The sequence below is a fragment of the Hordeum vulgare genome, chromosome 2H, assembly GCF_904849725.1.
Source record: "Hordeum vulgare subsp. vulgare chromosome 2H, MorexV3_pseudomolecules_assembly, whole genome shotgun sequence".
Classification (NCBI taxonomy): domain Eukaryota; kingdom Viridiplantae; phylum Streptophyta; class Magnoliopsida; order Poales; family Poaceae; genus Hordeum; species Hordeum vulgare.
This window is the reverse complement of record NC_058519.1, coordinates 273,298,658-273,370,746: the sequence shown is the minus strand read 5'-3', so window position 1 is coordinate 273,370,746 and position 72,089 is coordinate 273,298,658.

The window sequence follows — 72,089 nt, the reverse complement described above, 5'->3', positions numbered from 1 at the left end:
CCTCACCACTTTCCCCTTGCGCGCCCAGTACCCTGCCCTCTGTCCCGAGCTCAGGCTCGAGCTCGCCCGATCCCGTCGCTCGTTGTCGCCGCCCTGCCTTGCCGTCGGGAAGCTCCAACCCCGTCGCCCTCGCCACCATCCTCCGACCCGTCGGCTCCACCGAGCCTCGCCAACCCAACCCCCCCCCCATCGCTGGTGATCTCCGGTCTGGCCTCTCTCCTCTCTCCCCCTGCTCTGTCCCTTGCAGCACCCGCTGGCCTGTTGTGAGTTTCCGCTCCCACTCCTGCTAGTGTTGTCCCTGCGCGTGGCCGTGCACCCCCCCTCGCCCTTGGAACTACGACTGCTACCCTTCTTCTGATCGACCATGCCCCGCTCTATCCACTGCCAGCAACCATGCCTCGGGCTGGCCCTAATCGCCGCTACCCCCAGCTTCTCCCGCGCTCACTTCGCTCAGCCACGCCGCCCCGTCGCATGCTCCATCTCGCTCACTCGCCTGCGCACCCCGTACCGGCCCCCGCTGCTCCCCACCGCGTACGCCACCTTTTTCTATTCCACCAGTGTCGCGCCTTCCCGAACTGCAGGTGCCCAAAGGGGGCAACGGGCGAAGCCCTGACACCCGGGCGCGCATGCCCGCATCCGCAACTCGCTAGCCCACGTGATGGTTGGGCCAGTGGCCACCGGGGACCACCTCTCATATAAAAGGAAATAAAAAATATACATAATGAAATTATTCAATGAATAAATTAATTAAACAAACTAAATCGACTTAATTAACCCGCCTAAATTAAATATTTAAACATATTAGTTAAGTTAAGAGAGAATGAAAAGGGGCCCCACCACGTGTTGACCAGTCAACTCGGTCCCCGTGGCCAAACACGAGGAAAACTTTCCCCGATGAATTCCTTCTCCATCTTTAACGTCTAGTACCATGTTAGGTCAACCCTCGCAGAGCATCTTAGCATGTCATGCATCCCAACAAATTTGCTTGCTATATATTTATTTTTTATTCCTGTCCCCTTCTCTCGTGTAGACCTCGAGACCGACGCCATTGCCACTTAGTACGATGGCCCCTTCTTCTCGACCGAGCTTCCACGCGAGTATTCTCCCCTTCGATCATTCCAATATGGCCTACTCTTTTCTATCTACTACTTGCATTAGAGTAGTGTAGCTGTTACTACTTATCGGTTTGATCCCATACTGCTGCATAGCCAATCCTTGCTACTATTATTGATACTCTTACCTGTTATCCTAAATGTCTGGTATAGGTTTGCTAGTATTCCATCAGTGGCCCTACATTCTTGTATGTTTGCTATGCTACACTATTGGGCCGTGATCACTTCAGGAGGTGATCACATGTATATTATATAGATACTATACATGATACAATGAGGTGACTAAAGTCATGTCGGCTCCTACAGTACCCGCGAGTGATTCACAGACAGGCGGCTGAAAGAACATTACCATGACGGCCCCCTGTGTGGATCTTTGTGGCAGAGCGACATGGCAGGTTGAGACCGCCTAGGAGAGAGGTGGGACTGGTCCCTCTTCGTTGTCCGTGGTTATTTCATAATAACATGCTTAACGAGTTTGGGTATTTGTTCTGAGTTGGTCGATCGACCTTTAGGGACTAACCTTCACGCGGGAACTGTTATGGGTAGTCGTTGTTGTTGTATCGGGACGAAGATCTTTGGACATTAGCATTGGAGCGGCATGCTCCCGAGTAGTCTGCGTAAGCACTTGCCTTGTAAAGGTGGTCGCAAGGACTGATCTCGGCTGCCCATGCAATGTGCAAGAGTGTAAAGGGCAATGGGGCCCAAGACCCCTGTGCACATAGGATTTAATGCTGCTAGCTGGCCTCTCTATTGAGTATTGGTGGGTCAACAACATGTTGATCTCCCGAGGTTGGTCATGACACAGGAAAGTGTGTCCGGCCAGAGGTTATCAAGCGTGTTGGAACATGTGGTGCACCCCTACAGGGATGATTTAACTATTCGAATAGTTGTGTCCACGGTAACAGGATGACTTGGAGTTGTAATCCAACATCTTACAACTAAAACCTCATACTTAACAAAATACACCCACATAAGTGGCAGATACAACTTGGATATCGCTCTCTCTCACAGAGAGGAGGAGAGTATCTCTGGGTTAGGATGATTGCTATACGCCGATACTTGTTACTTTTAAATCTAATCTCTTCTCATGCTGCAAGATGATGGATGTCACATGAGTAATCTTTGACATGACTAGCTTACCCCTTATATTGGATTCTACATTTTAGTGCACACATACTACCCCTTTCATTTGATACCAACGCATATGTAGTTTACACCTCATCTAAGTCTCATACTTTGGATGGGTACTCAGAACTCCTTTTGCTACCTTTTCCCCCTATGTTCTTCTACCTGATTACCGCGATCATATGGAGTATCTAGGAGCCAAATGCTACCGCCGACGACTCCTACCACCCGACAGAGCCTACTACTACATGGAGGCCGCTAACGACCAGGAGTACTTAGGAGGCATCCAGGCACGAGGCCTTGCCTTTTCGATCAATGTATCTTTGTGCTAGCCTTCTTAAGGAAAATCTTGTTTACTTAACATCTATACTCAGATAATGTTGCTTCCGCTGACTGATGTATTCAAGAGCTCGTGGCCTGGCTTGTAATATATATACCTTTATGTTTGAATTTCTGTCTAGAGTTGTGTTGTGATATTGATTAGTGAGTCCTTGAGCTTGATCATACACGTTTGTGTGTATGATTAGTGTACGATCAAATCGAGGGTGTCACGGCGCGCTCCCTACGGGCGACAGTCTCGTCCATGTTGATGCTAGTGTCGAGGTTGAAGGCACAGTGACAGCAAGTCCCCCTACCTAGCGCTCCAAATGTCAGAGTACCACATCTATACCCACGAACTTCTTGTGGAAGAAGGTTTGAACACTAGGGGGCTTGGCTTGCGACCTGCAACATGACGACAAACACAGAAAAATGGACAATGAGCACACTCCTCTTCACTTAAGACGACGGATACACATGAGCAACCCAGGTTCGGGCCGCCGAAGCGTAAAACCCTACTCCTGCTTGTTTGTTTCTTCCTTGGAAAGTGAGGCGCTTGAGCTATGGTACATGGAGGTTGGGGGAGAGAATGGGACGATTCCCCTATAAAGACGTCATCCTCAACACTTTTAGTGCCCTGGTCCTCCTTTCTCAACACATGAGCGAGAAAGGGTGGCCAAAATGTGACAATTCGAAGGGGGACAAGGTTCTAGTCCTATCCTAACTAAAGGTGTTCTTTGCATGGCAAAGTAGTCTTCCTGACACGGTAGTGGACTCGACGATGACCTACATCCTGCAGCGCCAATCTGTCCTAATCTTCTTCCACCAAAATGATAATCTTTTTCCACCTGCTTTGGGAGGAGTAGCTGGCGCTGCCTCCTAATCACCAACGGGGAAAACCTTTATATTTGTGCCCGCGAGGACGTTCTTTGACGTCTTCCTTCGAGCCGACGCATCACCCATGTAATGGGTGCGTAGCCCTGCGGTTGTCGTCATACACCAAGCTCCCGCGAGGCCGCCCCACGGGAGGCGCCTCATGAGATGCACTGGCGCTCAAAGGCCCCAGGGGTGCCTGATCCTACAGCGAGGGGGGCAAGTGATCCCCCCGACCCCGCGAGGCAATTTCCTCGAAGCTGTCGGGACGCGGTCTCCCCCTTGGACCGGCCGAAGTGTCGTCCCTACGCCAGCGTCAGATGCACCGTGGTACCCTGGGTACCACTAGGCCGACACTGGCGGCTTTCGAGCATGTGTAGCTTGTCAAAAGTTCTTGTCTTGAGACCCCGCAGCACATCAGCGTTTTCTAGCTCCACTAGGCCATTGCTTCTAGGATGGGAAACGTATGCAAGCAGATCTTGGCAACAATATCTTGGCAGTACTTCATGACAGTGTTGCTGGTGAACTACGTGCTGTTGTCGGTTATAATCTTGTTTGGAACACCAAATCGGCACACAATTCCTTTGAGAATTGATGCCTTCTTGTGCTCTAAACTTTCTCATTGGTTCCACCTTAGTGCACTTTGTAAACTTGTTGATTACAACAAACACGAATTTAAAGCCTCCGGTTGCGCGCGCAGGGAAAACGGCCCACGATGTCAAGCCCCTAGACTGAGAAAAGCCACGAGAGTGATATAATCTCAAGGGTTTGTGCTGGTTGATGTATTTGCTTGGCATGGAACGGACATGCTTCGCACGTGGTTACCACCGCCAAGCCATCTTGAAGGGTTGTTAGTTAGTTAAAACCTTGACGGAATGCCTTGCTAACAAGAGGATGGGACCCAATATGGGAACTGGATATCCCTTCATGTATATCTGCCAATAGTATTTGTCCATCTTCCTCGGAGATGCACTTCAATTTCACCCATTTATTTTTCTCTTGTACAGAGTGTTGTCCACAAATTGAAGTTCTCCTGCTTAAGGTACTAGACAATATGTTATGCCTATGCTGGAGGTTGGGGCTAGACAATATGGACTAAAGGCATTTATTCAACCGTGGGAGCGCTGGCTTCAACGGTAAGAATTTGAGGTCTTACCGGAGTTTACTGCTCACCGGCAAACAAAGTGTTTGTTCCTGCAACTTTCTTGCCAGCGGTTGGTAGCTCTGCCAGAAATTAGTCACTAGAACTGATCTTTTTTATTGGATTGCCAGACATATGGTGTCATGGATGGTTGAGTTAGTTGTGATACAAAAGTGCCTTGTTCCACAAGTAGCTTTTGAGCAGCTTATTTTGAAAAGACATCAACAATGTTGTTTTCACCACAAGGGATGTGCTCTATGTGTAGACCGTCGAACTGCTCCTCCAACTTCCTCACTTCATTGACATATGCTTCCATCACAGGTCTTTGATAATTCTTATTCACTTGAAGCACAACCAGGTGTGAATCTCCTTGAATTATAAATATTCTGATCCCAAGATCAACAGCGATCTACAAGCGAGCAAGATGTCCTTCATATTTGGAAGTGTTTTTTGTCGATACTTCCCAGGGACAATGCATCTAGATTACTGTGGGGGACCCCGACTTACGAGTCGAGATCGTCGAATGAACGTGCTCAGTGATCCCACAGATCAATGCTCACCGAACACACAGATACTGAATATTAAGAGTCTTACATCCAAATACCAAATTATTACATCACGTGATCGAATGGTCAAGATCACAAGGTATGGCCTATAAGGCCAAATCACATGGATACAACTAGTAACGGAAATCTTAGGGCTAAGCGGGTGCCCACACCATCAGCTTACATAACCAGGCATTCTGACTGGGATGCGTCCTAGTTCGCAGGGGCGTCTCCGAAGACATACTCATCTCCAAACTCTGGTCCTTCCATGTCTTCTAAATAATATAACAAGTGGCAAGCCAATGAGTACTTTTGAATGTACTCGCAAACAGCCCATGATATGAACAATGCAAGTGAAGGATAATAATAATATGCATCTTTGGTGGACAACAACTTGTTCTAATAAACATGATCATGAGTATGCAACATAAGCTAAATGTTGGTTTGAAGAACAGGTTACAGATATCAATGTATCTGTCGAAGGATTAACACTCCGGTTCATCCTATATGCGAAGTCACCAAACTTGGTCATATCAACTTTTTCACATTAACACAATTTACCACATACTCACACACACTTGGTTTATGCGAAAACCACTGGACGTAGTTTAAGCAGCACCACCCAACTATTCTTGACCGTGGACACAACTATTCGAATAGTTTTGCACTCTACAGAGGTACTACGCTGGACCCACGAGATCCAGGAAACTTTTGTCTCATCCACGACTCGTAGTATATAACATACCCCAGGTAAGTACCCGATCAATGCCTTTCCCCTGACGATACTAGCCAAAGAGGTCCACTCAATTGGTACCCAGCCAACATGTTGTACCTCTAACGAGCACCGACTCTGGACAGTACCAACCATGCAGGGACCAACGGTGTGCATGGAACACGTAAAAACGGCATAGTCGCCCTACCTGGCACGACTCCATCACAAGAGTGACCACATATCACTCCCGCCACTAGTAATGTGGCTCTTTGCTAGCACCGACCAGAGTAATCGACACAGCCCCGTCCCATAACGGGGTAACGTGGTCGTACATGTAAGGTTGGGACGGTTGACACATCATAAATCTAATCCCATTCCGAAACCATACTCACACAAATACCCGGTGCACCACTTCACCAAATTGGCCACCTAACTCATCATCACCCTCACGCATTAGTGGCACCCGACGGGGTTTTCATAAACCTCTGATTTATACCAACAACATGCTCATGCTACTGCTATTCTAGCTTTACTTCTCAACATGATATTAGTGTGATCCTCATAGGTGGTAGGATCAAGCTCAATGCATGTGCTCCGGAGGAGCCATCGGTAACATCACTTTACTGATTTACCGGTAATTATGATCATATGCAACGGGAATATTTGCTACACCAGCATGTAATATATCATGTGCTCAGTCATTGTCAAAGAGTTGCTTGCCTTGGTCAGCTAGGTATCTGGGGTCTTCGAGGTCTTCCGCTCCGACTACTTGGTCACACGGGTTTTCTATCGTCATATAAAGATAAAATAATAAGTAGCTCACTCCAAAACATATCACAAAGTCATTTTAAAAATGTTACTTATTTCTGATAAATCTAGGTTGTTATTTAAAAAATATTTGCTTCTCTTTTTAGTGAAGGAATATTTTTAAAATCAACTTAACAGAAGCAAAACTATTCCAAATTAATCCTTTTATTATTATAAAACAGAATAGTTCTGTTAAACACTACACATTTTTAGAAGAATAACGGTGGAAAAATAATATTTTTACACTAGTTAAATCTTTTTGACAAATCATTTAAACTCAGGTTTTAAAAATAACAGGAAAAAGGCTACAGCCCCTGGCCTGGCTTGGCCTAAGACTGGGCTGGCCCAAAGGCCAGCCAGCTAGCCTGCCCAGGCGCGCGCACCGTGAGGTTTGAACCTGATGCGCGGGCCCCTGTGGTCAGTGGCTGCGGGCAGCGAGGGAGAGAGAGATGGGCCACCAACAGGTGGGGCACACCTGTCGGGGTAGTCTCCTACCTCTGGCCAGAGAGGAGGGGGAGCACGTCGGCGTGGCTACCGACGTCCTCGGGCCCCGACGATGAGGGGAATGGGTTTGTCTCGTCGTCGCCTACCTGATGGTGGTCGAGACAACGGCGGAAAGGCTCAAGTTCACTAGCAACAAGGAAGTCGCGGCGGAGAGGTTTCGGGCGAAGGTGGAGGTGGTAGCTAGGGGCACGGATTTGCTCGGCAGAGAGGGGGGGAAAGATTCCTACTGTCACGCGGAGTGGTTTGGTGGGCAGAGAAACGCATGAGCCGACGTGCAGCCGGAGATCGACCGGAGCTCCGAGGCAGAGGGGCCTCGGTCGATCTTGAGCACCGGTGTTGTGTTGGCTTATTGGAGGTGGCTAGGGAGGTGCTAGAGCTTGCTGCGATGAGGTTTGAGGGGTGCTGGAGCGAGGGGGAGGCTATAAATAGGCCCGTGATCGTGAGCCGACTCGGGAGCGCTGGTGATTCACCGTGGCGCGCATGGGGGTGCAGAGAGGAGCTGGGGTCGAAACTACGGTCTCAGGACGTGGTTTTCGACTGCCAGGACTCACTTCGAGGAAGGGAGAGAGAGGAGAGACGAGCATCTGTGGCCGCGCATCTCTGGCCGGTTCTGGTGCGCGCGGGCACGCACCGCACCAGCTCTTAGCGCGGGAGAGGAGGGGCCCTGATGGTAGCCTGATGCAGAGGGGCGGACGGGGAGGAGGTTAGACACTTCGGGGGAGGCTAGAACTGGCCGAGAGCGTGGCCCCCACCTCGGTGGCTCCGTGCAACGCGCCCAGAGCGCAACTTTGGCATGCCATGGCATGCTGGCGCGCCTTGGGGTGCGTTGGACCTGTCTAGCATGTCCTGGGCACTGGCTGGGATATGGCTAGCCATTGAATACCCGTGGGAGCTTTGGCTGGTCAAAGGGGACAAGAAAAACAGGCGATGTCAGCCTTGAGCTGAAGCTTAGATTGGGGATTTTTTTCATTTCTACTTTGAACCAAAGAGGGGCCACTTGATTGGAGCTTGGCATTCATGTTGGCCACCTAATCTGAGAGTTTGGGAGAAAGGGTTGGGGTTTAGCTGATAGGAGGGTTTTACCCATCTGTCAGAAGGTGCTCGATAGTGGTTTGGGGTGGTTACACCCCACCGCTGGTTCTGCAACTTAAAAGGATTGGGTTTGGTGCCAAAAAAAGGGGGTTCACCAAGTTCGAGCTCCATTGGACAAGTTTAGCTTTGTAAACTTGAAAAGATCACCAAATGACCATATTTGCTCCTTCCAAAGAGCGTGTGGGCAAATTAAGTCCCCCGAATCCCATTTTTGGTATGGAACCCTCATTTGAGGTATTAGGAACTCCTACAAAGTTTCAACTCCATTGGTCAAACTTTGCTATGTAGGGTTGCTCCAACTTCAATTTGGACAAAAGGGGGTTTGCACTTATTTGGTGTCCTTAATCACCTTGGATCAAGGTGAAACTTTATATAGGCACCAAATTTATTGAGAATTTATATGGCTTAGGGATACCATTGGAATTTTCTAGGAACTTATTGAGAATATTTCCTTTGGAAATATTTCAAAAGGTCAAAACAGACAGAAATGGTTTTCAGGGTTTTACCCAAATAATAATAATATAAATAGGGGTTAAAAATCTTATGTATGGAAAATATATGTCCTTATGATCATCTCCAAATTTTATCAGATTTTTCTAAGGTAGAAAGGTATTTTTACATATAGGAATACCATTTATGTCCTAAAAATGGACATGCAATTAAATTAGAAAAATAGTTCATAAAATAATTATATTATGTTTTTGGTTCTGTAAAATGGTGCTAGAACCATATCACCAACTTTGGGTAAGAACACTCCTTGCCATCAAGGGCATGTAGTGCAACTCAAAGCAGGGTTTTGCTTTAAACAGAAATAAGAACAAGGCTTTTGAAAATAATTAAATCTTGAGAAATGTAGTTTTTATCATCACATGATCAAGCATACATGCATACGATGAGAATCATGGCACTCACATCATTGGTTTGAAAAAGTTTAATAAACTCAGATTTTTGAGTTACACAGAAACTGGTGGTAAAAAGAGGATATGACAGACCTATCCCCCTTACAAGAATCTCGTCCCCGAGATTCCTAAGCTAGGTAATAAAAAGGTACGGAAACTCAGATCGAAGATAGTCTTCACACTCCCATGTTGCTGCTGCTTCGGTGTGGTTGCCCCAATGAACCTTGAAATACTTGATGGTGCGGCTTGTGGTACAACGCTCTGCTTCATCCAGTATGCGGATTGGCTTCTCACGGTAAGTGAGGTCTCGCTGAAGGTCGATGCCCTGGTGGTCTATGTCCTTGTAAAGATCGGGACGGTTTGGCGCTTGAAGACAGTTCCGAAGTTGTGACACGTGGAAGACGTTGTGCACACCCGAAAGTTCTGGAGGTAGCTCCAACTGGTAAGCAACTTCTCCACGCCTTGTCGTGATCTTAAAAGGTCCAATTAACCTTGGAGCAAGTTTCTCTTTAACATGGAAACGCTTGGTTCCCTTAAGAGGTGTGACACGGAGGTACACCTGGTCTCCGGGAACGAACTCCACATCTCTGAGGTGAGAATCCGCATAGCTCTTTTGTCACGACTTGGCTGCTTTTAGGTTTTCTCGGACAAGTTGCACCTTCTCTTCTGCCTTGTGCAAAACCTCCAGCCCGAAAATCAAACCCTCACCGATTTCGGACCAATTGAGTGGGGTGCGGCACTTCCGTCCGTACAACACTTCAAATGGGGCCATCTGGAGACTGGACTGGTAGCTCTTGTTGTATGAGAACTCAGCAAACGGTAGACAGTCTTCCCATTTGGCACCATGTGCCAAGACACAAGCGCGGAGCATATCTTCGAGTATCTGGTTTACTCTCTCCGTTTGTCCGCCAGTTTGCGGGTGGAAAGCGGTGCTGAAAGAGAGTTTGGTTCCGAGGGCTTCTTGGAACTTCTTCCAGAATCTTGAGGTGAACTGCGTGCCTCGGTCAGATACAATCTCTTTGGGAACTCCGTGGAGACTCACTACACGATGGATGTACAGACTAGCCAATTGGCTACCATCATAAGTGGTGTTGACTGGAATCAAATGTGCCACCTTGGTCAGATGGTCGACAATGACCCAGATGGAGTTACGCCCCTTGCTTGACCTGGGCAATCTAGTGATGAAGTCCATGCCGACCTTGTCCCACTTCCATTCTGGCACTTGAAGTGGTTGTAGCAGTCCAGCAGGTCGTTGATGCTCAGCCTTGACTCATTGGCACATGTCGTACTTGGCAACATAAGACGCTATTTCCCTCTTCATGCCATGCCATCATAATTTTACTCGGAGATCTTGATACATCTTGGTACCACCGGGGTGAATAGAGTAGGGTGTATCATGTGCTTCCTGCAGGATCAAATCATTGAGTTCTGCCTTGTTGGGTACGCACAAACGTTTCCCAAACCACACTACTCCTTGTTCATCCACTGAGAGTTCTGGGGCCTTGCCTTCTTGGATCTTCTTCTTGATGCCTTCAATGCTCTTGTGCCCCTTCCGGGCTGCCTTGTTATTGTCAGCCAGCGTTGGTTTGACTTCGAGGTTAGCCAGGAATCCTGATTCCACTAGCTCCAACCCGAAGTTCTCCATTTCTTCATACAAGGCGAGTAGCCTTTACTTGATCGTGATGTTCAAGGTACTGGTCTTCCTGCTTAAGGCATCAGCCACTACATTGGCCTTACTGGGGTGATATTGAATGCTGAGGTCGTAGTCCTTGATTAACTCCAACCATCTTCGTTGCCTCATATTCAATTCCCTTTGAGTGAACATATACTTCAGACTTTTGTGGTCGGTGTATATTTCACATCGCTTCCCTAGAAGGTAGTGTCGCCATGTCTTTAGATCATGCACTACAGCTGCTAATTCGAGATCATGGGTGGCATAATTCTCCTCATCCAGACGCAATTGCCGTGACAGATACGCCACGACTCTACCGTCTTCCATTAGGACTCCACCGAGCCCAGTTCTGGAGGCATCACAATATATCTCAAATTCCTTGCTGATATCCGGAGTTGCCATTACCGGGGCGGTAGTTAGTCTCTTCTTCAACTCAGGGAAGCTTGCTTCACACTCCGGCATCCATTCAAACTTCTTGCCTTTCTTCAAGAGCTGAGTGATGGGTCGAGCAATGTGGGGGAATCCTTCTACGAACTTGCGATAGTATCCCGCGAGTCCGAGAAAGCTCCTGACTTCATTCACATCAATTGGTGACTCCCAGTTGGTTACCGTAGTAATCTTGGAGGGATAAACTGCCAATCCACTTGTTGTCATGGTATGACCCAAGAATCCAACTTCGTTCAAAAAGAATTGACATTTTCTGAATTTGGCATAAAGTAGGTGCTCTCGAAGCTTTTCCAATACTAACCTCAAGTGTTGCTCATGCTCTTCTTCGGACTTGGAAAAAATTAATATGTCATCAATAAATACGACGACAAACTTATCTAGGTATTCCATGAAGACCGTGTTCCTGAGGTACATGAAGTAAGCTGGGGCATTAGTCAACCCGAAATCCATGACAGTGCATTCGTATAGACCATAACGAGTCACGAACGCAGTCTTGGGTATGTCTTCAGGTCGGATCTTCAATTGGTAATATCCAGATTGAAGATCGATCTTGGAGAATAGCTTAGCTCCATTTAACTAGTCCAACAAGTCTTCGATCTTGGGGAGTGGATACTTGTTCTTGATTGTGACTTCATTGAGAGAACGGTAATCGACACAGAGTCTGATAGTACCATCCTTCTTAGACACGAACAGAACAGGTGATCCCCAAGGTGACGCACTCGAACGAATGAACCCTTTCCTAAGTTGCTCATCCAGCTGCTTCTTCAGCTCTGCTAGCTCTTCGGATCCCAACCTGTAAGGCTTCTTATAGATAGGCCTTGACCCAGGCATGAGCTCAATGATGAACTTGATGTCTCGGTCGGGAGACATCCATGGTAGCTCATCAGGAAAGATGTCCGGGTAGTCACAAACTATCGGCACTCGGTCCAGCTCTTCTCCTGACAGGCTGTTAACCTGCGGTACTCGACTGGTTACTCGCTCAGAGACATACTTGACTTCAACCCCTTGGTCGCTTGTCGTGGCAATAGACATGTTGGCACAGTCCAAGATGCTCTCGCGTATGGCCAACCAATCCATGCCGAGAATTACTTCTAGGCCTTGCGACTTAATGACAATGAGATCTGCTGAGAAGCTTATCCCATTGATAACAATCCCGACCTTCCTACACCCTAGGTTGGTCCTTCACACTGCTCCGGGGTTTGTATTGCCATTTTCCCATTAAGTAGAGTAGGCTTCAAACCACATTTTTTCGCAAATCTTTGTGTAACAAAAGAATGTGAAGCACCACAATCAAACAACATTGGTGCTGGGGTGGAGTTGAGGAGGAACGTACCGAGAATGCAGTGCGGGTCTTCCTGTGCCTCTTCAGCGGTCATATGATTAATCGCCCCCCTGCTGTGATACTGCTGGTTGCGGGGAGCTTGGTTCCTGCCTGGTGGTCCTTGGCCTTGGTTTGGCGCATTGGGGCGCGGTGCGTCGGTTTTCTTTTTGGGACACTGCCTGGAATAGTGGTATGTCTGTCCACATCCAAAACAGGTAACTTGTGCTGGAAGGTTGGTCTTGACTCCACTGTTGTTCGGTGTGTTCAATGTTGGCTTGGTGTTGACTTGATGTTGAGCCTGGTAATTCTGGCGAAATGTTGGAGACTTGTATTGCTGCTGTTGATAATTGGGTCTTGCTGGAGCTGACTGCCATGGGCGTGGCTTCGGATTACTAGGTCCTCCATTACCCATCAACTTGCGCTTACGGGTGTCGCCCATTGCATGATGCTTATTCTCCAACATAAGGGCGTTATTTACCAGATCGCTGAAGGTGAGGCATTCACAAACAAATAGTTGATACTGGAGTGACTGCTGCAGTCCTTCCATAAAGCGTTCCACTTTAGTGGCCTCAGTGTTGATATCCTCTGGTGCATATCTTGACAGGAGGTTGAATTTCTGCAAATACTCCTTGACAGATCCACTGCCTTGCCTTAAGGCTCAGAATTCACGCTTCTTAATGGTCATCATTCCGGGAGGAATGTGAGCAGCGCGGAATCCCTCTTTGAGCATAGCCCAAGTGATGACCTGCCCGGCTCGCATGATCTGGAATCCATCCCACCAAGCTCTGGTTGTGCCTCCGAGACATTGGGAAGCATAGATGACCTTCTCACGATCATTAGTGCATTTGACTAGCGCGAGGAGGTCTTCGATAGTACGGATTTAGTCATCGACATCCAATGGTTCAGTCTTCTCCGTGAATATGGGTGGCGTAGTCCGCATGAACTTAGAGAGAGTAGAGCGACCATTGCCATTCCCGTTCCATGGCGGGTTGTTCACCAAGACTTGAGCCAGCTGCTGAATAGCGGCATTATTGGCTTGACGTTCCTCGTGGAGAGATTGAAGGAACTAAGCCATAGTCAAGCTTTCACGAAGAGGCGGGTGGCGGCGGAACATCGTCTTGCTGCTGCTCGTGGTGATCTCCAGCTTGAGCATCCCCTTCGGTTCCCTGCTGCTGATCCGAAGAGGCAAAGCCGGGGTTGCCGAAGGTGCTAGTGCGAGTTGCAATCACCATCCTGTGAGGGGAGTAGACAGGTCAGTTTGCCAATCTAATCGGAATCATAAGGGATGATGCTCTAATAAGGGGGGTCTAGTGTTGTGCTAGTGAGATATTTTTAAGCCAAAGAGTTTTGTAAAAGACTAATGCATTAGATTAAAACAAGTGATGTAGCCGCTTATAAGCTGCCTAAGGCAGAATGCGACTTGCATCCAACATGCTCACAACACTCATGGTTCGCATGAACCGATACATAAACATACTATGCTCGCGAAATCCTCTAACTTCCTAAGTCTTAATCCTACGCGGCTGCCTGCTCGGTTTCGTAGGCGGGTTCTGCAGGGTCGTCGTCTTTGTCTTCGTCTTCATCGGTACTTCCCTCCTTTACAGGGGTGGGAGAAGGAAGCGGTTCATCACGACGTCTCTTGGTTTGTGAGGCAGCGAAGAGTTTAGTGTACTCTTCCTCGGTCAGGCGACTACTCTGAATAGGAGTGGCCTGCAGTAGTGGTACTCCTCCTCGAAAAGCAACGCCTCATCGTCCTTCAGGTGCTCCTTCCTTCTTCACCTTGTGGTTTTTCATCTTCTCCATGCGGAGCTGATCCTTGACTTGATGCAGTTCTTGGCGAATCTTTGTTGACTCCTTGATCAAAAGGTGCGCCAAAGTGTCGGAGGAGAGGTTAAAGTAGGTCTGGAACCTTAGTGGCGTCCCATCCTCTGAAGATAGGTTCAGTGTCCAACTCCCGTCTATCCCATCCTTAACAAAAGGTAGGTTATGAGTAGTTGGCTCATTAGCCATCTCCGGAAGGATATCGCGGAGACGCATGAGAGCCTCTTGTGCGGTTGTCTCCACTCCCAGCATCAGATCCTCCATTTGTGGTCCTTCAAAGAACTAGCTAGTCGGGGAGTCATTAGCCTTCACTATCACATCCATGTGATATTCCTTGGTGTCGGCGTTGACCCAGTGCTCATGGTAGAGGAAGATGGGCGTGCGGCGTACTTGGCACTTCTCGAGGCTATCACCCAAAAGTAGGGGAAAGCCCGTCTCCAGAAGCATCTCAGGTACGGCGGTCATCTATTAGATGTAGGGGAGAGGGTTAGAAAGTTTTTAGTGGGTGCAGAATCTCAGGTTAAGGTCTAGGTGCACTAATCATCTTGGCTATCGTCCATTCTACCTAAGGCTTCCTATAGTCAACTTGGCACTGATACTAGCTCTATGGGGACCCCGACTTACGAGTCGAGATCGCCGAATGAACGTGCTCAGTGATCCCAGAGATCAATGCTCACCGAACACACAGATACTGAATATTAAGAGTCTTACATCCAAATACCATATTATTACATCACGTGATCGAATGGTCAAGCTCACAAGGTAGGGCCTATAAGGCCAAATCACACGGATACAACTAGTAGCGGAAATCTTAGGGCTAAGCGGGTGCCCACGCCATCAGCCTACACCAACAGGCATTCTGACTGGGAAGCGTCCTAGTTCACAGGGGCGTCTCCGAAGACGTACTCATCTCCAAACTCCGGTCCTTGCATGTCTGGTCAATAATATAACCACTCGCAAGGCAATGAGTACTTTTGAATGTACTCGCAAACAGCCCATGATATGAACAATTCAAGGGAAGGATAACAATAATATGCATCTTTGGTGGACAACAACTTGTTGTAATAAACATGGTCATGAGTATGCAACATAAGCTAAATGTTGATTTGAAGAACAGGTTATGGATATCAATATATCTGTCGAGGGATGAACACTCCAGTTCACCCTAGATGCCAAGTCACCAAACTTGGTCATATCAACTTTTTCATATTAAAACAATTTACCACATACTCACAAACACTTGGTTTATGCGGAAATCACTAGACGTAGTTTAAGAAGCACCACCCAACTGTCCTTGACCGTCGCCATGGCTATTCGAATAGTTTTACACTCTACAGAGGTAGTATGCTGGACCCACGAGATCCAGGAAACTTCCGTGTCATTGAAGACTCGCGGTATATAACATACCCGAGGTAAGTACCCGATCAATGCCTTTCCCTTACGATACTAGCCAAAGAGGTCCACTCGTTTGGTACCCAGCCCACATGTTGTACGTCTTACGAGCACCGACTCTGGACAATACCTACCACGCGGGGACCAACGGTGTGCCTCGAACACGTAAAAACGACATAGTCGCCCTACCTGGCACGACCCCATCACGAGAGTGACCACATATCACCCTCGCCACTAGTAATGTGCCCCTTTGCTAGCACCGACCAGAGTAATCAACACAGCCCCGTCCATAAAGGGGTAACGGGGTCGTACATGTAACGTTGGGACGGTCGAGAAATCATAAATCTAATCCCATTTCTGAAACCATAGTCACACAAATACCCGGTGCACCACTTCACCAAAAGTGGCGACCTAACTCATCATCACCCTCGGGCATTAGTGGCACCCAACGGGTTTTTCATAAACCTTTTATTTGTACCAACAACATGCTCATGCTACTGCTAATCTAGCTTTACTTGTCAACATGATATCGGCGCGATCCTCATAGGTGGTAGGATCAAGCTCAATGCATGTGCTCCGGAGGAGCCATCGGTAACATCACTTCAACGATTTACTAGTACTTATGATCATATGCAACGGGAATATTTTCTCCACTAGCATGTAATATATCATGTGCTCAGTCATGGTCAAAGGGTTGCTTGCCTTGGTTAGCTAGGTATCCGGGGTCTTCGAGGTCTTCCTCTCTGACTCCTTCGTCACACGGGTTTTCTATCTTCATATAAAGATAAAATAATAAGTAGCTCACTCCAAAACAGATCACAAAGTCATTTTAAAAATGTTAGGTATTTCTGATAAATCCAGGTCGTTATTTTAAAAATATTTTCTTCTCCTTTTAGTGAAGGAATATTTTTAAAATCAACTTAACAGAAGCAAAACTATTCCACATTAATATTTTTTATTATTATAAAACAGAATAGTTAGTGCAAAAATTCAACCAATGGTTCTATTAAAAACTACACATTTTTAGAAGAATAGGAGTGGAAAAATTATATTTTTACACTAGTTCAATCTTTTTATACAAATCATTTAAACTCAGGTCTTAAAAATAACAGGAAAAAGGCTACAGCCCCTGCCCTGGCTTGGCCTGGGACGGGGCCAGCCCAAAGGCAGCCAGCTAGCCTGCCCAAGCGCGCGCGCAGTCAGGTTTGAACCTGACGCGCGGGCCCATGCTGTTAGTGGCTGCAGGCAGCGAGGCAGAGAGAGATGGGCCACCGACATGTGGGGCACACCTGTCGGTGTCATCTCCTACCTCTGGCCAGAGAGGAGGAGGAGCACGCCAGCATCGCTACCGACGTCTTCGGGCCCTGACGATGACGGAGATGGGTCTGGCTCGTCGTCACCTATCTCATGGTGGTCAATACAACGACGGAGAGGCTCAGGTTCATTGCCGACGAGGAAGCCGTGGCGGAGGGGTTTCAGGCGAAGGTGGAGGTGGTAGCTAGGGGCACGAATTTTCTCAGGAAAGAGGGGGGAAGATTCTTGGTGTCATGGGAGTGGTTTGGTGGGCAGAGGGACGCAGGAGCCGATGTGTAGCCGGAGATCGACCGGAGCTCCGAGGCGGAGGGGCCTCGGTCGATCTCGAGCACCGGGGTTGTGCTGGCTTATAGGGGTGTCTAGGGAGGTGCTAGAGGTTGTTGCGATGAGGTTTGAGGGGTGCTGGAGCGAGGGGGGAGCTATAAATAGGCCCGTGACGGTGAGCCGACTCGGGAGCGTCGGTGATTCACCGTGGCGCGCATGGGGCTGCAGAGAGGAGCTGGGGTCGAAACCACGGTCTCAGGACGTGGTTTTGGACTGCCAGGACTCACTTTGAGGAAGGGAGAGAGAGGAGAGGCAAGCATCAATGGTCACGCATCTCTGGCTGGTTCTGGTGCCCGCGGGCACGCGTCGCAGCAGCTCTTAGCGCGGGAGAGGAGGGGCCCTGATGGTCGCCTGATGCAAAGGGGCTGTCAAGGAGGAGGTTAGACACTTCGGGAGAGGCTAGAACTGGCCGAGAGCGTCGCCCCCACCTCGGTGGCTCCCAGTAGCGTGCCCAGAGCGCAGCTTTGGCATGCCACAGCTTGCTGGCACGCCCTGGGGTGCCTTGGACATGTCTAGCATGTCTTGGGCACTCGCGGGGATATGGCTAGCCGTTGAAGACCCGTGGGAGCTTCGGCTAGTCAAAGGGGACAAGAAAAACAGGTGTTGTAAGCCTTGAGCTGAAGCTTAGATTGGGGATTTAGTCATTTCTACTTTGAAACAGAGAGGGGCCAGTTGACTGGGTCTTGTCATTGATGTTGGCCACCTAATCTGATAGTTTGGGAGAAAGGGTTGGGGTTTAGCTGAGGTTAGGAGGGCTTTTACCCATCTATCAGAAGGTGCTCGACAGTGGTTTGGGGTGGTTGCACCCCACCGCTGGTTCTGCAACTTAACAGGATTGGGTTGGTACTAATATAAGGGGTTTCACCAAGTTTGAGCTCCATTGGACAAGTTTAGCTTTGTAAACTTGAAAACATCACCAAATGACCGGATATGTTCCTTTCAAAGAGAGTGTCTGAAATTAAGTCCCCCAAATCCCATTTTTCGTATGGAACCCTCATTTGAGGTATTAGGCACTCCTGCAGAGTTTCAACTCCATTGGTCAAACTTTGCTATGTAGAGTTTCTCTAACTTCAATCTGGACAGAAGGGGTTTTGCACTTACTTGGTGTCCTTAATCACCTTGGATCAAGGTAAACTTTATACAAACACCAAATATGGCTTAGGGATACCACTGGAATTTTCTAGGAATTTATTGAGAATATTGCCTTTGGAAATATGGTTTTCAGGGTTTTACTCAAATAATAATAATATAAATAGGGGTTAAAAATCTTATGTATGGAAAATATATGTCCTTATGATCATCTCCAAATTTTATCAGATTTTTCTAAGGCAGAAAGGTATTTTTCCATATAGGAATACCATTTGTGTCCTTACAAATGGACATGCAAAGAAATTAGAAAAATAATTCATAAAATAAGTATATTATGTTTTTGGTGCTCTAAAATGGTGCTAGAATGAGATCACCAACTTTGGGTAAGAACACTCCTTCCAATCAAGGGCATGTAGTGCAACTCAAAGCAGGGTTTTCCTTTAACCAGAAATAAGAAAAAGGCTTTAGAAAATAATTAAATCTTGAGAAATGTAGTTTTTATCATCACATGATCAAGCATACAAGCATACAATGACAATCATGGCACTCACATCATTGGTTTGAAAAAAGTTTTAATAAACTCAGATTTTTAAGTTACAGAGAAAGTGGTGGTAAAAACAGGGTGTGGCAATTACATACTTGAGGTGATCTTCATTGGGTAAAACAAGCAACACTCACACACTAGCGTCTGACACGGAAAAGCCCCATCAAAGTACATAATCCACTCTTATGGTGCTTCCTTGCCAAGGAGGGATGTTTCTACAATTTCCATGTCTTGCATTACTGCACATTTTGCAATGAACTCCGCCAAGGCTCTTCTCTAAAAGGTGTTGTGCTTGCGAAGCTCGGACCAAAGCTAGCCAGCTACAACGCCCACCCAACAAGCATGTAGGTTGCTTCTCGATTCCTCAGGATGCGCTGCAACAGAAAGCGAATGACGAATGTAGTATGGTGTGCTTGGAAGTAATGGTGAAACTTCCGGGTGGCCATGAGGAGGCCAACAAGCAGCTTCTGGACCCTAGAGTATCTTGATCCAGCCCCCTGTAGAAGAGAGCTACCAAAGTAAACTGGGCACTACATCATCTTCTTCATCTGCACAACTTGTTGTTCTGCTTCTTACGCTTCATTTGTGATGGGGGTTTCTTGGTTTGACGGAATCAAATCTGGCATGCCAGTTGCCGGCTTAGGGGTTGCCACATCCGCGTCCTCAGCTTCCCTCTCAGCCACTAGTGGAGCACTAACCACATGATTTGTTGCCGCCAAATATAACAGCAATTGTTCTTTTGGTTGAGGCGCGACAAGTGTTGGTGTTGGCGACATGTACTTTCTCAAATCTTGCACCGTCGCCTGTGCTTCCGGACTCCATTTCGTTGGACCTCCCTTTTCCAAAATCTTGAAAAATGATAGTGCGTGTTCTGGAGATTTAAAAATAAACCTGCTAAGGGTGACAATGCAACCCGCCAAGTGGCGCCATCCTTGACACGTTTTGGTGCCTCCAACTGCTCAATAGCTTCGATATGGCGGGGTTGCCTTCAATCCCACGTTGTCGAGGTAAGACAATCTACGGGATCGGAAATGCCCCTTTGCGGCTTGGCTACTGTGGGGATCTAAACCTTTTGCGGAAATGAAGAAGCTGAGGAGCACACCATATTTTCCTCCATAACCAAAAACATTGGGCAGCTGCAAGCACACTATGCCAACCGCTGGGAGAAGCTAGACTGTCAGGCCGAGGCTAGGTTCCGGGGACGCCTCGCCAAGACCAAATTTACTGACAGACACAAGGATCTCACCGAGCGGCAAGCCAATCTCACCAAGGACATAGCATAGTTCATCAATTAGAAGGCCGAGGCGAAGAAGATTTGGAGGGAAGCTAACAAGATCATTGCCGCCGTAGATATAGATATTGTCGCGCGCAAGGTTTAGTTGGACTACCATGAAGAGGAACTCGTCGCTCGGGAGAAGGTCGTTGCCATCAAGCTCTTGACTCAACTGGAGAAGCAGATCCAGGAGTTGGAATTAAAGCACAAAGATGTTCTCTAGAAGCAGGCGACAATGAGCGCCTCCGTGCTTCAAGAAGCCATTAGTGTTGCCGAGGCCGCCCAGTCTACCATGGGGAGCTTGAGAGAAAAGTGGAGCAACTGGAATTATACCTTGCCGCTTCCAGCAAGGAAACTTTTTTTAAATAATACATATTTTGATTAAATTTGAAAAATATTATGGAGGTTAGATAATTTTCAGAAATAATACACTGTCAACGTTGCCAAAGCCGACTAGCTCCAATCGGCTTTGTCGAAGCATATTAGCCCGTGTTGTCCTTGGCTAGGCCGATAGGCCACTCAGCTGCGCTCTCTTGTCTCCAATCGGTTTAAAAGTCACCAATTAGTACTAATCGGCTTAGCCGTGACGAATTAGTACTAATCGGCTTACTAGTGACCAATTAGTAATAATCGATGTTGGCAAAGCAGGTGCATGCATTCATATATTCCTACGTAACTAAGATTTTCTAATGACTAGAATGACAAAATAACACTCTAGGTTACTGTCTGGCAGATCCCGCTACTGGATCAAGCAGCAATAATTTTTCCCGACATAATTTACCGCTTCTCACTTCCCACCATAATTCCCTGCTTCTAACTTCCCGCCATAAGTTCTCGCTTCTAACTTCCCGCCATCATTTCCCCCTTCTTAGTATCTGCCAATGTCACACACATAGTTTCCCGCTTGTGAGTTCCTGTCTATTCTTCTCGTAGGAACCTATAGAAAACCCTCCAAACCTAGTGGGTAAGCGGTCGAGTGTAGTATCTGTAACAGCCCGAGACCGACGCTCCAAAAGATTCCCCTTTTATTCCGTTGTCGCCTTGTTAATTATTTGTTTGTCGCATTCATCATCACATCATTCGCATCATCCGCATTACATCGGCACTCCGGTGCCGTGAGTTTTCAAAACATGCATCCATTAGTAGTTGCCGATTATCTGTGTTTTCGTCGTTGACCGTTTCGAGAGCAACCACACACGCATGCGCCCCTCGCATTGATAAAAATATTTCTTTTAAAGGTGTTTATAAAAATTTCTTGGATTGGGTTGAACTTGGCGTGTGGTCATATCATAATGTAGGTAGGCTGCCTGCCAAATTTCGTCCCAATCGGAGACCGTTTGATTCCCGATAGGTCAACCATAGCGCCACAATCATCGGTTAATCGGCGGACGTTTTTTGTTGTTTCAAAACCTTGTGTCGGGCCGCATATCTCCCTCTCTTCTTAGCCCAACCTATTCTACATAGCCCCTAAGCCCACCTCGCCATTCCTGTGATTGGGGCCATCCGATCACGATCAGAGGGTCCGAGAATGGACTAATTCCGCTAACCCTAGCCACCATTACTATTTAAACACCCCTCTGTTCTAATTAGGGAAAACCTAGCCCTAGCCTACCCTAACCCCGCAGCACCGCCGCCCCTTTTGTTCCTCCTCGGGACCCGCCAAATCCCATCTTCCCAACCAGACACGCCACCCACAGCGGTCGTTGCTTCCTCATTTTAAACAACGATTGAATCCAGCCAATCCCCCCAGAACAACCGCAGCCAGCTGAAGCCAGCCACCCAAACCCATCCATCCACCCAAGGACCTCCTCGACCTTGACCTCGACCTCGCCTCAACCTCCAACCGCTTGTCACGAGCATTGCGGCGCATGGAGCCCGAGCTCCTGTGTCTGAAGCCTCCTCGTCCGAAGCTCCACGACGACAGGAGCTTCTCTCGTCCCTAACATCGTTCGTCGCTGCCTCCTCGTTCCCTCGTCCACCGGTGACCCCACCAGGGCCCTTATGAGCAGCTCGTGCCAGCACTCCGTCCAGGAGCTCCACGCGCCACCGTCGTCGCCATATCGCCACCTACCTTGACCCCAGTCGTTCATTCCGTTAACTCCTCTCTCTCTAACATTGCCCGCTCCCCCTTTCTTTTTTGTTTGTCAGGAACAACCATGGCTTCCAGGAACTCCATGTCTGCCCAAAGGGAGTTGGGCAGCCGTCGTCCTCGCCCAAAGCTCCACCTGACCTCGCCCCCGACAGGATCTGGACGCCTACGACCCATCCCCGCCATCTTCGCTAGTCGTGCCCTGCCGGACCTCCCTCGCATGGAGCCCCCATTGGCTGTGCATGCTTCCTGTGCAACAAGAAGGAACCGCTTGATCAACGAGCATCTCGCTAGACCTCTCGTGCATGTGGGCCTCGCCCTACTCCTGAACCAGCTTGGCTTCCCGGCCCAGCAGCGCCCCAGCCGAAGCGGCCTAGCTCCAGCCGGTCGCAGCCTCGCAAGCCCCACCGAGCCGGCCCATGGCCACTTCGGTGAGCTCTAGCCCCAGCTCTGTTATATTGTGCCCGAGGCACAGTATAGCTAAATTGCGCCACTATTTTCGGCACATGTTAGTTTTTTTCGAGTTCGGCGATTTTACCTATTACCATGGATTTTAGAAAATTGCATTATTTTAAAACGTTTGTATATTTTCAACCATGCATCGGATCGAAATAAGTTAGAAATGTAAAATGTGTTTAATTTGATGTAGATTAATATTTTCCAACTCTCGTGCATATTTAAAACAGTTAAACTTGTTGTTTCCTTAGTTTTGCATGATGTGATGCAAAAACGGTTTAATTCATAACTAGTTAACCATAGCTCCATTTTAGCTGAGCTATATATGTAATTCGACATGAATGACGTGTAGTTTCACGTGCTCCACTTTATTTTGTCGCTTAACAAACATAAAATATGTTTAGGACACATCTAGACAGATATCGAAGTTAACGTGTGGGGTCGTTCCAGATATGCTATATGTCGTTTCCGGCCTCATTTAAAATGCCTCGATAGGTAGTTTATTTGTCCTTCCCCTCTTGCCATGTTTAAACAACATTTAATATTGTCGTGTACGAAAACGGGAGTGAACTAAATAATTCGTATGTGGAGTTTCATCAATATGCAACTCGTTGCATATTGAGCTTCACTTAATGTGTAGTGTTTGATTGTTGTGAATTTCCATGCCATGTCTTTCATAATTGAAATGGACATGCATCATAATAGGTTGTGCAACATACCGTGCCTATGTCGTGGTGAATATCATTTGTTGATTCTTGTTTCCGGTTTGCTTCTTCTCGATAGAGTTCTGATCCGCTTCGGGGTGTGAGGATCTGTTCGACTATGTTGGTTCGCCTGCTTCATGGATTCAATCTTCTTCCAAGCGGGATCTCAGGCAAGATGACCATTTCCCTAGATACCTTTACTATCATTGCCATGCTAGTTGTTTCATTTCTATCGCTATGTCTCGCTGCCTACCACCTGTTAAATATCAGCCTCTCAACATTTCCAGGAAAACCTCTGACCTTTCCACCACCAAGCAAACCACTCTTTGGATGTGTTACTGCTAGCTTAATCATTTGGATAGCGTTACTAGTTGCAGTTGGAGTTGCTTCCATGTGAAACATGGGTTCCTTGTTATTTCACCTTATGATTGCTATTTAATTTAGTGCACCTATATACTTGGTAAAAGGTGGAAGGCTCGGCCCTCTAGCCTGGTGTTTTGTTCCATCTTTGCCATCTTAGTTTCGGCTACCGGTGTTATGTTCCTAAATGAGTGTTCCTAACTTGATTGGGGTTGTTATGGGGACCCCCTTGACTTTTGTTTTGGAATAGAACTCGTCTAGCAAGGCCCAACATTGGTACTATATTTGCCCAACAAAATAATACTAATAATTAATTGCCACAGAGGGAGTTAGCACTACCCAAGGAGTAATTCAACATAAGACAGGGGTGCCAATGCTGCTGGTGTTGGTCCAAACTTGAGCCGTTTGTGGGGACATCCCGGGACAAGTCGGGAGATTTCTATCAGGCCATCATACGTTGTGCTTAACCGTCGTGTCCTCAGAACGAGATACGCTGCTCCTATCGGGATCGTTGACACGCCGGGCGGCCTTGCTGGACTAGTTTTACCTTTCTCGAGCGTCATGTGTGACGGATTTCGAGGATACTTTGGGCTATCTTGAGGTTGAGGTTTTCCAATAGGAACCCGAGGAGATCACGGGTTTTCCCTGATTGAGGTTGTTCCGTCGCAGCGTATGGTAGTTTGTGATGGACTAGTTGGAACACCCCTGGAGGGTTAAATCTTTTAGAAAGTCGTGTCCACGGTTATGTGGCAACGTGGAAACTTTGTTTAACATCCAGTTCTAGAAGACTTGAAGTAAACTTAATAAAAAACTTGCCAACTGTGTGCGTAACCGTGACTATCTCTTCTCGTGAGTTTTGTATCCGAAAGAGGACACGGTGGGGTTATGTCAGACGTAAGTAGGTATTCATGATCATTCATTTGATCATCAGTAGTTCACGTCCGCTATGCGTTGATCATCCCCCTCTTTTATTCTTGTACTCGTAAGTTAGCCACCCCAAATAAATGTTTAGTTGCTTGTTGTAGCCTCACCACTTAAACATACCTCACACATTAAGCTTTGCTAGTCTTGATACCTTTGGAAATGAGATTGTTGAGTCCATGTGGCTCATAGATTACTAAAACAACAGTTGTAGGTACAGGTAAAGCAATACTTTGACGTGAACGCGATGATTGTTACATTTGCAATTTTTTCTTCTTCTTCTTCATTGATCTAGGATGGGTTCCACGCCGGCAGCCTGTGATAGCAAGGATGGACGTTGTTCTTTTATGTTTGTTTTCGTCCGTAGTTGGACCATGTGCTTCTTCATGATGATTGTGTCTAGTTGTATTGATGTGAACTGGATGTAGCTTGTGGCGAGTGTAAGACAATTCCATATACTCATCACTTCAGTACATATACTTGTAACGATATCCATTCTTGCGAAACAACGAGATGCTCCTTGGGCGTTAAAAGTTGGTATCACAGCAGTATCGACCTAGGAGCCCCCTTAATTAATCGAACATGGCCGACTTGAGTCTAGTGAAAAAACTACTTTGAGTCTAGTTATATATCGGAGAGTAGGATTCTTTTTACTCCTCTTCTATGTTCTGGTGAGGAATATTTACATAATAATTTTAATTCTACTCCTCTTCTCACATAAAAAAATTTAGGATCATGCAGATATTTTCGGAATCTATATGATGTCGATGTGATAGAGTTCTGTCTTGGTGCCTCCTGTTTCACTTGATTTCTTCCGGGGAGTTGAGCTCCACGGGATTCTTGAGCACATCTTTATCATTCAGATTTCTTAGTATCTTAGTACGAAGGATGTTCGTAATTTCTTTAGTACTAGTAGTGGCAAGAGGAGTCCGGCATCCCCAGTATTGGTGGATAGAGTTTGCATGTACTGCCATACTTAGTATCATTGTGTTTTCGAGGGTGTGAGATAGATGACTTTCCGATATCTCTGGTTATGTGTTGACGGATTGATGACGAGTTGACGGATATACTTCTCGCCCCTCGTTGGTTCCCCAAGTGGAAGGTGGGGATGTAGTCAGCCGCAGATTTCCCATACACAAAGACTGTAAGGTTTATCGAACCAGGAGGACTCCTAGGCTCAACAAGTAGGTGTCTTCCACCCTGGCGCTAGCAGAAGATGTGGACCTGCACATACAACAAATAATTTTGCTCCCAATGAGTACAGATAGGTTGTCAATATCTCCGGCCTTGTAGTTTGCAAAGGATCAAAACACAAGCGGGAAAGTAATAATGATTGCAAAGGAAAAGTAAATGAAAGTGGTAAATGATGGAGGTGTAAACAATGATGGTGATATGGACCGGGGTCACATGATTATCACTAGTGATTTCTCTCTCCCAAAAGACGATAAACAACTATGCTTGGGTAAGCAAATCACAGTTGGGCAAATGAAAAAATTATGATTGCACCGCAATGCTAATTATGCTACTTGATAGTTAGAGGTTCAATAGTAATGGGCAGTACGCCAAGACAAGTAGACCGTTTATTCATCAGCATCTACTTACTAATCATCCAACTTGAGAATATCTATCCAGAACATCTCTCCGGTATTAAGTAGCGAGCCCCACCCAAAGTGTAAACTCAAAGCACCGGACAACTGCATTAACGAACTATGCGTAAGGTAAACAATCCATGCAACCATGGTCACAAGCACCGTTGTTTTCTCCACGGTGGCAACAAGCACATCCCCTAGTCTCATGTTTTTGTCACTTAAGCTAGACATCGAGGGGCATGAACCCACAATCATGCATAACGCTCCCTCTTGGAGTTACAATCTACTACTCGGCCAAAGCAATAAATAGCAACGGAGAACATGCATGAATCACTAAGGAACATTATATAAAAGTATAAGATTTATATAACTCATAACAATCTGAACATAATATCATAATCCATCAGATCCCAAAAAACCGAGCATAGCAATAGCAGGAGAATTACATTGATGCCTTGATCATGTAGGGCAACTCACAAGAACTAACCATTGAAGCACAAGATTGGAGAGAATACATCACATAGCTACTGGTCATGGACTCATGGTCCAAGGAGGACTACTCACGACACGTCCGAGAAGCGTGCATGGCGGTGGAGAAGCTCCCGAAGGTCAATCCTCCCTCCGACAGGGTGCCGGGAAGAGGTCTCCTGACGCTCCCGATCTCGGAAGCGCTGCGGCAGCGAAACAATGGAGAAATTCGCGATTCGAGAAAGTGTGTAAGGGTTTCCTCTCGGGACTCTAAATATAGGCCAAAGGAGTGCACCGGAGGAGGTGGGACCCGCCCAGGCGGCCTCCTGGCGCGGCCTAGGGCCTGGCCGTGCCAGCAGGTCTCCTCGGAGGCCCCTGGCCCATCTTTCGTGATCCGGAAGCTTATGTTTTGCTGATTTTTTATATATTTTTCTGGAATTTTTCAGGTTTCAGAAAATTGGGTAAAAGCCTGTGCAAAATAGACATCAGAAGACAGAAACTAGCACTGGGTGCACCGAGTTAGTAGGTTGGTCCAAATATGTGTAAAATGATATAAAAGTGTAGCAAAACATATAAAAATGTCACCCAAAAGATCATGCAACAAGCAGAAATTATAGATACGTTTGGGATGTATCAACATCCCCAAGCTTAATTTATTCTCGTCCTCGAGTAGATAAATGATAACACAATAATTTTTGTGGTGACATGCTAACACACATATAAGAACTTCAAAGTACAGAAAGTGAGATATGCAATTCAAGTCAAGACAATAACAAGCAAGAGTCTATATCTAGTACTGAGTTTAGCATAGTAAGAACATAAAGGTGCAAGAGTTGTCGCTGGCCGTGACTCGAATGTCTCCAAATGGTGTTTGCATGCAAGAAGTGGGAGATGGGTTGAGATCATAAAATATTTTTTAATTGAGAACTCAATCTACTAAACCTCGCACTTAGTCTCTTTCGGAATCTTATTTTGACTCATCCCCATTCCACTAGTCAGGCACAAGTCAAAACTATCATCTCCCTTTCTACTTTGAGCACACATGCAATGGATGAGTGCAAGCAAGATATGTTGGCACTTAGGATGGCAAATAGAATAATGATGGGGAAGGAAGACAAAAAGGTGTGAAAGCCTCACATCAATAAGGATAACCATAGGCGAGAGAAAGCGAAATGATAGATATGATGTGAGGAGTAGGGATTGCCATGTAACGGATGCACATATGAGCTAAGCTAAGCTCTCCAATGGAACTAGTGGGGGTGCATCCAACTTGTTTGCTCATGAATACCTCGAGCTCATTTGAGGAGGCTCATCATTGGAATATGCAAACCAAGTTCTATAGTGTAAGGGTCCCCACATAGTTATGCGTGAATCATAATCTCTATGTAGTACCAATATAGCAATGAAGTATGAGTGTGGATCTTTCAAAAGGAATAGTAGTGTTGCCCCCCTTCTCCCTTTTTATTTCTTTTTATTTATTTTATTTCTTTTTCTCTTTTTTTGTGGCCTCTTTGGCTCTTTCTTTTTATGTCTCATTTGTCCTCTGTAGGATCTTTTGTTTTGTCCACTTTGGGATCTTTCATCACTTAAGGGAAACACTCTATGTTTTACATGAATAAAAAGAAAAGTCATCACACTTTAAAAGAAGTACTCAACATAAAGACAAGTGAAAACTATCCTGATGTATGCAAATGTATTCCTCTGCCAGTGTAGCAGGATATGCAATGATACTAGCGCGTCATGTAGTAATAATTTGGGCAAGGCCCAACTACCATGCGGATCCTCGATCAAGCAAAAGCATGTATGGCATGAAGATCAAGTCATGAGATGGTGGATGTTGCATGGAAATGTATCTCGGAAAGGCTATGGAAATGCCTTAATAGGTAGGTATGGTGGCTGTTTTGAGGAAAGATATAATGAGGCTTATGTATGACAGAGCATATCATGTCATGGGTTTGGATGCACCGGTGGAGTTTGCACCAACTCTCAATGTGAGAAAGGGCAATGCACGGTACCGAAGAGGCTAGCAAAATATGGATGGTGGAAGTGCCAACAATCAAATATCACATTAGTCCGAAGAACTCATACACTTATTATCAGTAACTCTCTATCTAGTTTGGTAATTCACAAAGAGACAAGTACCCCGAGGAGGAGTGTTTGGGGGTTTGGTTATCCTTGCGCATCCTCGACTCATGGTAATGTGAGGGTACTCTATATATTCCAACCCATCCAGAGGTTAGCGATCAATTTAGTAGCTAGAGTTCTCAACTAATTTTTAGTTTTTGAAAAGCACAAGGATTTCCCAAAATACGACACCTATCACTAATAGTCTCAAGCTCTTGGCACCAATAGTTCAAACATTACTCAAATCCATACCTCAAAACTATTGCAAGTTACTACTATACTTAAATAGCAACCTCCATTACCTACCCATGCAAGACACACAACTTAGTGCAACGAGCCAACTCTCTAAACAAGATAAGCATGATAACTCAAGAGAGTTCTAGAAGCAACCTAAATAATAGCTCTTAAAAGATAAGTATGAAAACTAATAGCTAAGCATGACAGTAGCTACGAAAAGATGAAGAACACACAAAAAGGATAAGCATGAAAACCTATGTTGTGTTCTAGAGTGGAATGGAGCGTGTGTGTCTCCCAAACAAGGTAGGCTAGGTTCCAACTTGTTATGAACAGCAAGAAAAACTAAAAAAAACTAAAAAGTAAAGAGCGAGACGCTCCAAGCATAGCACATATCATATGAAGTGATAAAAATATAGCATGGAGATGGCCGAACGGATGATTGTTGATAGAGAAGGGGATGCACGAGGGCATCCCCAAGCTTAGACGCTTGAGTCTCCTTTGAATATTTCTTGGGGTGCATGGGGTCATCCCCAAGATTGAGCTCTTGACACTCCTATATCTTTTTCATCATCTCCCATCGCATACTTGAAAACTCCCTTCATACGAAACTCATCATAAGCTGATTAGAGTGGTTCGTTCCCTTGATAAAATAATTCATTACCTGCTGGAAAAAAATATTTTCATGAAAATCTACTGCTTCTTATGAATTCCAAAAGATTTTTGTAAATAAAAAGTAAGCTTAGGATTTGCCAAACAATGGAAACACAAAAATTGGCAGAATCTGTGAAAAACACAACAACAAGTAGTAAATGATTTATTCGGGGCACTTCTGCCATTCAAATCAAAAAACTCAGAACATATGCCAGAAAGGCAATTATATAGAGCATGCTATCAAAACAATTAATATCAAAAAGATGTTTTGGTGATTTTTGGCGAATCGTTATGTTAAGCAGACATAATCTGTTTCTCGACAGCATGTCACAACTTTTGAACTTTCTTGCAATGAGAGGCTATAACATGGCACAAAGCTCAAAAATAAAGATACAAAGATGTTGCTACTGTAGTAACAAGCATGAAGACCACTAAAACAGAAAGTAAAAAAACAAATTGGTTGCCTCCAAACAAGCGCTTTCTTTTATGCCTTTGAGTTAGGCATAATGCAAGAAGATCAAGTGTTATCAACTCCAAAAGAATAACTTGCCCGAGTAACGGACTCATAAGATAACTTAATCTTCTTTCGAGGGAAGTGTCTCATTCCCTTTTAAGAGGAAATTGGAATTTAATAATTCCCTCTTTCATGTCAGTGATAGCACCAACGGTGCGGAGAAAAGGATGTCCCAAAATAATTGGACATGAAGGATTACATTCAATGTCCATAATAAGAAAATCAACGGGCACATAATTATCATTGATAATAATAAGAACATCATCAATTCTCCCTAAAGTTTTCTTTATGGAAGAATCAACAAGACGAACAGCAAAAGAACATGGATCATAAGGTCTCCAATCAAGCATATCATACATTCTTTTGGGCATAACGGAAGCACTAGCTCCAGCATCACACAAAGGAAAGCAAGAGATATTATTCAATTTTATTTTGACCATAGGATCCCAGCCATCTTCTAGTTTCCTAGGAATAGAAGTCTCTAGCTTGATATTCTCCTCCTTAGCTTTTATAAGAGCATTGGTAATATGCTCGGTGAAGGCAATATTAAGCGCACTAGTGTGGGGGTCTTTAGCCATTCTTTGAAAAAGGTGATAACTTCGGAGAGACTACAATTGTCAAAAGCAAGGTTACTACCATTGATTAAAGTGGTAGTGATGTCATATAAGCTCATTCTTTTGGTATTCTCTAAATTCAAAGGACCTTCTTGTCCTATAGTTGAGGTATTAGCATAACCATTAGTAGGTCCATTGGGACTAGGAGTGCGATGGGTGCTAAAAGTTTTGAGATCCTCAACAACTTGTATAGTAGCAATGGTAGTGTGTGTAGGAAGGCTCTTAATTCTCTCTTCCTCTTCCTTTTCTCTAGCCCATCTATCTTTAAGTTTGGCTAGCATTCTTATGTTCTCATTAACTTGGACTTGGATAGCATTCATGGGTGTGGTGTTCCTTTCCTCAAGTGAGGAAGTTCTAATTTTAAAAATCTCTACATCATGAGCTATGTTGTCCACCTTCAAAGAGAGACTATCTAATTTTTCGAGTTTATCTTCTACACTCTTGTTGAAGGCTTTTTGAGAAGTGATAAAATCCTTAAGCATGCTCTCTAATTCAGAAGTGGAGCTTTTGGTGCTAGGATAATTGATATTGTTCCCATAGTTGTTGGATGGGAATTGTCTAGGGTTGGTACCAAAATTACTCCTATAAGCATTGTTATTGAAGTTGTTCCTAGAAATAAAATTAAAATCCACTTGCTCTCTTTCTTGAGCAACCAAACAATTTAGAGGAACATCATGAGGATCAATAGGAGCTTGCTTAGTAAGTAGAGTCATAATCATGTCAACCTTATCATTAAGGGAGGAGATCTCCTCAACAGAGTATACCTTCCTACATGTTGGAGCTCTCTCGGTGTGCCATTGAGAATAATTTGTCATCATCTCATCCAATAGCTTTGTGGCAGCACCAACTGTAGTTGACATAAAGGTTCCTCCTGCGGCCGAGTCTAGCAGATTCCGCGAGGCAAAGTTCAATCCTACATGGAAAGTTTAGATAACCATCCAAGTAGTCAAACCATGTGTGGGGAAATTCTTTACAAGAGATTTCATACGTTCCCAAGCTTGAGCAACATGTTCATTATCCAGTTGCCTAAAATTCATAATGTTACTCCTCAACTGGATAATCTTAGCAGGCGGGTAATAGTTCCCAGTAAAAGCATCTTTGCACTTATCCCAAGAATCTATGCTAGTCCTAGGCAAAGATTAAAGCCACACTCAAGAAGAAAGGAAAAAAGCTTAAGTTTAACAATATCACCATCTACTTCTTTATAATTTTGCATATCACAGAGCTCAACAAAATTGTTCAAGTGCAAAGCAGCATCATCTCCAGCACCAGAGAATTGATATTTTATACCTAGGTTCAGTAAAGAAGGTTTAATCTCATAGGACGTGGCTCCGGTGGCAGGAGCAGCAATAGGAGTGCAGATAAAATCATTGTTGTTGTGACTAGTGAAGTCACATAACTTTGTGTTTTTAGTGGAACCCATAGCAGCAGCAACAAGCAAGAACAAATCAGCTTAATTTTTTGTGGTTTTTGGTATAAGGCTCTAAAGCAAAAACTAAAAAGAAAACTAACAAGACTAAAAAGGAAAGATAAAAGATAGCGTGCAACTCCCCTATCTTGAAGACTGGAGTCCCCGACAACGGCACCAGAAATTTGCTTGATGACGAGTTGATGGATATACTTCTCGCCCCACGTTGCTTACCCCAAGTGGAAGGTGGAGATGTAGTCAGCAGCAGATTTCCCTTACACGGAGATTGTAAGGTTTATCGAACCAGGAGGACTCCTAGGATCAACAAGTAGGTGTCTTCCACCCTGCCGCTAGCAGAAGACGTGGACCTGCACACACAACAAATAACTTTGCTCCCAATGAGTACAGAGAAGTTGTCAATATCTCCGGCCTTGTAGTTTGCAAACGATCAAAACACAAGCGGGAAAGTAATAGTGATTGCAATGGAAAAGTAAATGAAAGCAGTAAATGATGGAGGTGTAAACAATGAAGGTGATATGTACTGGAGTCACATGATGTTCACTAGTGATGTCTCTCTCCCAAAAGACGATAAACAACTATGCTTGGGTAAAAAATCACAGTTGGGCAATTGACAGAATTATGATCGCACCGCATGCTAATTATGCTACTTGATAGTTAGAGGTTCAATAGTAATGGGTAGTATGCCAAGACAAGTAGACCATTTATTCATCAGCATCTACTTACTAATCATCCACCTTGAGATATCTATCCAGAACATCTCTCCGGTATTAAGTTACGAGCCCCACCCAAAGTGTAAACTCAAAGCAATGAACAACTTCATTAACGAACTATGCGTAAGGTAAACAATTCTTGCAACCGAGGTCACAAGCACCGTTGTTTTCTCCCAGGTGGCAACAAGCACATCCCCTAGTCTGATGTTTTTGTCACTCAAGCTAGACATCGAGGGGCATGAACCCACAATCATGCATAACGCTCCCTCTTGGAGTTATAATCTACTACTTGGACAAAGCAATAAATAGCAACACAGAACATGCATGAATCACTAAGGAACATAATATAAAAGGATAATCAAATATATACCTCATAAAAATCTGAACATAATCTCATAATCCATTGGATCCCAACAAACTGAGCATAGCAATAGCAAGAGAATTAAATACTCATGTAGGGCGGCTCACAAGGACTAACCAATTAAGCACAAGATTGGAGAGAAGACATCACATAGATACTGGTCATGGACTCATGGTCCAAGGAGGACTACTCACGACACGTCCGGGAAGCGTCCATGGTGGTAAAGAAGCTCCCAGAGGTCAATCCTCCCTCCAGCAGGGTGTCGGGAAGAAGTCTCCTAACGCTCCCAATTTTGGAAGCTCTACGGCGGCGGAACGATGAAGAAATTCACGATTCCAGGAAGTCTGTAAGGGTTTCCTCTGGGGACTCTAAATAGAGGAGAAAGTTGGGCATCGGAGGAGGTGAGACCCACCCAAGCGGCCTCCTGGCGCGGCCTAGGGCCTCGACGCGCCAGCAGGTCGCCTGGGAGGCCCCTGGCCCCCCTGTGGCCCATCTTCGGTGACCCAGAAGCTTCTGTTTTCGCTGATTTTTATATATTTTTTCTGGAATTTTTCGGGCTTCGGAAAATTGGGTAAAAGCCCCTCCAAAATAGACATTGGCAAACAAAAACTGGCACTGGGTGCACTAAGTTAGTAGGTGTCCTCGATGCTAGGTCGACACCTATGGGGATCAATGTGATAACCTTGTGATCGTAGGGCGGGGAAAGACAACTTAAAGATCAGATCTAACGATCAACACCCGGCAAGCCTTTTTACCCAGGTTCGGGCGGCTTACGCGTAAAACCCTACGTCGTGCTGGTCTGATCATAGTAAGCGTTTTTGTTCTTCGTTACAGTGATGATAACCGTCTTCTTGGCCAATCTCCAAAGAGTCTAACCCCTTGTGAATGAGCTAAGGGCCTCCATTTATAGGCAAAGGGGTCACCTACAGTGCTCGGTGGTAGGTTCACGAGAAGGTACAGTGAACCTGGAGCGGTGCTTATCTATCTACGGCTGTCAGGTGCATTAAATGCACGTCTTGTCCTTGTCAGCAAAGTGCTGGTGAAGACATGTGTCCAGGTGTTTCGACACCTGGACGCCACGCTGGCACATGCGGAACACGTTGGAACTTGGGGGAGGCGGCACTGTGGCAGGGCGGTCACCCTCCAGTGCCTAGTCTCATCATCCCGGCAAGTGTGCTTGCCGGGGCCTTGGGTCTTCGTCCAGGCAAGGAAGCTTGCCGGGGGCTTCAGTTGTCTTCCCGGCGAGGGAGGCTCGCCGAGGTCTTGTGCTCGGTTAGTTCATCACGTCCATTAAACAGGCATGGCCTTGGGTATCTTCCTTGCAAGGTAGGCTTGTCGGGGTGTTGGTAATCTTGGAGGTGCATCTTGTCTGGATCCCGCCACACCTTGTCGTCAGGGGGCTCTTTGCGCCCGTGCACAAGTCTGGGGCAGTAGGGACCCCAGTCTTTAGTGCACCGACAGGAGCCCCCGGCCTGGGCCACACACGTGTGCGAAGAGTTGTTGGGCCAGGCCCAAAGAGGTGCACGGGTCTTCGCAGCTGGATCTGCTAGCGGTTGCGTTTCCCCACGCCGCGCATCGGATGCGCTTAGGGGGAGGTCGTGCACGTATGGCCTCTCCGCCTCGTGAAACGCCTCTTCCACGCGCGTGGCATGCACAGTTATGGATGGACAGGTGGCAAGCGTGGCCTTGAAAGGTGCAGTAGTGGCTGGGCCCGCGTGTCATGGTTTTGTCACGGCAGATGTCCTCGTGAAAGGACTTAGTGTTGGAGCCATCGCACCTTGGTGGCGACTCAAAGGGGTTATGTGGGAGCGAGACAGAGATTTACCCAGGTTCGGCCCCTCGTGAGGAGGTAAAGGCCTACGTCCTGTTTGGTGTTTGTATTGATGGTGTCTCGATTACAAGGGGGCGTAACTCGCCTGACCTAGCACTCGATGATTTCTAACCTGCCCTCTCCTTCCCTGGGACTCGCCTTTATATACAGGTCGAGCCCTTAGGGTTTACAAGAGTCCTTTCCTTTACATAAATCGTGATTCTTCCTATCTCTAAGTCGCCATCTTTCCAATACTTGGAGATCTTCCCAACAATGGACTTCTCCCAAAGGTCTTGAACCGCCATCCGACTCCCGGCCTCGCTGGGCCAAGGCCGGAACCACTTGGAGATGAGTCGCCAACTTGGGTGACCCGACCCAACTAGGGCGGGTTACCCAACTGATAATATCCCCCACGTTAGGCCCCACATTGACTCTTTTTATGCACCATGCACTTAAACCGCCATCTATTGCAGAAAAACTCAAGTCGCCGAACCACTTCTTGTTGGCGCCTTCTTATCCCTTTAATCTCGGAAGAGATGATGACGTAATCTCCAACGGATCCTTCGGTATCGATATCCCGAAAATTTTGGGCGCCATCATGGCGAATCTTTATCCTTGTTGGCAGTTCCCGCTCGTGGCACCTCGATCCCAACAGCTGACCTGATAAATAGGCGGGAGGAGGGGACAGGGCACATTTCCACCTACCCATCTTGTCGCCCCCTTCTTCCTCGCCATCGCATCGAGAACTTCATCGCCACCTGAGAGCTTCGTCGCCGTCTGAGAGCTTCGTCGCCACCCGAGAGCTTCGTCGCCGCCCGAGAGCTTCGTCGCTGCCCGAAAGCTTCGTCGCCGCCCGAAAGCTTCGTCGCTGTCCGAGATCTTCGTCGCCGTCCGCCGCACCCGACGCACTCCATCGTCCGCTGAACGCGCGATGCTCGCCACGGATCTTTCCTTGGTCGCCACCAGCCGCCATTACCAGGTCAGCCTCCCGCCATTAGAGGCAGATCTTAGCTTCTCGAGGCTCATGTCCGCCATTTCTTTAGAACACCTCGAACGGCTCCGTAATCACCGATTAGTTTGTGATGACGACAGTGAACACAGCAGCATTTTCCATGCCCTTAGTTGCCTAGCCTTGGTTGGAAGACCTAGAAAGGGTTTCACCAAATCAACTGTATTGTTTTCACCCTAACCATAGGCTGTTTTATCCAGACTTTTCGCATTCATTTTTGCATGTTCTGCAGATCCATATATTACTGCCTTTCGTGTGAAACCTGTTTATAGATTCATAATTCTCCATTTTGGCGAACACTTCTGAAGCTTTGAACCATCTTTCTCTAAGTAGTAAGAAATTCATAAGTCGCCCTGGTATTCTGACCCGGCCCTTTATCGACGAGTCAATAAACTCCCTTTAGCAATCAGGCAAATTTGTTTGGCGAGTCAATGAATCTGTTTTGCCATTTAGTAAGCACTTGGCGAGTTAATTTACCCGTAATTTCTCCCTTTGTAGCATGGGTACCGTTTTCAAAAATGATTGGCTCCCGACCAAGGTTGATGAAACTCTTCTCAACAACTGTGTAAAAACGAGGAATCTGGACCCCCAAGAGGTTATCGGTTGGCGTTCCGGGTTAGGAGAGGAGATCCCCAACCCAAAGTAAGGGGAAATAGTTGTTTTTGTTGAGCACCTTGAACGGGGTTTTAAACCGCCCGGATCAAAATTCCTCAGAGATGCCATGACCTTCATGAATGTCCGTCTCCAAGACTTAGGGCCCAACTCGATAAGCAATTTATGTCAGTTCCAGGTGTTCTGTGAGGCCTACTTGCGGCTGGAACCTTCAGTTCCTTTGTTCTGGTATTTCTTCCATTTGAATCGCCAGACAGAATTTTCCAATGGCCCTAGCTTGGAGCTTGGAGGTGTCAATGTTCAACGTTGTAGGGATAGTTCATTCCCATCACTCACCATGCTAAGCCATCCCAAAGGCTGGGGCGAGTCTTGGTTTTATTGCCAGGAAACTTCTCCTGAGGGTGAGAACAAGCTTCTTGGCTATAGGGAGGAGCGTCTTCCAACAAATTTCAAGCTCCCAGACAAGCTCATCGAAGAAGAGAAGACAGATTTTATCCCAGTACTGTCCGAGTTAAGATCTCTGACAAACAACGGCCATACTGGGGTTGACTTAATCCGCTGCTGGGTCGAATGGTGTATCCTCCCCTTAAGTCGCCAGGATGGATTAACGTGTGATTTTGACAGCACCCTGGATCATCCCCAGTGCTACTTCCACACAGCACTGACAGAAAACGATATCGTAACCATCATCAAGAAATTGACCGGCGAACCCTTGGCCAAGTGCGGCCAAATAGGTCTTAAGCCGTTCTCCAAGATCAACCCGACACCAAACGTAAATAACTTAACCCGACTTTACCTTACTCCTTCCGTCTTACTTGAGCTATGACTTCTTATAATAAAAAATGCCATTTCAGAAAGGTGACAAATTCTGGTCCAGGAGGCCAAAAAAGATGGCCTTGAAACAAGCCAAGCCGCCTCCAAAGAAGAAGTCCAAGGGCAAGGGCAAGGCCGCCGTCACTGAGCCATCTGACGCCAACGAATCCCAAGTCGGCAACGTACTTTCAGAGGTAAAGATCCATCTTCTTTAACTCGCCATTCATTGTTTATAGTTTTGTGTTTACGCCTCTGTATCTCTTGTGTAGAGCGAGGACAATGAAAGCCAGGAAGACTCCGTAGAGGTAATTTATGTTTCCTCTAACTCATCTTCTCCTCCACCTAAGCCGGCCAGGCGAATTTGTGGGAAAGTTCCCTTCTCTCACCCAAATGCTTGTTTGGATCCAAATTTCCTTTTGAAGAAAGCGCAACATGCTTCCAATCGGAAAACTCGGAGTCATTCTGGAGACTTGGTGTCCGGGTTACCAACAAAAACCAAGAAAAGGCAAAATGAGGTATCTTTTAATAACACCTCTTTTCATTTCCTTTTGGATCATGTTTATAACTCGCTCACATCTTGAGGTGTTATTTTTGCAGAGTTCTCCTCCTTCATCAGGTCACTCAGTGATGTCAGCACTTCCGCCGATGATCCGCGTCCCAGGGTAAGTCCATTATAACACTTACCTTGTTCTGGTGATGGTAATGTCTGTTTCTTTAAACGCACCCCCTTTTTCTTTTAGGGCACAGGCGAAGAAAAGGAAAACTGGCGGGTCAACTCCCATTACAGCTTCGGAGCCTATTGAAAAATCAGCGCCAATCCAGGATAACCCGGCCAAAGATAAACCTGAAGATCAAGTGGATCTCCCAAGCTCGCCCAAGGAAACCATGGAAACGCCTAATCCGCCAAGTCCATTGAAAATAGCATAAGATTCAGACGTTGTGGTTATCACTGGCACTCGCTTTTCTAAGCCGGCCTCAGCAGTTTTGTCGAAGCATGTATCATCATCAGCTCAACCTTCTATTGAGTATGAACTTTCCAAGGCTAAGCTCTCCCAGTATGAAAATCTTGAATTCAGAGAACTTTGCTCGGGCTTTGCAAGTCGCCTGGAGGCGAGTTATGATATGGAGAAAAGTCTGCTTCTTATGCTAAAGAACAAACATGAGGTACGTCTTATTGCATACTGTATTATCCTTATTAACCCCCAAGGGCCGGGTCATCTGTAAAAAGATGAGCCGGGTCTTGATAGTAAAATGAATCGGTCGACCTGTAACCCCCAGGGCCGAGTCATCTGTAAAAAGATGAGCCGGGTCTTGATAATGGAAGAAAACTTTCAAACTGTAACCCCCAAGGGCCGGGTCATGTGTAAAAAGATGAGCCGGGTCTTGATAATTGAAGAAAACTTTCGACCTGTAACCCCCAAGGGCCGGGTCAACTGTAAAAAGATGAGCCAGATCTTGATACTGTATAATTTTGTCTAAAAAATTATACATTAGCCCCCAAGTGTCAGGATGTTGCTTGCAATAATTCTGAGACTTGCCCCTTGACATTATATTTCGACAGGAATCACTTACCCAAGCTGAATCAGCATTTGGCGATTTAAAGAAAAATTTAACCGATCAGCAGGATGCCCGGCAAAATCAGAAGAGAAGTGTCAACTAATCTTATCTGGGATGGAGAAGCTAAAAGCCGACTTAAAAAAGGCTCAAGCTGATCAAGATGCCCTCGTAAAGCGAGTAGAAAAAGCTAAAGCTAAGTTGGATACTGTGCAACAAGAGCTGGCCGGCCTAAAGCGACATATCTCCAACATGGCACAAGCTGTCTTTGGTAAAAAACCAAACCCTGACCTTGCACTTTGTAAATAAATAACTTTGTATGTAGAAATTGTTGACCATCATTACTCCTTATGCAGGTCCGAGAGCCACCAATCTTCAGAACGATTGTGTCCTAATGCTGAAGGCGATTTACACGTTAACAGAGCAGTTGTATACCGGAAGTGTGCTGATCGTGAAAGCAGTGATGGGTGCCAAGGAACCCATAACATCAATAAAGAAGATGCTTGGCTGATTATCTACTCTTCCTCCTCAAATTGGTGAGCTAACTCGGTCAGCTGTCCGAAAAGGGGCACTGACTACGCTGAGTCGATGTGTGGCATATGCTCCAGAATTAAACCCTGAAGAAGTAGCGGCAGGCTTTCCCCAGCTCAAGGATGACGGGTCAGAATTTTCTGAAGAGGATTACCAGCGTGTTGTCAAAGAATCCCGTTTGGTGGCGACTCAGCTTGCAGCAAGCTTGGATTTATCAAAAATTCAAGCCGCCTATGACAACAAGAATAAGAAAGTTAACCCGCCAACCTTTGTGACAACCAGCTTAACTCCGCGTCGATCCAAGAATCCTTTTGACTTGGAGGTGGATCTCTCATCAGTGTTGGACGATGAAGATGAGTTCGCCGCTATATCCAAGTGTAACTGGGTACTGGGCGACTTGCAAATTGAAGTCGGCCAGAGCTCGCAGCAGGCTGACCCGAGGACATCAGTAGAATAATCCTTCATGGATTTGGCCATAAGAGACATGTAATAAGTCCTTTATAGAGATCAACTCCGTTTCTGTGATGTCTTAAAAACCCTTATGTCGTCCTTAAGGCGCCTTAGAATGCTTGACCCACCCTCAAGGCGTTTTTATGATGCTTGACTCGTCGTGGCTATAATGATTTTGATCATCAACCTGTTAGGCTTAAAAACATATATCAAATCATCTCAGTGAGTAATGGATGATAATAAACAATAACCGACCCAAGATATTTAAGGCAAGTCAGAAAAAGTCTGAAAAACCTCGTGGAAGTGCCAGGAAGGTAAAGAATAACAATTTCATCGACTCATCAGGTCGCGACAGGATAGGACGAGTTATATAAACTCAAGTGCTACCCGAGGGAGACTTTTGTATAAAAAGCTCAAGTATTTAAACCGGCTGATCAGTCATGAGTCAAGCTTCAGTGAAGCGGGTTCAGTGAACCAATGGTTTCTCTATTTGCAATGTGGGGCGCTAGCCGGTACCAGACATGTTTTAACCAAGGCGAGTTCAGGGTCCATAAAGCGGAGTAACTCGCCAAGAGTTCATGGGTCCATATGGCGATTCGGCCAACACACAGTCCAGTATAACCATTTGTAATGCGGTAATTTTTCGCAAGCCCAATGGGTAGTAAGGCTGATCTCAGTGAGAGGAAGCCCCCAAGTGACCTACGATTAAGGGAAAGACCGGTCATAGGATTGTAGAAGCGTATACGCTATTACCACAAAACGACTTGAGAACAAACTGCCCTCAAGTAAGCCGGCCTAATCCACAGAATCATATAAGGCGCCCATGTTTGAATCGCGCGCTTGTAGCGACTTCGGTCCTCTTTGGCTTATCGATACCCAGTTTTGTAATAAGCGCATCGTGGCGACTTAAGCTCTTTGGTATAGATAGCATCCATGCTTGGGCGACTTGTTGAAGAACAAAATAAAGATCCATACTTTCAAATAAGATGAAATAGTAGGAAAGCCCCCGAGCTTGGAGGCATCAATTTTATTGCTTCATAAGAAATGAAAAACTTACAAAAGGCAGAGCTAATAGCTCAAGTGTAATAAGGCCGCAAGTGGGCTATGTTCCAGGGGCGAGTTGACTCGGCCTCCGTGGTTGGCCGATCAGGCCGTAGATCCACCAGATAGTAGGACCCGTTGCGAAGGCTTTTGCTGACGACGAACGGTCCTTCCCATGGTGGTGATAACTTATGCATGCTAGTACGATCTTGTATCAATCGAAGCACTAAGTCGCCCTCCTGAAAGGTTTGGCTCTTGACCCGGCGGCTGTGATAACGCCGCAAGTCCTGCTGATAAATTGCCGATCGGGCGGCAGCCAAATCGCGTGCTTCCTACAAAGCGTCCAAAGAATCTTGACGCGCCAACTCGTTGTCCTGTTCCACATAAGCGGCAACTCTGGGCGAGTCATGCCTAATGTCAGTTGGAAGAACGGCTTCTGGTCCATATACCAGGAAAAGGGGAGTAAAACCCGTAGAACGGTTCGGGGTGATCCGGATGCTCCATAGTACTGAAGGCAATTCCTCAACCCAACACCCTGGGGTGAGTTCCAGGGGAATCATGAGTCCGGGCTTGATTCCTCGCAACACTTCCTGATTCACCCATTTGGCCTGCCTATTAGATTGCGGATGAGCTACTGCAGAAACATCAAGCCGGATGTGCTCACGATGGCAAAACTCCTGCATCGCCCCTTGTGACAGATTAGTGCCATTGTCAGTAATAATGTTGTGCGGATATCCGAACCGGAAGATCAATTTTTTCAAGAATTTGACTGTTGTCTCCGCATCGCAAGCTCCAATAGGTTCTGCTTCAACCCAGTTGGTGAATTTATCAACCGCCACCAGCAGATGAGTTTTTTTGTCGGACGACATCTTAAAGGGGCCAACCATGTCTAACCCCCAGACCACGAAAGGCCAAGTGATAGGTATCATCCTTAGTTCTTGAGCCGGCACATGGGCCTGTCGTCCATAACGCTGGCAACCGTCACATCGACAAACTATCTCCTCTGCATCTGCATTGCCATCAACCAGAAGAAACCATGACAGAACGCCTTTGAAACCAAGGAGCGTGACCCGGCGTGATGCCCACAATCTCCGGAATGAATGTCGTTTAAAATTACGCATCCTTCTTCAGAGGAAACGCATCGTTGGAATACCCCGGAGGTGCTCCGTTTATGTAATTCGCCGTTGATGATCACCATGGGTTTGCTTCGCCGAACGATTTGGCGAGCCAACACTTCATCCGAAGGTAACTCGCCTGATCACCGAGACCCGCCAGTTCGGGATCACCCGGACACTCAAGTTGCCCCAGCGCCTCTTGTTGGAAGCGGCAGACAAGTGGGGGTGCCATGCTTGGCCCCCGCCCTTCGCAATGAGAGAATGCCGAAGGATTTTAAAGGACCAAGAAAGGTGCCTAACTACACCCCGGACCTTGAGCCAGCGTCATCGGTCGAGAGTTACGAAATCGCCATGGACATGCTCGATGTAAGCGAAGCAGTCTGCGCCAGATACTTCACAATGATGCTCGAAGGGACGGCGCGTACTTGGTTAAAGAACTTGCCCCCCAACTCCGTCCAGACTTGGGCTGAATTGAAAGAGCGTTTCGTCAAAAACTTCTGGGGGACTTGCAAGCACCCGATGACAATAGTCGATTTACAGCACTGCGTCCAACGCCCGGATGAGTCTGCCCACCACTGGACGCGGCGGGTCGCGGAAATCATTCATTCATCGGATGGTATCACGGCGGCTCGGGTTGTGCTGATCCTGGAGCAGAACTGCCACTAGGAGCCCTTGGTGCAGAAGCTGGGACGACTCAAGCGAAAAGTCCAAGATATGGGGGAGTTAATGGACACCCTCACTAGGTACGCTGAGGCGGACGACACCAAAGATCCAGGAGAAGATGGTGGCAAAGCCAACTCGCCAAGGAAAGGTGAGTCAGCCAAAAATCATACCCGGTTCCAGGGACGTGCCCGCCATAATCATGGAGCGAACGGCAAAAGAAGGCAGCTGGAAGAGTCTTCGGACTTAGTCGCCAACACCAACGCCAACAACGGCAAACAGCGGCAGAAGAAGAATAGGGGTTACAGTGGCAAAAAGCCGCGCAATTATAATGAGTTACTCAAGGGCCCCTGCACGCACCACGCCACGGCAGACGGACCGGCGACTCATTCCTGGGAGGACTGTTACGTGATGCGGGAGTTTCGGGCGGAGGCGATCAAAAAAGGGAAAGGCGGCGACCCGGACCAACGGCAGGAACAGTTTGGTGCACCAAATCAGCGCCAGAACCCGTTCGGCGGCTTCCCCGAACCGGGGGCTCAGGGCGGCTCGTAGCCAAGTAGTGGCCCGTATCCGGTGCATAACCAACAGCGGTATAACCCGCCCGGAATTTTTCAACAACCACCCCCACAGGGGGCTCCGCAGGGGCACGATGACAATGGCGGTTTCCGCAACAATCCCAAGCAGTTAAGCAATGAGCAGTACCACGTTTTCAGCACTAATGCCTGCAGGCGTGATAAGAAGGTGAACCACCGAGCGTACAGTGTATCTGAGCCGGCACTCCCTAGGTATCTCCACTGGTCCGAGTAGATTATATCATGGAGTAGGGAGGATCATCCGCCAAGAGTCGACAATCCCGGCGACTTAGCGTTGGTCGTGGCTCCTCAAGTTGGAGGATATATCTTGTCAAAGGTACTGATGGATGGTGGTAGCAGCATCAACATATTATACTTCGACGCCTTTCGAAGGATGAACCTGTTGGAGAAAGATTTGTTGCCCTCAACCACGGTATTCCACGGGATTGTCCCAGGTAAATCGGCGTACCCCATAGGCCCAGTTAGGCTCACAGTTGCGTTTGGAGCAGCGTCTAACTACAGGAGTGAGTCGCTTATATTTGAGGTGGTCAAGTTAAAGAGCCCCTATGATGCGATGTTTGGGCGACCGGCTTACGCCCAGTTCATGGCTCGCCCCTGCTATGTTTACCTTAAACTCAAAATGCCCGGTCCTAAAGGACCCATCATGGTTGATGGTGATAGGAGGATCGAAGAGAGTGTGAAGAAGGGGATGCAGCTTATGCAGAAGTCGCGTGTGTTGCGGAAGAGCTTAAATATCACCAGGCCAATGTTGATCCGGATGACATGTCACCTTTAAAAAAGCCAACGACAGACGCTGAGCCGTCCCTCAAGTTCAAACCAACAAACGACACTAAGACAGTGGATTTCGTCCTTGGCGACTCAACCAAGCAGTTCACTATCGTGGCGGGTCTAGACCCCAAATAGGAAAGCACGCTCATCGAATTCATCCGTGAGAATCGGGACATCTTCGCATGGAAACCTTCTGACATGCCTGGTGTGCCGAGAGAATTCGAGCACCACCTTAACGTTGACCCAAACGCAAAACCGATTCAGCAATATCTTCGCAGGTTCAATGAGGAACGACGCAAGGCAATCGGGGAAGAAGTTGCCCGTCTCTTGGCCGCCGGATTCATCGTAGAGGTCTTCCACCCCAAATGGTTGGCTAACCCGGTCCTGGTGCTCAAGCAGAACGGTACCTTCCGCACGTGCATTGATTACACAGATCTTAACAGAGCTTGTCCAAAGGATCCTTTCACCCTTCCCCGTATCGATCAAATTATTGACTCGGTGGTGGGATGCGAGCGTTTGTGCTTCCTGGACGCTTATTCCGGGTATCACCAAATCAAGATGGTTGTGGAAGATCAGGAGAAAACAGCTTTTATAACCCCCTTCGGGGCTTTTTGCTATGTGTCCATGCCATTTGGACTCAAGAGTGCAGGGGCGACTTACCAGCGCTGCATCCAAAATTGCCTCCGTGGCCAAATCGGACGCAACGTCCATGCTTACGTTGACGACATTGTGGTTAAAACTCACAGGAAGGAAACACTACTGGGAGACCTAAGGGAAACTTTTGACAATCTGTGGGTATACCAGATGAAGCTTAATCCCACCAAGTGTGTCTTTGGCGTTCCTGCAGGAAAATTGTTAGGTTTCCTGGTATCTGAGCGCGGCATTGAAGCTAACCCGGACAAAATCGAGGCGGTTACTTCACTTGGGAAACCAGCGAATATCAATCATGTTCAACGAATGGCGGGTCGTATCGCGGCTTTAAGTCGCTTCATAAGCCGTCTGGGAGAAAAGGCTATTCCCCTTTATCAATTGCTTAAGAAATCTGACCATTTTGTTTGGACAGACGAAGCCAATGAAGCTTTCGAAGCCTTAAAGCAGCAGTTGGTCAACCCGCCGGTTTTGGCCACCCCGATTGAGAAAGAGCCTATGCTTCTGTATATTGCGGCAAACTCCAAAGCGGTGAGTGTGGCAGTGGTCGTCCAAACGAAGGAACAAGGGAAGGAATATCAAGTGCAACGCCCGGTATATTTCATTAGTGAGGTGCTAACTCTCTCCAAGCAGCGATACCCACACTGGCAGAAGTTAGTCTATGGGGTCTTTATGGCAAGCCGAAAGCTCAAACACTATTTCCAAGAGCATCCCATCATGGTGGTAAGCTCCGCTCCCCTCGGAGACATCATCCAGAACCGGGAAGTGACAGGGTGAATCGCCAAGTGGGCGGTCGAACTTGGGCCGCACCACGTGCGGTACACCCCCCGCACGGCTATCAAGTCTCAGGCCTTGGTTGATTTCGTCAACGATTGGACCGAGTTACAGATCCCGGAAGACAGGCCTGACCTTACATACTAGACTATTTATTTTGATGGGTCTAGACAGTTGGAAGGCTCGGGGGCTGGTGTGGTGCTGATATCGCCTCAAGGAGACAAATTTTGCTATGTCCTCCGACTCATGTTTCCATGTACCAACAACGCTGCGGAATACGAAGCTTTACTTCATGGCTTGCGACTTGTCAAGGAGATGAACCTTACGCGGGTCAGATGTTTTGGCGATTCTGATTTGGTGGCTCAGCAAGTTTCAGGTACTTAGGATTCTCGGGACCCCCTCATGGCGGCTTACAGGAGGGTTGTGTCTGATGTGGTGGGTCACTTCCATGGCTATCAGGTCGATCATATCGACCGGCGCCTTAACGAAGCAGCTGATGCCCTTTCACGTCTCGGTTCGCAGCGTAAGCTAGTTCCCCCCAATGTCTTTCTGGATACTTTGCATAATCCTTCCGTAAGGTTACCCTCGGAGGAGGAGTTGGCAATACCAGACCCTGAGTCTCAGTTCGTGGCGGCTCTCCATGTTACGCCGGATTGGGTTCTTCCATATCTGGCATATCTCACCCGAGGCGAGTTACCTTCGGATGAAGTGTTGGCTCGCCAAATCGTTCGGCGAAGCAAATCCATGGTGATCATCAATGGTGAATTATATAAACGGAGCACTTTCGGGGTATTCCAACGATGCATTTCCTCTGAAGAAGGATGCGTAATTTTAAACGACATTCATTCGGAGATTGTGGGCATCACGCCGGGTCATGCTCCTTGGTTTCAAAGGCGTTCCGTCATGGTTTCTTCTGGTTGACGGCCTATGTAGATGCAGAGGAGATAGTTCGTCGATGCATGCATTGGTGCACCAGGGAGAGGAGGGTGGTGGCTTCTGGAGTAAGGGAGGCTAGCCATAGCACCCCGGCCTATAAATTGGGAGGGTTTGCAAGGGGTCTTGCTCACCCAACTCCTCCTAGATCCACCAACTCAGCCTCGGTCCTTGGAATCTTCTTCTGTCTGCTGGTGGCACTTGCCCCTAACCATGGTTAAGGGACGGGGTCGGCTGCCATCGGTCGTGAGGGCGGCAAGGGGATCCCGTTCGGATCATGCCACAGCTTCTGGAGGTGCCGCGGCGGAAGACGGCCCAAACGCCTGTGGTGGAGGAAGGGCGAGGGGCCGAGGTCCCCGCGGAGGTCGAGGCCGGGGGAGGTGGAGCGCTACTTCAATGCCTCTGTCCTCCCCAGGGCTTTCTGCTGAGGTGGCCCACGTTGGAAGGAACCCGATGGAGTTCCTTGTCCATCTACAAGGACCCATCTGGTCCCGCCTCCGGCTCCCTGGTGTCTTCGGCGAGGCAATGCAAGGAGAGGGGGCCGACCCTGTGGCTCCGCATGCACGGATGTGGCAATGGTGTCGTGCCGGTGGCTGCAAAGCGCACTGGGCTTTGGACCCTGTTCCTCAGCCGCGGGTGGAAAAGCTTCGCCTGCGCCCACAGCTTCTGGGATAGGCATGTTCTTTGCTTCAACAAGGTGGCGGAGAACATGCTCTCCATCAAGCTATATGGGAGCCCGGGTGCGCGTCTCGGCTGTTGTGAAGAAAGATCGAGCGGGGCTGAAAGCCCTTCCTCACGTGGGAGTAGAGAGGAAGGGACGGATGATGACGACAACGGAAGCGGGTCAGGTCCCGTGCAGTCATCGTCTGCATGAGGGGGCCTGCCCTCGGGCTAACCGCCGGCCGTACCATCGCCGTTAGTCTGCCGCTCGCCCTTTACCACGCCGGATCGACCGGACCTGCCTCATCTTCCCGTTAGCGCCCGGACTTCTGCTCCTCCATCTCTTCGGGCTCCGTTCTCCTCTATGGAATGGTGGTCCTGGAGGAACTAGCCTGGATCGCGTGGAGGTCCGCTCCATGTCTTCCTGAACCCCGGCCCTGCAAGCATACTTCCTCGCCAAGGACAAAAGTTCTTGGTTAGAGTAGATCATATCATCCATGTGACATGATTGAGAATACCCCAAACAAATGAATGGCAAGACTGTTTTCCCATTTTGTCGATTACGTTCTTTGTATGATTCGCTTTTGCATAATCTGAGGGCTTGCCGGCGACTACCAACAAGGCTCCTTACCGCGTTCGGTGCAACCGTGGAAATCGCCAAGCGGAGCTTGAGACAAAATCGGGTGCTACGTAGCCGCTTGCTCTGTTGATGAGGTTCGCAACTGTTTGAAGGCGCTCTGTGGCCATTCAGGTCAATTGAACGAGTTCGAAACAAAGGCAAGGTGCACCGAACTTTGGGAATGTCCCAGTACGCGCAAATTCCACACACAAAGACTGGAAGCTTTCGAAGGGAAAAAGCAAAGGATCTATCTACTTCAGATCTGAATCTCAAACTTAAAAACTTATCTTCTCAAGCCGGGGTTGCATGGCGTTCGAGTGTTTCACCAGGGGGTCGGAGCCCTCGGCAAGAAGGAAATCACCGCTCCCGGTGGCTTTTTCCTCTAGCAAAGTCTTCTTGCCGACGGTCCTCGGTCGTCGTTTGGAGGAAAAGCCGACCGGGGTGTAACCCCTTCGCTTTTCTTTTGCTAGGTTGTGCTTCCGAAGCCCCCGAGCGCGTCTTTGGGCCACGATTTGACGCTCTCAGGGGCGCAACACTCGCACGGGAGCGCGCGCCGGGGCTTCGGGAACGTGTGGAACATCCTCAACGACTATGCATAGCTCCGCGAAGGTGCGTCCGCCGGAGTATGCGCCGGGGCCTTTGTGAAGCGCCCAGGCATGCCCTCGACAGCTGCGCGTTGGCCCCTGAGCGACGCATCGGCCTAGCGACGCTGCTCTTAGGGCCTCCGCCTCCCTGCCCCACGCGCCTGTGTAGCAACGCGCTCGCGCAGGCCTTGGGAAGCCGTAGCAGAACAGGGCGCCCGTCACGGTACCCCGTTTCCGGGGGAACGTGTCATAGCACCCAAATTTTGATGGAGCCAGTGCTGAGTTTGCTCCGATTCATGCGTCTGTCCCCCGCCCCCTACCTGGCGCGCCGAAGATGTCGGCGATGCTAGGTAGACACCTATGGGGATCAACGTGATACCCTTCTGATCATAGGGCGGGGAAAGACAACATCAAGAGCAAATCTAACGATCAACACCTGGCAAGCCTTTTTACACAGGTTCGGCCCGCTTAGGCATAAAACCCTACGTCATGCTCGTCTGATCGTATTAAGCGTTTTTGTTCTTCGTTACAGTGATGATAACCGTCTTCTTGGCCAATCTCCAAAGAGTCTAACCCCTTGTGAATGAGCTAAGGGCCTCCTTTTATAGGCAAAGGGGTCACCTACAGTGCTCGGTGGTAGGTTCAGGAGAAGTTACAGTGAACCCAGAGCGGTGCTTATCTATCTACCGCTGGCAGGTGCATTAAATGCACGTCTTGTCCTTGTCAGCAAAGTGATTGTGAAGACATGTGTCCAGGTGTTGGAACGCGCTGGAACATGTGGGCGGCGGCACTATGGCAAGGGCGGTCGCCCTCCGGTGCCTAGCCTCGTCATCCCGGCAAGGGTCCTTGCCGGGGCCTTGGATCTTCATCCCGGCAAGGAAGCTTGTAGGGGGCTTCGGTTGTCTTCCCGGCGAGGGAAGCTCGTCGCGGTCTTGTGCTCGGTGTGTTCATCACGTCCATTAAATGGACGTGGCCTTGGGTATCTTCCCCGCAAGGCAGGCTTGTCGCGGCCTTGGTAATCTTGGAGGTGCATCTTGTCTGGATCCGTGCACAAGTCCGAGGCACTAGGGACCCCAGACTTTAGTGCACCGACAGTAGGTTAGTCCAAATATGTGTAAAATTATATAAAAGTGTAGCAAAACATATAACAATGTCACCCAAAAGATCATGAAACAAGCAGAAATTATAGATACGTTTGGGATGTATCATGGAGGTGATAGGCTGGACGGGTTAGTGTTATTGCTAGGAGTTGAGTGATGGATTTTACTCCGTGTATCCATGGACCCGGTTGCATGACTAGAAAATTTCGGAAGTTCTTAGGTGGGAATTCAAGTAGTTACCTATAGGACAATCTTACAACAGATGCATGATGTGAGGTTGGGGTTCGACATCTAATGGATTTGTTCGTTCACGGTCTTTTTTACGGAGGACAGTCTCGATATATATCATTAGTATGCTCCTACAAGCCTTGTAGTTCACTACGCCTAGGGAGCATATTCGAGCGTTGTTTCAATATGACAATCCAATGTACAATCGAGCCCGTGCAATCCTATCCACGAAAATATCGAGCGAAATCTCTGTCATATGTTTGTTCTGGCTAATTTGCAAGCCTCATCCTTTGTTTTGTTGCAGTGTGGAAATTCAAGTTTCTTCGATGTTAAGTGCTGAATTCATAATTTTCCAAGAGGTGTTCTCAAATTTTTTTGGCAATGCAAATTCTTTTGCTATTCCAAGTTGTGTTTTCAATTCTTGTAATCCGGAGTCGTCATGTCAATTCTTTTCCAACCGGAGTGCTTCTCTTCAAGTCTATTCAATCCACTCCAATATAGGCAAGATCAATCTTTCATTTCTTTCGGGAGTTCATATCATCTGTCCCAAGTTATCTTTGTTTTCCCTACCCTCCCACCCTTTTGCTGGAGCTATTAAATTGTCATCCAAGTGCCTTTCTTTTCATTGATGCTTCCGCCATCTTCTCTTTTATATTGTATCTGGTGTCTTCTTTTGTGTGGGCCCATAACCCATGGATTTTATTCCCAGGATCTTACTTGGCTCTTCTAATATTTTCCGGAGATCTCTAATTATCTCATGTATGATGTAAGAATGATTTTCATCAGTCATAATCCTTCCCCAAGATCATTTTCAAATTATTTCCTTCATTAGCTCAACTTTTCCTTATTAATTATTCTGGAGTGTCTCAGTAATTTTGTTGGTGTCCCTTCTCATCATTCTCAGCTTGGAAGGCCGAAGAAGAGTTTCTCTTAAATCTTGTCCATTCTTTTGAAGATTGTCATCTCAGCTTCGTCCTATCTTGTCAAATGTTTCCAATCATGAGTAATTCCTTCCGTGTCTATGTGGTGCTTGCAGTGCTGCTTCCATTTCTTGATCCTCCGAAGGTCATCATTTCAGGAGATGTTTTGTTCTCAGCTTTCAGCTTTCGTTCTGAAATTCTCCTCAATTGTTGTCTCTTCGTTCTTCTCTCAATTATTCATGTGCCTCATCCAAGTTTTCTGTTAGGTGGCTCAAGATCTCTTCGTTCTCATGTTTTCCATTCATTTCTAATATTCCTGTCTATTCTAATTCTTTAGGTGGATCATGATTTCTCCGTTCTAATGTATCTTCATTCATTCATGGCATTCCCATTCATTTATGAATTCTTACCGGCGGCTTGTTCAAGTATTCTCTAGCCAAATCATGCTCTCGTTGTTCTCATGTAGCCCAGTTGATTTGTATTATCCTCTTTCATTCCAAATTATTGTCGATAGTTCCTTCAAGACTTCTTCAGTTTGGGATCCATCTCTCTCTCCCCAATCTTTTTCAAGAAGAATAAGTGGTATGCTAAATTCGTTGCTTGTCATCCATTTAATTTGATGAAGGATGAGCATAACATAATTCTTATTCTGGTTCATCAAGGTGATTTCAGTTCTTCTCCTAGAGTGGTTCATGATATCAATTCCTTATCCCAAGTGCTCCATATTTTCTTTTCCGGGGTTCCAAGTTTTTCTCAATTTTTTCTTCGCGAAGGTCCATCTAAATCTTTGTAAGGCTTCAATCTTATTCTTTTCAACATTCAATTGTTTAGATCATCCTTTCATCTCAGTGTTCTCCATGTGGTTCTTCATGGTGATTCATCAAGGTTTCAATTCTTTCTCGTAGTTTTCTTCAACATTCTTGGTGCAGAGGCTCAAATATCCCGTGTTTTGCATTCCAAATGCAATTCCCCCTCCTTAATCCTTGAGGTGGTGTTATAGCATTCTTATTAGTGGAGGAGTCTCGAAGAGGATTTGTTTCAAGAATGAGATAATTAAACCCACGAATTTTTTTTTGACCGGCTACTATAGGGAAAACCCCCCACAGCCTTTTTTTCTTTTATTCCCATATATAAGAGCAGTATGTACAAGAAGAAATTAGAATGTACAAATGGGATTGGAAGCTAAGGTTACAAACCTCAAGGAGGAAAAAAGGAAACCCATTTAAGGAGATCATCCCTGAAACTAGCCTTAATCGTATGAGCTAACAGGGAAATGTCATGGATGAAACCAGATCTCCATTTTCTGAACTTTGGCTGCTCCTGGTTAAAGACCTCGGCATTTCTGACAGTCCAGATGTTCCAACATGTAGTGAAGACCACCTTAGCAAAGAAGGGGTTATGGAAGTCTCGCTTAGCATCTACAGTAGCACTCCACATGGATGGACCCTGCCATGTGATTTGCAGGTAATTCCAGACCCTGGTACTGAAAAGATAGTTGAAGAATAAGTGATCTCTGTCTTCCTTGACTCTAGCATGGCATAGAACACAGAGATTGGAGTCTGAAACATTCCACTGACATCGTTCAAGCATGTCTTGGGTGTTAAGCCTGTCCATGATGAGCATCCAAGCAAACATCTTGATCTTCATGGTACAATAGCTCTTCCAGATCCACTTTAGTAAAGGGTTTGGTGTAATACTGCTGTGAATATGAGTATAGTATCTCTCGGCTGTGTAGGCCTTAGCATCCTTTCCCCATACCCATCTATCAGAGGCCTGGTGGTCAATATCCAGATCTTGAAGCAAAGATTGAACTGAAAGCAGCTCCTGGTAAGCTTGAGCAGACAGTGGCAAGTGGAACATAGAGAGCATGTTGTCATCGTAAAAGGCTTTAAAGACCTGTTGAGATGTGCAGAAAGGATCAGCCAAAAAGAAAAAAGCCTTTGGATTCTAGCAGCCACGGGCCTAGTGGAGTTTCCAATCAACTAGGAGTCAGACCAAAACAGGAAGGAGTCACCCTTGTTAGGCTGAACATATGTAACTGATCTGAATTTGTCAAGCCGTTTACAGATATCCTTCCACCAAAAAGAACCACAAGGGCAGTTCCCTGAGGTACTGTGTCATGATAGTAAGTGTTCCAGATTAAGTTCACCCATGGGATATCAGCATGATTTAGAAATTTATCAACATGCTTGAGCAGCAGTGCTTCATTCTGGATTGCTAGATTCATAATTCCTAACCCCCCTTTATTTTTAAGTCTGCACACCAGTTGCCAAGCAGCAAGAGAGGGTGCATGATCTTGCCCATTTTTCCTCCATAGACATTGCCTCTGAATTCTTTCAAGCTGCTTCAGTATGCCTGGTGGGATATCCAGACTGCATAGGAAGAAGATAGGCATAGAAGACAGTGCTGAGTTTAAATACTGTAACCTTCCCCCCTGAGCCAGGAAAGATGAACTAGCACTGAGCCTTCTTTCCATGTTATCAACCAGTGGCATGAGATCAATGATTCTTGGTTTAGTTGTCCCAACTGGAAGGCCAAGGTATGTGAAGGACAAAGATCCCACTTTGCAGCCAATGGAGTCTGCCAGGTCCTGGAGTTGCTGTAGAGAAGTGTTGACAGGTAGAAGGGCAGATTTGTGATAATTCACATGTAATCCAGTGGATTGGGAGAAAAGTAAGAGCATTTTCTTGAACTGTAACAATTGAGTTGCATCAGCAGGTAGGATGATAAGAGTATCATCAGCATATTGCACTATAGGGAAATCCTTATCATGACAAGGTATGGGCAGCTGAATCAAACCCTCCATCAGCAGTTGGTTAACCAGAGTGTGTAAAAAATCAGCAGCAATAGCAAAAAGCAGTGGGGACATGGGATCTCCCTGCCTGACTCCTTTCTTGCACATAAATTTCTTTCCAGGCACACCATTGATCAGGACCGAAGATGAGCCAGAATTTAGGAGCTGCTTTACCCAAAGTATCCATTTGCCATTGAAGCCTTTGTGTTTGAGAATCTGAAAAATGAACTCATGCTCCACAGAGTCAAATTCCTTTTCAAAATCCAGCTTGAGAATAACTATTGGTTTCTTGGATTAATGGCATTGGTGCAGGTACTCCAGAGTCCATCCAACACAATCTTGAATGGTTCTAGACTTGATAAAACCATACTGATTCTTATGAAGACACTTCACAATCTGCAACTGTAACTTGTTAGCAATCATTTTGGACAGAAATTTGAGGCCCATCCCAGTAAGTGATATTGGTCTGTAATCTCCCACTTGTTCAGGTGATCTCTTCTTGGGAATCAGAGTAATATAAGATGAGTTCATGTTCTTAAGTTGAGCATGACCAGCATGAAAGGCAGCAGCAAGTTGATAAAACTCAGGGCACCAATTCAGCCCATGATTACTTCATTCAGCTATCTTGGTTTAGACTTCACCTAAAGCTCTGTCTAAGGATTGTTGCTATTATGGTGTTGCCGTTAATCCAAGTTTCAATGTTTCCTCTTGGTGTAAGAAGATTTCATATCTTGTTGCTCCCAATGAATCAATTGTTTTCCAATTGTGGTCGATTGTCACCTCATTGTTGAGATGGTTTTGATAAGTCCACTACTAGCTTGTTCTTTTCGTTGTTGGTTTGCCAACAACTCTGTTCAATTCTTCTTGCAAGGCTGCTTGTCAAATTCAATTGTGATAGTAGTTGTCATTCTCTTCTTCATTCTTTCTTCCCAGTGATCTAGTTCATATTCTTATTCCGAAAGCATTTTGATGTTGCTATTTTGAGTCAATCATCTATTGTCAACATAATTATCTCTCCTTGCTTATTCAATTTAGTTTGTTTGTTGTGAACCTTGTCAAGATCTTTCCATCTGATCAAATTTTGCCTCAATTTCCTACCGAATTTGCTCTCGAAATTTTGCATGAATTCTTGCTTGTTTCTCATATCATTCTTCTTCTCTTTGCAACCTATAAGTTTCATTGGTTTCACTCATTTGTCAAAGAAGCAACTAAGTTTTATCTATTACTCTTTCTCTTCCTCTTCCCTTTTCATTCTTAGATCTCCGAGCAAGGTCTTGTTAGTGCAGGAGAGTTTTAACAGTACAAGACCAACACTCTAGAAGATTCCCGTTTTATTCCATTGTTGCAGGGTTAATTATATGTTTGTTGCATTCATCATCGCATCATTCGCATCATCCGCATTGCATGGGCACTCCGTTGCTACTAGTTTTCAAAACATGCATCCGTTAGTAGTTGTCGGTTCTCTCTGTTTTCGTCGTTGACAGTTTCGAGACCAACCACACACGCATGCGCCCGCGGCATCGACAAAATCTTGCTTTTAAAGGTGTGTATAAAACTTTATTGGATTGGGTTGAAAATTGGCGTGCGGTCTTATTATAATGTACATTGTCCTCCTATCAAATTTTGTCCCAATCGGAGACCCTTTGATACCCGAACGGTCCACCGTAGCGGCACCATCATCAGTTAATCGGCGGACCTTTTTCACTGTTTCAAAACCTGGTGTCGGGCCGCATATCTCCCTCTCTTCTCAGCCCAATCCATTCTACACGACTCCTCAGCCCACTTAGCCATTCCCGTCATCGAGGTCGTCCGATCACGATCGGAGGGTCCGAAAACGGGGTAATTCCCCTAACTCTAGCCCCCCCCCATTCCTATTTAAACACCCCCTACCTAATTAGGAAAAACCAAGCCCTAGCCTACCCTAATCCTGCGGCTCCGCTGCCCCTTTTGTTCCACCTCGAGATCCTCCAGATCCCATCTACCCAATGAGACACGCCACCCACAGCTGCCGTTGCTGCCTCATTTTCAGCAGCGATTGAATCCCGCCAATCCCCCCCCCCCATATCCTCCACAGGCAGCCGAAGCCAACCACCCAAACCCATCCATCCATCCAAGCACCGACCTCCCATGCTTCGACCCAGAGGGATTAGGAGTAGCAGTTGGAGCTCTTCGCCGTGCATCTCCAGCTGTCGCCCTCGGCCGCGAGCAATAGCAGCGGTAGCTCCACGCGAAGCCCCTACGCCCATGGACCTCCCCGACCTCGACCTTGACCTCACCTCTGCCTCCAGCCACTCATCGCGAGCGTTGCGGCTCATGGAGCCCGAGCTCCTATGTCTGAAGCCTCCTCGGCCGAAGCTCCACGAGGACGGGAGTTTCTCTCGTCCCCAACCCCCTTCGTCGACGCCTCCTCGTTCCCTCGTCCACCGGTGACCATGGCGAGCAACCTGGACGAACAGAAGCCACCTCGCCAGGGCCCTTGTGAGCATCTCATGCTAGCACTCCATCCAGGAGCTCCGTGCACCACCGCCGTCGACATATCGCTAGGTACCTCAACCCCGGGTGTTGGACGTTGCCCTGGTCGGCCCCATTGCACCCTCTCCTTGTTCCTTCCCCTCATTCCTCTCTCCCTCTAACCTTTCCCGCTCTCCCTTTCTCCTCTGTTGTTCAGGAACAACCATGGCGTCCAGGAACTACATGTCTGCCCAAATGGACTCGAGCAGCCGTCGTCCTTGTCCAAAGCTCCGCCTGACCTCGCTCCCGACCGAATGTGGACGACCGCGACCCATTCCCGGCATCTTCGCTGGTCGTGCCCTGCCGGACGTCCCTCACATGGAGCTGCATTGATTGCATCTGCTTCCTCTACAACGATCAGGAACCGCTCGGTCAACGAGCGTCTCACTAGACCTCCAGTGCATGTGGGTCTCGCCCTGCTCCTAGACCAACTTGGCATCCCGGCCCAGCAGCGCCGCAGCCGAAGCCGGCCGAGCTCCAGCCGGCCGCGGCCTCGCAAGCCTCACCGAGCGGGGCCATGGCCACCTGGGTGAGCTCCAGCCCCACCTGTGTTATATTGTGCCTGAGGCACACTATAGCTAGATTGCGCCACTAGTTTCGGCCCATATTAGTTTTTTTCGAATTCGATGATTTTACCAATTACGAGGGATTTCAGAAAATTGCATTATTTTAAAACGTTTGTATCTTTTCAACCGTGCGTCGGATCGAAATAAGTTAAATATGTAAAACATGTAGAATTTCATGTAGATTAATATTTTCCAACTCTCATGCATATTTATAATAGTTAACTTCGATGTTTGTCTCCTCTTGCGTGATGCCATGCAAAAACAGTTTAATTCGGAACTAGTTAACCGTAGCTCCGTTTTAAGGGAGCTATATATGTAATTCGACTAGAATGACGTGTAGTTTCACGTGCTCCACGTTGTTTTGTCGTTTAAGAAGCATAAAATGTGTTTAGGACACATCTAGACTGATTTCGAAGTTAAGGTGTGAGGTCGTTTCGGAAATGCTATATGTTGTTTCCGACCTCATTTAAAATGCGTAGACAGGTAGTTTATTTGTTCTTCACCTCTTGCCATGTTTAACAAACATTTAACATTGCCATGTACCTAAACGGGAGTGAACTAAATAATTCGCATGTGGAGTTTTGTCAATATGCAACTCGTTGCATATTGAGCTTCACTTATTGTGTAGTGTTTGATTGTTGTGAATTGACATGCAATGTCTTGCATAATTGAAATGGACATGCATCATAATTGGTTGTGCATCATACCGTGCATGTTCCGTGGTGAATATCATGTGTTGATTCTTGTTTTCAGTTTGCTTCTTCTTGATAGAGTTTCGATCCGCTTCGGAGTGCGAGGATCCGTTCGACTACGTTGGTTCGCCTGCTTCACAGATTCAATGTTCTTCCAAGAAGGATCTCAAGCAAGATGACCATTTCCCTAGATACCATTACTATCGTTGACATGCTAGTTGTTTTGTTTCTATCGCTATGTCTCTCTATCAACCCACTGTTAAATATCAGCCTCTCAACATTTCCATGAAAACCCCTGACCTTTCCAACACCTAGCAAACCACTGTTTGGCTGTGTTACTGCTTTCTTAACCATTTGGATAGCGTTGCTAGTTGCAGGCGCAGTTGCTTCCATGTGAAAACATGGGTTCCTTGTTATATCACCTTATAATTGCTATTTAATTTAATGCACCTATATAGTTGGTAAAAGGTGGAAGGTCGGCCCTCTAGACTGGTTTTTTGTTCCATCTTTGCCGCCTTAGTTTGGGCTACCGGTGTTATGTTCTATAAATAAGCGCTCCTAACATGCTTGGGGTTGTTATGGGGACCCCCTTGACTTCCTTTTTGGGATAAAACTCGTCTGGCAAGGCCCAACATTGGTACTATATTTTCCCAACTTAGTAATACTTATAATTAATTGCCGCATAGGGACTTAGCACTACACGAGGAGTAATTCAACGTAATACAGGGGGGCCACTGCTGCTGGTGTTGTTTCAAACTAGAGTCGTTTGCGGGGCCAACCCGAGGCAACTTGGGAGATTTCTATCAGGCCATCGTATGTTGTGCTTATCCATCATGTCCTGAGAACGAGATACGCGGGTCCTATCGGGATTGTCGACACGCCGGGCGGCCTTGCTAGACTTGTTTTACCTTTCTCTAGCGTCTTGTGCGAGGAATTCCCAGGATACTTTGGGCTATCTCGAGGTTGAGGTTTTCCAATAGGAACCCGAGGAGGTCGCGGGTTTTTCCTGATCGAGGTTATTCTGGCGCAGCGTGTGGTAAATTGTGATGGACTAGTTGGAGCACCCCTAAAGTGTTAAATCTTTCGGGAAGCCGTGCCCACGGTTATGTGGCAATGTGGAAACTGTGTTTAACATCTTATTCTAGAAAACTTGAAGTAAACTTAATTAAAAACTTGCCAACTGTGTGCGTATCCATGACTGTCTCTTCTCGTGAGTGTTGTATCCGAAATAGGACACTGTGGGATAATGTGTGACGTAAGTAGGTGTTTAGGATCATTCATTCGATCATCAGTAGTTCACGTCCACTATGCGTTGATCATTCCCCTCTTTAATTCTTGTACTCGTAAGTTAGCCACCCCAAATAAATGCTTAGTCGCTTGCTGTAGGCTCACAACTTAACCATACCTCACCCATTAAGCTTTGCTAGTCTTGATACCTTTGGAAATGAGATTGTTGAGTGCATGTGGCTCACATATTACTACAACAATAGTTGCAGGTACAGGTAAAGCAATACTTTCATGTGAGCCCGATGATTGTTACATTTGGAGTTTCTTCTTCATCTTCTTCATTGATCTAGGATGGGTTCCAAGCCGGCAGACTGGGATAACAAGGATGGATGTCGTTGTTTTATCGTTTGTTTTCGTCTGTAGTCGGACCCTGCGCTTCTTCATGATAACTGTGTATAGTTGTATTGATGTGAACTTGATGTAGCTTGTGGAGAGTGTAAGCCAATTTCATATACTCCTCTCTTCAGTACATGTACATGTAACGATATCCATCCTTGCGAAACGAGGAGATGCGCCTCTATCCGTGTCGAGGCCCTTGTGCCAAAATAAGGATAGGATCGCGTCTTGGGCGTTACAGTATCGTAGTTACGTCAAGATGTCACATTATCCTTTTGATCATAGTTATCTCTCTGGTGTGTCCCAATGTATTCTTCATTTAGCTAGAAATTTCAAGATAGACTATAAAACAGTTATGTGGGGTGAACTCATCAGTAATGGCGTCCTACTGAATTACCTGGCTAACACATTACCTAGGAGCGGGTGGCTTCCTAGGACCTTTAGGAGATACGGGAAGAACTTCTCACTTTGTATGGTAGATGGCAAAAGAAATGCCAGCACCTATACTATGGAGTACAACATCCTTTTTATGGATGGCCGACAACAACGATGAAAGTGGCAAAGCCCTGTTTCCTCTGAGGACAAAGTTATATGCTTCCACGAGATTGGTAGCCATGCCACTGTACCTTGCTCCATGTGTGTCATGCAGTAGAGACCACCTCTCCATATGCTCATGCTCTATCCACTAATCAAAGGTTTTAATCATGCTCCCATGCCTTCTCCTAGTACCAGGTGGGTCAAATCCTCGCAAGTAACAAAGCACAACGGGATCTTCCTTCACGGCAGTTTATCCTCTTGTTAACTGTCGAACTACTGCTTCAACATGTGCCCTCACAGCTGCATCTCGTGTAGCTCTCGTGTCCCTAACATGTCTTTGCATGCAAATATTAACTCTATTACGTATGAGTCATACTTCCATAGCTGGTTCTGCTTGTAGAGTTTCTTCAATAGATTCATGAGGTTCTTTTTTCTGAACTGCGAGAAGAAATTGGCCCCAAGAAGGAGGATGCACCAACGCTCTACAAGTCTTGCCATTGAGTTTTTCATACGGACCAGTATTTGACAATGTCTTTATCGTACTGATTATACTTGCATGCCTGTCATGAAGGGTGAACACATTCGGCTTATCCTACATAGCAAAAGGTTTTTCAATTGCCTGAAGAACCATGTCAAACTTTCAATGTTCTCGCTCTCCCCAAAAGCAAATGTCAGTGGAACGACTTGATTTTGGTCATTTTGACCAACGTCGGTCAGGATTTCACCCTTGTAGTTGCGAGTGAGAAACGTTCCATCTACAAATATCACCGGTCGACAATGTTTGAAAGCTTCCATGCACACACCAAAAGAGAAGAACAGTCGACGCAACACCCTCACAGTTGGGAACTGTGGCATGAACAGGTCTTGGATGTCGACATAGGTGCCTCGATTCCGGTCCTGTAGTGTGTGTAGGAGATAGACAAAAGAGTCATATGCATCAAAGTACGAACCAAATCTGGTCTCAAGTGTCCTGTGCTTAGCCCTCCAAGCCTTGCCATAAGAAATTTTGTACTTGAACCAAATGAAGACTTTTGTCTGGATAGCCTTCAGTTCCATTGTTTTGCTCTCCACTATCTCGCTTTAAAGTAATCGAGTAATGAGCATGGAAGTAAGGTTAGGATGATCTCGAGGGATACAGTGTATAACACAAGTGTGATTAAATAAGTCACTGATCACCCAGCTTGTGCCATACCTACGGAGATAGCCATGCACCCTCGAGGGATAACCCGGGTTCTTGCATACCATTGTCAAGTATTTCGGACTTGACACATGAACTACAAAAACCCTTTGCATGGGCATTGCTCAATCAATGATTGCATCCTTTAGAGCTTACTTGTTTGGATACATGGCACCTGTCGCAATATTGTTATGGTGATATTGCCAAGCAGAATCATGACCATCATTCATGATCATTGCAGCCGATAAGTCTTGATTCCATGATGCAGGATTAGGCACCACCCGTGCATTCTCTTCATCTTTTGAATCATTGGCAAATCACCAACTCTGTCTTCATCCTCCATGTGTTTTTTCATGTGCCTGTCTATTTCATTCGCATCCACCTCACCACTGACATAATCTTCAACATTTCATCCTTCTGCTCGACTGCTCTTCTTTGATTCGTAAACATCATTTCCAGGATGGGACGCGGAATTCGACATTGAATCATGCATCCCTTCACTGTTCTCCATAACCGTAACCACCCTCGGCTTCACGTGCACTAACCTGCTTCACAAGGGGGTTCTCAAAGTTGAGAGGATTACATCCCTTACTCTCGCAAGCTTGTAACCAACGTATCCACTGACAGTCCCACTCTATTTGCTTCAAATAAAATAGAATATTTGACCTCGACCAGGTCCATAATGCATGAACACCCATGATGTGTGTTTCAGTATTAAACTCTAAACATCTGGCCAACCATTCTGCCAACTGAATAACAGACCATGCTTCAGGGGTAGTCACTCGCACCTCAATATACAGAAATTCACTAACATCGGCACCATTCTCATTTGTTCTGACAGTACCACGGTCGTAGTAAAAAACCTAACTTCACTACATATGAAATCTCTGCAGACTTAAAAATTTATGAAACATGGACAAATATTCACTACAAGGAAAAATGCTACTAGTAGCGCTGGTTTTTTAGCTAGCAGTAGCGCGGGTGTCTGTGCAACTGCTACCGTGCGACAACTAACTTGTAGAAGTATGGCTAGTTCTCACGCGCTACTCGTGTACTTACGTAGAAGCAACTTTTGTTTGTCCAACGCTACTAGCAAGTTGTAGCAGCAATGTTGGTTTGGCCAGCACTACAAATAACATGTAGCAGCAGTGCATGTTCGACCAACGCTACTGGTTTATACATTTTTTGAGGGAAGGTTTTATACAATAGTCTTTTTAGGGAAGGTTTTATATAGTACTCGAATCATCTCGTAAACATACAATATGCTCATCAGATCATACACATAATAGTCTCATCATATCATCACATCATACAACACAAATGGTATTTTCTATCATCATAATCTTGATATAGTGATACAAGTTAAGTGGCATGTCTTGAATACAAGAAAGTAAGTGTTCACATACACATGTTCCATCATCTATATCTAAACTAACATATAGAAGAGAAGAGAGATCAATATGAACAAGAGCGCGATAATGTATTAATTCTTAAGGCGACGGTTCTGATCCCTCTCTCACGCTAGCGTCCACCTCAAGTAACTAGCTTCCGCCTCGCTTCTGCTATCAAACCCTTTCTAACTGCCATCAAGGAACCAGTGCACCTAGGCCTGACACTTTGTTCAGTCGTCGTACAATCCTGGAACCTTCCCTGTGTACATGGCGTAGCAGTACTTTGCCATCGATGCTCTAAATACGTGCATCATCACATCATGAATTCATCGATAGTATGCAAGATAATATAGTTGAGGAACACAAAGAGATATAGTTAGGAAATACAAGTAACGTGTCATAAACATAAATAACAAAGTTCAACGTACGCAAACTAATTAACTAAAGTGATCTGCTACTTGAGGAGGATAGTTTAATTACATCACAAAGTTTCCTCGTACATAAATTGGAAGTTTAGTCATAGAGAAAGTAGTGACTAAATGGACACATTTTCATCGTCAATCAAACATGTCGTTCCATCCTTCCAAATTATGGAGGAAGGACCCGTGCTCCATGAAAGGCGTTAGGTCAAGATGATGAGCAGCTATGCGTGTTCGGACATCTTCCCACCACATTTGCCCTTCTTTGTAGAACATCCCTATTTTTTGACGACCTTCATAATGATGACATGGGAAAGTCCACGCTGGATGTGATAATCCAGTACATTTCCTAGTTTCCTCGCCCATTGTAGAATATCTGCATCATCGAATTTAGCTGATATGCAAAATTTCTAGCAATCCCTTCTGTACTCCAGCATGTGAATGCCATAGAATCCATCATTAAGACTACAATTCGGTTGATGGATGCACGAGAAGTCGATCTTATGGGCGAAGCAAGGCACGTGGTTCTTTGTCCTCCTGACCGTGATCTCTCCACCTCGTTGGCCATAGCTTAAAATAGCACTGTCGAGAACACCCTTGATGTGTGTCTAATCCTTTTTCTTTATGTTCTTCGATGAGTCCATGTAAAGAGCGTGGAAGAATTGGCAACAAAGAATGATGAGGATGGCGCGCCCCTCACTGTGCAAAATAAGTACACCTCAAATTAGCCTCCACACGTGCAAAGGAATGATTGAAATTTATGAAATTATGTATGTGTCACATGGATTTCTGCGGATGACTTGTATGGGATGATAAGGCACGAGAATCGTCTCCCTATCCTTATTGGCGACCATGAAATTGACGGTGTAGTTTGTCGCATATTCATGGTGCTATTCACAGACCGCCAAGAAGACCTAATGCATGAAGTACGGGTCCACGACTGAGATATAAGATATTTGCTCCTGCCTGATGTTGTAGTTCATGTACAAGGCATAAACGCGGACGAACATAAAATCCAGCTTAGTCATGTGAAGCATGTTTAAGACGTAATCAAATTGAAGGAAGAACTTATCCGCGGGGAATGTCTAGACGTGCAACCTTTGTTGCAACACATTAATCACATAGAGCGGGTATCCTGGATTTTTTGAGTCGATAAGGCTTTTCTCTCTTGACAACACATCATCATGAAGGTTCCTTAGATCACCGCCTATGGACTCTAGCGCTGACTTGGGTAGGATCGGAACACTATAGACATGGAATTTCGCAGCACCAGTCATAGCTATACGGTCGCCATCCCGAGGCTGGGAGGGAGTTCGCTGATAGAAGCACCTTTGGTGATAGGGCCTTTCCTCGATCTCTTCCTATGCTTTTTTGTACCGGAAGTGAGCCTATCATACCGTCGCTGACCATCGGCCCTAGTGTTGTCGCGCTCAGCATTTCATAAACCTCATATTGTTGTTCCTGGGTTGAGGCAGCATCTCGAGGCATCTCATGCGAGGGTTGCATGAAGGGAGGCTTCTTGCAATCAGCCTTAAGACGTTCCTGCTTCGACGATTCAGGCATCAACTCATCACGCTCAAGCCCGAGTCATACTGCTAAGCCATCAATCCTTCGTCCTCATGGCCGGCGGTATTAAGAAACCATAGAGGGTCATCATCCTCATCCATGACATCATCCATTGCTTCTTTGATGGTGTTGACCTCATCATCCACTAATGTAGCCTCTTCCTCAAGTCATCCACTATCACTCAACATGACAGGCACCTCTAATTGGGCACGTGGGCTGGTGGTGTCCATACCTTCCTGAGGCTTGCTAATTAGTGCGCTCTCGCCCGCCTCGAGACGAAGAAGATTTTTCGGCCAGCACAGGACCCAGTTCTTTCAATCGCCAAGCCCCAACGGGGTCTCGTCGTCATATCCCCCTAGTGGTACCGGACGAGCCAAATTCTCATGGCCTACCTTGATACTGGAAATGTAAACCTTGATGACGCGAGGGGGCATCGGCTATGTGTGGAACAAGCATTCCTTTGGCTTCACTATTGTTTCCTTATGCACGTCCACCTTCTGGCCGATGATGGTGTAAAGTATGGTGCACGGGGTGTCATCAGCCTGCAAATACATGTCGGTGACGTCATACATCCAAAAGGCAGCGGAAATGGAAGATTATATATATGAATATGGTCGGTGTGACATGTAATTACCATGAGGGCGTTGAGCTCATCCAAAGACGAAGCCCCGCCGAGCACGCCAGAGACGGGGGATCGGCTACTATGAGCAGGTGCGGGAGGAGGTGCAGTTGTGTGAGGAGGTGTTGGTGCGATGTTCACTGAGTTCCTCCCAACAAAGCTAAGAAGGAGAAAGTCTGCCGCATCTTCATCTGGATTATTTTCATCGACCATTTGAAAACTGTTGGCACCAAGGCACCAATCGAAGCTACAAAATCCTCTCTGCAGGTAACTACCACTCCGTTGACTACCTCGCTCACAAACTATGGTCATATCGCTTCTTTGGCCTCAGTCGTTATTTTTTTCACCGCAATCTCAACCTTCTTGTCGATATTTATTCCGTTTAACTTCCATCTCTACTTTCTCTCCTCGGCGTCCTCATTGTAGTAGTACCTCCATGGGGCGCCGTCTCTGACGGCATGCACACGTCTATACGACAGACAGTTGTCCAATGGGAGTCCTTTCATTACATTGAAGGCCTGGTTGAAAGGGGTGTCCCACTCAGGCCGTGCAGAAGGCTCGAACTACAATTCGCTTTCGGCCACAATCAGAAGCTAAAATAGGGTCATAAAATAATAATTACCAGCAATCTCATGAACTTCTTTGTGGGCTTGTCTGTTTTGAAAACCTTATTTACTTGGTCCCATGTGTACCAAGGCCCTGATGAAGTGACGCTCCTACGGGATGGTGAACTCCGCCAAGGGGTATGGGAGCCCCATAATTTCACGTTCTACGTCCTCCTTGGCCCATATTTTCCTCTTGCCAGAGTAACCACGACTTTTGATGCGATGACACCCCAAGTTCCTTTCCCGACTCCCCTTCATGTACTCTGACTTTTCTTTGGCAGGTTTGGCAGCGCAAGCCGGCATGAATATTTCAAACTGCTATTCCGTAATTGCTGGATTATCCTCTACAATCTTACAGTAGGGTTCCTTTTTGGCAATTTGAGTTTTCACCCTTACTTTCTAGGAGGTCAGCGCATTGCTAAACTTGCCAATGGCTTTGTTGTTTATCTTCTTCATTCCCTTGTCTAGCCACGATCATGGATATTTGGTTTCCTCCCGGACGGGGAACATGAATCTCTCATGCAACTTTTGTTAAGAGCAATTGCTCCATATTTGGTATCTTCCTTATGTTTTTATTCTTGATGGTGGAGGTTTCCCATAGGATGCATCATACTTGATTGCCGTAGCACTTGCGCACTTCCCCGAACCATTTTTTCTCGAAATTGCCGGGGTCCAATATCGTGAACACCAATCTTGTGCTGCCGAGATGCTTTGGGCGTCATTTCCTACTCTATTTTGGATCATTACCAGAATCAGTTCCGATCTTGGCACTGGTGCCGGCCTCGGCGTGGTGTCAGTGTCGTTCTCGGTCTCGGTACCAGCTTAGGACCACCATTGTTTGTCCAGATACTCGAAGTTCTGTGCCCCCTCGTAGAAGTCTTCGTAGTTACCAGAACCCCCGCCCTCGTCGTTGTTAGCCATGTTTACTACGAATAAGTCTACTCGTTTAATACTAGACCAAAAAATGAATAATGACAAAAAAACGACTATTTTTTGCCAGAATGTTGATTCATTCCTGTTACAGCATATCCCAGTCACTCGATATGTCCTAGTTTCTAGCGCAAGTCATGCCGAAATTCAAGGAAAATATCGGTTGAATTTCGGCATGACCTTTGCTAAAAAAAAGTGGAAAATCGAGTGCCTGGAATTTTTTAGAACGGAAATTAATCAACATTCCCACAAAAATAGGCCACTTGGAATCATTCATGCAAATAACAAACGGCCACTTGGGCAGAATCGAACCACTTAAATGTTGCATATAACAGGACCTAATGATCAATTAATAGAAAACAATGTAAATTTGGTCATGAAAATTTAACTATTTTTTTGTCCTCACTTTGCTCTCTTTACCTCACCCTCTCTCTCCCTCTACCTATCCCTCTTCCTCTCCCTCTCCCTCTATCTATCTCTCCCTCTCCCTCTCTCTCCCATGAAGACAAAGAAAATTCTATCCTAAAAAATCAACTAGTTTTTTATGTGTCCTCACTTTGCTCTACCTCTCTCTCACTCACCCTCTCTCCCCCTCCTTCTCTCCCCCTCCCTCTCTCCCTCTCCCTCTTCCTATCCCTCTCCCTCTCTCATTCTCTCCCTCTCTCTCCTTGAAAATAGAGAAAATTATGTCCTACAAAATTTAACTATTTTTTTCAATAGCGCAATGCTTGCCATGTTCAATGCTATTTTATTGTCAATACTATTACAATGATTGTCATGCTCTGAAAATAACAACATGGGTTGGTGAGAGGGGGAGAGGGATAGGGAGAGGGAGAGGTGTTTTGGTGATGTCCATACCTTAAATGATAGAGCGGGTGGGGGCTTGGGAGGGGCGATGCCCGTGGAGGTAGGGAGGAGGAGGAGGTCGGAGCGGGTGGGGGCTCGGGAGGAGCGGTTGACAATGAAGGTACGGACGAGAAGGAGGTCGTAACGGGTGGGGGCTCGGGAGGGGCGTAGGCCACTAGGGGTACGGAGGAGGAGGAGGTCGAAGTGGGTGGGGTTTGGGAGGGGCCACGGCATGGGCAACTGCGTCGGGCATTGGGGCTCGGGAGGGGGGCGCGGCGGTGGCTGCGGTGACACGGAGGAGAGGGTGGGAGAAATTTGGGGGAGAAAGGAGAGGGAAGCCTGCACGGTTGGGTGTTAAATCAAAATAGCGATAGTGGTGGTTACCAACCCGCCCTATAGCTAAGTTAGCACTAGCGCTAGTCCGTACCCAGCGCTACCGCTAATGTAGGTAGCTATAGCGCCGGTCTTATACCAGTGCTACTCCTATGCCTTTCCTTTTTGTTTTCTTTTTCTTTTTTCCTTTCTCTTTTTTTCTTTTCTTTTCTTTTTATTTTTCTTGTTCTTCTCATTTTCCTTTCTCTTTTTTATTTTTATTTTCATGTTTTCCTTTTTTCCTTTTCTTTTTATTTTATTTACCTTTCCTTTTTCTTTTCTTTTTCTTTTTATTTTTGGTTTACCTTTTCTTATTCTCTCCCAAAAGACGGCCGACGCAAGCTGGAACCATATATGTATTTAACTAAGCCGATATGTATTACACCATTTCACCGATAACGGTTAAGTGCATATACAAAATAGGAACATAGATATAAATGATGATTTCTAAGCGTCGACGTTGTCATTTCTGAGTGGGCTTCTTTACTTTCGTGTTAGGTGCCTAATAATTGAGCCTCTCATTGTGAATTTTCCTTTTCCATGGATTACAATTTTTCTTAAATAATGTAGTCTGGGTTTTTTCTTTTGACATATGCTTCCATTTCATCGTCATCTTTCCTCATCGGGCCGCCGTAGTCGTCATAGTCTTCCTCATTTGCGACCCCATCCATTCTAACAATGCTCCTTTTGCCTCACCTCACAACAACATGGCTCGATGTATTGCTCGGCTTGGTTATGAGAAGCATTGTGTCACGTGCTTAGCGTGTACAAATGGCTCAGTTTTGGCGATGATGTTCACCATAGCTACGCTCTTCGCGTCGGGTATATACATGGTAGTGAAATACCGGTTTTCTCTTTGAAATCCCTTAGCCCATCTGACATTGAACATCATCGCACTCTGTTGTCTAGCGTAGTTCCACCCCTAGATATTTTGACACTTCCTTTGAATCTTTCAGTTGTGCCATTGTCGTCGGTCATGCATTCCATTGTCACCCCTGAGTTCTGGTAATCACTATCTATGTATTTAGCATCTGTGTAGAACATGTATCCATAGATATTGTATGCCAGATAGGTCGCGAGGTTGGCCACGGGGCCATGTGCTAAGGGGCATATGCACAATCCGTCTGCACTATCCTCTTGTAGGGGATTAGCAAGAACATGCTCTTCGAACCAACACAAGAAAGTGGAGTTCTACTCTCTAGTAACTTCAGTGTTCGTCTTGTTTAGCCCATTGTCACGGCACTTCTTTGCGACTGTTTCTTTGTGCAGTGCCATGAAAGGTTCTACCACATCTACATGTTGTAGCACTACTAAGTTTTCTATGTCCAAGTCGTTGCGTCGATCCGAGTGGTCCACATGCAATTCCCTCTGGACGTTCGTGTGACCATCTCCTTCGAGCCTCCCAAGGTGCTTGTTCAAGGGCGAACCAGCAACACGGTTTTCTTCACCTAAATAATTCTTGCAGAAGGAGATGCACTCTTGGGTCAGATAGCCATGCACGATGCTTCCATCTGTACGGGACATGTTACGAACGAATCCTTTGATGACCCCATTCTTCCTCTCAAACGACATCATGTTGTGAAGGAATGACGGCCCGAGGTTGATGATGTTGTCCACAATGTGGACACACAAATTCACGATGACATCAAAGAACGCACGCGAGAAGCAAATGTCAAGCTCATTTAGTATGACAAGGATCACTTCCTCTAGCCTTCGCAACTGCTTCACACTGAACAACTTTTGGGAGATAACATCAAAAAAGTTGCAGAGACTAGTAAGCATCTCACGGGCGTGCTTGTCCATTATCCCTCTATGGGCAACCGAAAGGATCTGCATCATCATCATGGGATAGTCATAAAACTTCATCCAGCTAAACCTTTTCTTCTTGGTGTCTAAAAATCTATTATCTTCAAATAGGAATTAGAACTAACTTTTATTCTGGTAAGGCACTTGAAGAATTGATCGGTCTCCTTTAGACTTCAGGTGAAGCAAGAAGGGGAGCAATAATCATCTTCCTTCTTGTTGAATTTTTCCCCAATCCCCCGTCTCCACCTCCTTAGACTTTTTTTGGGGCGGCATGTTGAGATCTTCCCTCATGTTCAAATCTTCCAAGTCTCTTCTTGCCTTTAGCCCATCCCTATTCTCATCTAAGATGTTCATCAATGTTTCGAGCAAGCTCTCAAGGATATTCTTCATGATATGCATTTGATAAAGAGAATGAGGCGTGTCGAGTTTGGGCAGCACTTTAAGTCCGAGAAAGTAGACCCCGTCTTCCATACCTTCTGTAGCCGCTCCGATGCCTTTTTCATCTTACCTAGTGTGGGGCATTGTTCCCAGTTTTCGAACAGCTCATAAATTTCACCGTCGATCCTCCTACGTGGAGGTCCTTGATGCACAACCTCACCACTGAATATATCTCCATGATTTCTCCATGGGTCATCCTTGTCGAGCCATGTTCGATGTCCCATGTAAACGATTTTCCCAGACCCAACATCTTTTCTTGACGTTTGTTGCTGAGAAATCATATCATCCATGCACCGGGTGCATTTGCAATATATGTGGCACACCTGGCGTGTGACATATCCGTAACCAATATAGTTGTGCAGCGCCATTATAAGTGAATCTCTCGTATAAAAATATTCGCCTTTGCTGGCGTCCCATGTCTTGGCCGGTGTTTTTCATAATGTGCCTAACTCCTCTTTAAATAGCCATAGATACAGATTAACATTATTTCCTGGTTCTCCGGCCCTGGTCGTGGGAATGACCATGACAATAGTACCGAGGGGTACGAACGAAGGGGCGAAGTCTAACTAGGCACAGCGGATGGACTCGGATGTCTGATTTGAGGCCCCACTCGAAAGTGGTAAGAGCCCTACGTCACCAGCCATGAGGTTGATGTTTTCTTATGGGGTGCAAAAGATTACAAAGTGTTGAACCCTTGAGCTGGAGCCCGGGAGTGGCTTATATAGTTGCTGGCACAACCGACCGAGCTTCATTGCAAGGTGATTAATGCTAATAAACAGGGAAGTTAATAGAAACGACAACTTTAACTCTTGACATTACTGGTAACGTGAGTCTTCACTTCACTTCATGTGATGGATTAAGTCATTAGCCGTTGTAGTCTCTTCGGTGCCTTCTCCTTGCTGCAGTCTGAGTGCCAAGATGCATCCGACTAGTGCAAGGTGATCCGAGTGATTCCTGGAAGGCCGAGTGACGGTTGCTGAACCGATTGAGGATGAGGCTACCCCGTTGACTTTAAGGACACTCATGTCCGTAAGATGTCCTAGGTAGGCCTAGGGAAGCAGACCCATTAGCCTACCCCTAATGTACAACCCCGTTAGTAGCCCTCGAATAGGTTTGAAAATATAAAGAGATGAAAATGAAAATGTGAAAAATGTAGCTTGTATTTCTGAAATGAAAATGTGAAGAAATGAAAATGTCAATATTGTTATGTTGAGTAGTGACGTGTAGTACTAGCATGTGTATGTGCTTCCCAAGTGTTATCTTGGCTTTTATTGTTTGCAAGGAACACCTCTGAATGGCCTATGTTTTGCCGAAATGTAGATTCATTTCCGTTCCACCAAATTGTAGGTGCTTGATATGTCATTTTTTAGAAAAGGACGTGCCGAAAAGTTGTCAGAACAAGAATTACATGACATTCCGGCAAAACATAGGCCCTTTTTATGTCGTTACTCCATAAATGAAATGTTAATTGACTACTGCTTACGGGGTTGACTTTTAGTCTCTTGAAGCTCCTTGTGTGACTTGCAGTATGTTCTTGATGAAGGAATCCCAACTATTCTCGGGGTTCATTTTCTATTCTTCTTCTCGCGATATATACCTTGGTATAATGCGCGACAAAGGAAGAGGAAGAGACCAGCACCAACGATTAAAATATCACAGGAAGAATCCCGATTATTGTCGTGGGGGGTCATTTCCGTCTTCTTCTTATCGACATATATACATTGGTATAATGTCACAACGTGTGTTTTTACTACTTTTGTCACATATTAATTTTTGTGTGCATGTGATGATTGATTTGGTTGCTACTTGCTTGTGTGATTGGTTGTGTTTTATTCCCCAAACTTATTCTTCTCTCTAAAACTCATTTGCTTGACCCCAAACCCTTGCCTAATGATCGTGCCATGTGTATAGGACTAGAAACTTCTTTTACAAAATATTGTTTCAAAAAAAGCATTTATTTATTTTTAGGTTTCAAAAAACCCTCAGTTGGGATTTGTACTACAAGTCCATAATATAAAAGGGTTGTTTGATCCCAAGGATTTTATTTGGATTCTATTTTTCAAAAGACTTCCCAAAACGACAAAATAATTCTATCTTTGGATTTTGGGCATGATTTCCATTTATTTAAAATTGTCCATGCTGATTTAAAAAAATTATCTTTGGATTTGCTGTTGTTTTCATACCCCTTTGTCGGTACCCCGATCCTAAGCCATAGGAATCCAG